This window comes from Diadema antillarum, unplaced genomic scaffold (genome assembly GCF_040938485.1).
Source record: "Diadema antillarum isolate AM-2024a unplaced genomic scaffold, OU_Dant_1.0 seq00000620_RagTag, whole genome shotgun sequence".
In the NCBI taxonomy this organism is placed as follows: domain Eukaryota; kingdom Metazoa; phylum Echinodermata; class Echinoidea; order Diadematoida; family Diadematidae; genus Diadema; species Diadema antillarum.
Window position 1 is genome coordinate 342,334 of NW_027271543.1, and position 72,089 is coordinate 414,422.

Below are 72,089 nucleotides of genomic sequence, written 5' to 3' on the forward strand. Positions count from 1 at the left end.
GTGGTGTAAAAATGCATAGCAAATTGCGATGCTATACCAGGAAAATTATTCCCTGGACCTGCTTGTAATGATGTTCATGCAATGTTACAATGCATTTATAGGTGTTCAAGTGCATGTTTGCACGGGTACCAGTCTGACACCCAACTCAGTTTTTAAAAAAAAACAGCTTAGAAACAATATCAATTTCATTTTTTCTTTTGGACATACTGTTTTAATACATGACAAAGCAGAAGACGGAGCAAATTCAACAGACAGATTATCATAAGTACTTCTATGATAAATTTGGTGACTTATTTGCTTAAGATACACAGGAATGTCACTGGACAAAGGATGCAGAGTATAACTCATACAGCACTCTTGAATTGATGCAGCTGATTTACCAGTAATGGATAAAGTGAAATGGTCTCTTCCATCACAGAATTTATTTGCAAAAACCAGGTGAGAGAACCACACATATGTGATTGCACAATGTACTGTGGACTCCTTGAAGCAGGTGAAATTTGCTTGCACGTTTTCCTTTACAGATTAACAAGTTACACAGAACAATGTGCGAGAGCATTTATAGAAAAAAAAAAGGACAGTACAAGAAACTGAGAATAGACAGAATGTGCAGTGGTTTTTTTTCAAGGAAATTAGAAAACTTACCAAAAAAAATGCACAAATACTGGAGCACAACAAACACATCCAGATTTACAACTTGTTTGAAGAATCACAATTTGTTGTCAGTATGGGTCAGATGGGGTCAGTGTCCACATATGTGAGGAAAAGGCATTCACCGACTTTCTGAATCAGTTGACCACCATTCATGGCACTGAATAGACTAGTCCACATTGAACACACAATGGCACACTCCACATTGTGAATTCAAACTGAACTATTAAACCATATTATGTACTAAATCAAGGAATGTAGAGGAGGTAATCCAGAGATAATGTGCTATCCGTTGTACATTATAGCTCTTCACCAATATACTAAAGTGTTCACTGATAACTTGTGATCTCTTGCATTTCATACAAGTGACGTTCCTAAAAGTTACTAATGATTCAACAGCAAAAGAAACATAGCATACTCATTACATGAATCACATGCATCTCCCTCATCATTAAAAACAAACAAAACATATCTATAGTTAGGTTTGCATTTACATCATTACATAACAAAATTGGCATGTTCCTCACTGCATTTCTACGAAAGATGACAGCAATGGATATGGCCTTGCTAACATGTCATGGCAGTGGATGGATCTAAAACACGGGAGAGAAAAACAAACAAACAAATATGATCAAGAGAAGAAAGAGAGCAAGGCAAATTGAAACTACCCTTGCAACCCTTGGTGAATGACTGCTTGGTCTGTTTAATACATTATTTGTGTAGATATCCCCACAAGCTTTGTACAAAAGAAAAAAGAAATCAATAAAGAGAGATGAATTCACATAAGTTCATCTATCTTGTCTGATCTCCTTTATGACATACTTGATACATCTTGATTAGCTTCATGAAATTATACCGTCTATTGACAGCAAGTGATATCTACATTTCACTCACAATACATGGAAGAATAAGTGCCTCTGATGTCATGTCAGTAGAATTACATGTATTACTAAGAGAACTTCTACTTCTCTACATCCAAAGTATAAAAATCATTTGGTTCCTTGTCTTAATCATATGCACTAGCTGACAGACAGGAAAAACAGCTTGAAATATAATGTCAGACTAGTGAGAAGTATAAAAATCTGACAAATACCTTATATGTTCTCTCACACTTTGTCAGTTTACCAAGTCAGTCACACATTTATTGAAAGTGAAACCACTTTAAAGGCATATAGACCCGGTGGTTAAGTCGAATGTGTACCCGGGCGCACGGTACAAATTTCCTACAGAAACCTATGCTATCGACTTCTCTTTAGCGTTTACGCTTAGACCCATTTACACGAGTCCGAAGAAGTCCGATCCACTGAAGTCAGTGGTCCGATCACAGTTCGGTTCACGATTCAGCTGATAATGACAGCTTTAGCAAACTTCTTCTGTGACATCATACTAAGAAGCGCGCACCCTGGCATCACTACAGACTGCGTGATGCGCAGAAGACAACGAAGGCAACGTTACCTAGCAACACCTACGCGCTTTACTCTGGATGACAGCTCAACTTCGGCAATCTTCGTATCAATGCTAACAGTGATTAGCAGTATCATCCAACAGCGCCCCCGCAACCACTTGGTCTATGTGCCTTTAACAAAGACAAGTACAACCATGGCTGTCAAGTATAAGTGCAGTGTATTTGCACAAGAAGACATGAAACTCTCATTGCATTCACAGATGCGATTTCAATATTTTCTTTGTCGCACAAAATCACAGACACATGTGCTAACATTCATTACAAGAATGGGTAAACAAGTTTATTATTAAATGCATATCATTTTTATAACACAAACTTAACATTTCTCTTCAGGTTGATAATCTCTCCCTCTGGTTTATGCTTCTTGAGTAGAAATGCCAAACAAAGAACAACTGAGCAAGAGAGAAAAACGTAATGATATCTCTGAAATGATTTGCATCTCTGAAACTTCTTCCATTATTACTATCTCCATATTAAACATGAACATGTGAGAGCAGCTCCATCAGCAACAACTGCAGCAACAACCTGTGTTCACATAGCTCAGATAATGACTTTTGCCATGATAGCAGTTGTGGCTGGAACCAACAGATATAAGAAGAGAAGATCAAGCATTGCAGGCTTAATCTCCCTAACTATTCAAAAGCATCATCTCAAATCATGCAATTTTGATATCCTGCCATACCATTAATTACAAGATTCATTCAACTCCGCATAAGTCGATCTAGACGGGACTGTGGTAAACGTATCGACTTAAGGCAATGTTTGACTTCTGTGAGTACAGAGGAATAACAGACATGAGGCTATGAATGCAAATTAGGATTTTTTACTTTTGACTTAGGCGATTACTCAAAATATGGACCATTGACTTACGTGGAGTTGTTCACATACACTGAAAGTCATCTGGTCATTACTGAATCATTATTTCAACATTACTTCAACCTTGTGTTTACACCTTTAGAGTCCTACACAGAAAGGCTGGTCGCTATATATGACACATTGCCTCTCTTAAGCTGTAATATTGGACAAACATGGTTATGCCGGCTTTACTTCAAGGAACAAAATAAAATGCTTTAAAATGTTTTCATTGTGTTAAACACAGAATAATCCAAAATAAAACAGGACACATGATTTGGGAAGTACTGTTCTGATTACAATTATATTGTTGGAGCAATATGTCAATGCAATAATATTTGGTTGGAAAGACATCAGAGAAATGTTTTGGGGTTTTTGCCTCCAGGAAACTGCCACAAGAGAAATCTGGCCTTTAATTCCTGTAGGAGTATGTGAAGCTCTAACATTCATTGAGAGTAATGGAGCATAATCATGTAGTGGCAAAACCCATTGCTGCTGTGCATGTACTGGATGACACTCTTTTGATTCTCTCTGGTAAACACCACAAACACACACACACACGCACATACATGTACACAATTATACAATAAATATGAAAATCATGACAACCCTTGCAAAATTAGAAATGTTGGCTGGACGTTTCTACTGCACTCCTGCAAAGATGCAGGATGCAATTTAACAAAAATCACATTTTAATTGCATTATTGGGATGTATTTGTCTAATTACTCTGAACTACATAGGAGAAAAAAGAGAAACTAGAAGTCCCATTTTCTTGGCATTATGGGGAAGTAGAATCCATGTTAATCAATCATTCAGTGAATCAAGCTCCAGCCTGAGGATGCCTGAGCGGAAACATGGGGCATTGATGGCAACAACTCCTTGCACACTGCAGAACTGCAGAGAATTTCTGTGTCTACGAGCTGCTTTCATCTACCAAGGCCATACTGAGCCACTGTCCAAGGTGGGCACAGATATGAACTCATTACTTAAGAATCTGACTCGAGTACGCCAACATTCAAAGCATTTTTTTTTTCTTGTAAAAACTCTTTCAGTAACTGTCATATTGAACTCATACACTACAATGTATATGCGCAAGGTTCAGGGAAACCTTTTTGATATATTTGCGATTACACAAGATGGAATTTTAATAAAATACAAATTATTTGTTCAGAGAATGGAAAAATTCTGCATGCATTTATATCAGTTCAAAAATTTCCCCTGTAAGATCTATGTTGGCCATTAGCTACACTTTGCGATTTGGTTATCATGAAAAAAACAACAACAACTATCTTCAGACTTCTCTTAATGCACATATAGAAAAAAATGAAAGTTGCTTGTTGCATTTTTCTCAACAGATTCACGGAAATGAAGACAAAAAATTACAATACAAAAAGAATGGAAAAAAAAAGACACTTTCTTGTCAAACACTGCAGTCACACTTTCAGGTTCAATTAATAGGCTCCTGTACAACGTCAAGTTTACAAGACAAAAAAAAAAAAAAAAAAAAAAATTGAGAATGAATGTATTGAAAAAGGCCCCAGCATCCTTGTTGGAGAGGCAAACAAACGGGAAAAGAAGAAGACAGAACAGCTGCACATCTCACTGTTGGGTTGCTGCCTCACGTTCCTTTAGTAATGTCACTGCATTCGTGTATTCTTCAGTCTCTGCTAGCTCCTGCTCTTGATCCTGTACATATGAAAATAAAAGACAGCTAAATTAATAAAAACATGTTTTAAGTCATCAATTCATATCTCTTTCACACTTCAACACCCCTATTACTAAGCTGAGTATGATATTCAATTTGTTTGTCTGTGTTTTGAGAGCGGAAACCGACCTCAATCTTGACATTGTAGTCACTCTGACAGCATGTAACCTGAATGGCTACACATACGGTATACATTTGTATAAGAACGTGTAAGCATAATGTGCCATTCACATCAAAACTGGTCCCTCAAATACAGGCTCTTCGGCTATCTACAAGGCTCTATGAGCTTACAAGTACATGATTTCTTTATGCAGTAGCATTGAGTATTAGGCCTATCCATAAACTAAGCATATCACTGCATGTATGTGTGTAGTGTGCCACATCATGCTGCTACACATACTGCAATATGGTGTGAAAAACATACACCATTATTCTGACACTTTCACTCAACAGATCCTTGCCTCTTAGCATCTTCAAATGCCAATATAATTTATAGCGCACTTGAAATATTTGTGAATGATATCTGAGAAAATGCATGAACTCATATTCTGTTGTTGTTGTTTTTTTGCCTTTAAACCATGAACTTCAAAAATACACATTTGAATTTCCTTCCTTCTTGTAAAATCTATTCAGTTAATTGCTAACTTATTCTAGAGCCATGCATCTAAGAAAGAGGCAACAGCCAGAACTTCAGTGTTTTTTCAATCACTTGAGTCTATTCATGAAGCAATTACGAATTGTCTTGACTTTTGATCCCTAGCCATCATGAACTATAGCCCTCAAATCTAATCAGCAAATTATCTTACCAAACAACATACAGTAACCGTTAGGATTGATTACTTCATAATTATGCAGTGCTCCTTGAATCACGGTCAAATTTTATTACACTTTGCTACAATTTCACTCCTGATCACTGTGTGCACAGTGAACATGCACACACACTATCAAATTCAAACATGGATGGTCCCACATACCAGGAGACTATGTCCAACTCAATTAGTCTGTGGCACGTCAAAGAGCTTGTTGTTTTAATTTTTGATGCAAGGATTCTGATTTCATGGAATATCAGTTGAAAGCCTATCCACATGACTCCACCAATCACAGTAGGAGACATGTTAAAATGTCTCCTGTTGCACTTGGTATGGTTGAACACATACTGATTACATGTATTATGAATATTTCATTATGTATTCCCTGTCTTTTGAACAAATGAAATGTGTGAGTCAGCACTGGCTTATGAAACCTAAGACTGCACACAATGCACTTACAATCAAATTTTTAAGGTCAGTGTATGCTGTTCTTATCCTTCGTTCACAGTCGGGGATCATCATCTTTGACTCTTGTAGAACTTCAATCTGTGAAAGAAAGAAAAAAATATATCAGACAATCAGACAAGAGATAGGGTCTCACGGTCACCTGAGTATCGCAAGTTCACCTGCGATGTATTTTTGCAGACTTTAACTAGTATCTGAGAACACAGCAAACTTGGGGGGGGGGGGGGGGGGTGTTGGGAGCTGCTTTAAGGTCCTCCACAGGGACACGGTGTAAATTTGTATATTCTATCACACCGGCAAAAATATACCTGCAAAGTATTTAGAAAATTTGACAATAAACATATGCAGTTTAAAAAAAAAAAGTACAAATGTAAAAACTGACCTCCAATTTGGTGTATGCCCAAGCCCGTGATGTACCATAAATAATCTTGGAAGTGCATTTGTGGAAAATATTGTGCCCTTTTTCACGAAGATATACGTGTACATGTGTATTCTACACCAACACCTGTGAAGTTTGGTGAAAATTTGACTATGCATTTTCAAGAAGATGAAAATTTGAAAATTGGGCCCAAATTTGAAATCCCCTCACCCTGGATGTGTCACAAACAAACTTGAAACTATAGTCACCAATTTACTAACTCATAGCACTACCGATTCCTCAATTTAAGTTTTTTTCATTCCCTTCCCAAGGGATGATACCTGCCAAGTTTGGTAAAAAGCCATCATGAGGTTTCAAAGAAGATGAAAATATAAAAAAATGTACACACAATGGACAACAGATGCCAGATGAAGATTGATAAGAATTTACCTCAATATGGCTCAGGTGATTTAAAAATAGAATAGTGGTAGTGAGTGTAAATTAAAACAGAAACAAAACAAAACAGCCCATCAAAACAAATGGATACACTGATTGATATTGGTGGCTGCAATACACGTACGGTTGTGTTTCATGAATGATGCTGTGGCCATCTTTTCATTTTGCTCGATTACACTTGGTGTAATGATAATATCCATGTAAGTACCAGGTAATACACGTAATGATTTATGGCATTCTATGGGACAAGAGAAAATGATTTTGTAGGCAATACTTGTAGGTATCTAAAAGTGATTCTAGAATGATTTTATCTTGAGTTTTCTTAGCATAACATACATGCCAGATATGACCACTCACCTGCTTTTTAACGTCATGTTCATCCTTTCCTTCAGTTTTCATTTTTTCCACTTTTTTCTCCTGATCCTCTGCTTCTTTCTCGTACATTGTCTTCTCCTTCATTAATCTGAGCAAAGATTAAAGATCAAAGTTCACCTTTCAAGCAGAATCCACCAGCAATCTTATTACTTAGCAGTTATTGATGTGATATAAATAAATCAAGATTTTTGCTCAGGTTTGTAGAAAGAAAAAGTTAAATCTTATCTACATCTTGGTGAAAGGGTGATGAACCACACCTTTACCATCGGAGTCAAAACTTATAGCACATTACATGGAACAAATCACAAAGTAAATGGGATATTAGAATGACGGCAGTATTGATGGCTCAGGTGTTACGTATATAAACCTCTTGAAAAGGATAAAGACCAAGTGTAGTTGCAAATTCGACAGTTCCATACGCATCTTTTATACAACCCTATGTACACGTATTTTCTATCGTAGCGATACAGTCATTTACTAATTACATTGTACTTGAATCACTCACTGCCTTATAAGATTACATAATGATTATCCGTAAAGGGACTGTACAGTACCTGTTGAGGTGAGGATTCAGCTTAAAGTAACATCTTGCGAGATATTTAGAAACCACTCTATGTAGTGTTAAAGAGCATACAATTCCAAGGGGAGTCCAAAGTTTATTTGATGAAAATCAGTTTGGAATGACTGAGATATCTTAAAACAAGGAAAAATGAAGAGATCCTAATAAAAGTTGTGGCCTATCAATTTTATTAGGATCGCCTTTTTTGGATATCTCAGCCACTTCAAGGCCAATTTTTATCAAATAAACATTGAATCCTTCTTGAAATTACATGCTCTTTCATATTTCACAAGAGGTTTCTCATTATCTCACACAAAAAAATAAAAAATTATAAACCTGAATCCTCACCTCAACCAGTACTGTACAGTCCCTTATATACCATACTTTCTCAAGAAATGATGATCTTGGACAGGTCAAGTAACACTGCCTACTCATTTCAGTCACTATCAGAGAAAGATCAACTGAAGCTCCTTCATGTAATCATGTTTGTGCTCTTATGTGAGCATGTATGGTGTGCAATACAAAAGAAGAAAGGAATCTAAATTTATTGCACTGTTTCCCAATCCTGACAGTCAAAGTCAACTTTTTTATCTATACCAACCCAGTTTTGACCAAAGCATCGAAAGGTCAATTTGATACTGTAACTTGCCTAAAAAGCAATTAAAATTCAAGGAAATATCAATTCATGGTACACATTGTATGTTTTATAACATTGCACACTGACAATTCCTACAAACATTGCTATGCGTACAAGACTAAAGGAGGACAATAACAGTGGCATATATGTCACTGTGATGTCATCACATTGTGGCAAATGCATATTGTTAAGTCCTACAAGACAGAGTGGTATATTGTCTTTCAATAATTTTGAGATAGAAGCCACTCTACATCAATAGAGTCACATGGATTTCAAGTCTATCTCCACAGATTCATTCATGTTTGGGTCGCATCAAATAAAACCAGACAAATTTATATACAACCTATTGCAGATGTCTGGTGGTATCTAAACTTATAGCACTTTCTTGGAATTACCTTTCTAATAGTTTGCTACATTATGTGTACTGCCTGTCAGGTGAATATGCAAATCTATTCATCGTTATCTTAATCAATTCTTCCATCTCTGAATGAAGCCGCTACGCTTGGTAGCCATAGAGTGTGTCATTGGCAGAATATAAAACTCTACTCACAGAATTAACTTTTGATACACTTCTTTAGGAGATGAGATACAATTTTCTTTTCTTTTTTTTTTTTGTTTCACTTGAAAGAAAAGCACTGCATGTATTCTGAATCTGACAGACTGATGATCTGTGATTCAATGTATCTTAACAATCTGATTTATATGACGATATAATGAACATAGTACAATACCTAAAGACACATGCTCATTGATGCTGTACATAATTCATACTCAAGACAAGAAGAGAACACAGCATGGTGTGCTGCATGTATATGCTGCATACTGCATACAGCATGTGTCTATAACTGTGACCAGCCTGAACGCAAAGTGTGTTCGGGCTGCGGATGTAAGGACTTAGTGCCTCATACATGGTGGATTTGCCCGTGAAATTCAACATCAAAACTTGATTTATTTTAAATGTGAATATGTATAGATGTAGTTTAATTATTGACAACTTATGCCATGCAAAATTTGGTTCCTCTAATAGTCCCTTTCTGTTCGAATGGATGATTTTTCTCGATTCCATAAATCGTAAACCCGTCCATAGTATAATAACTGATCCACTTGAACCTGTGCGCATATTGCACCAGTGCACAGGTTCCAAATCCTTTGAGTTGCTGTTAAAACCACAGTCCTCCATGCAGCACCATGAATGGGAAATGACAATATGTCTTGACCAGAACACAAGTTCGTAACAATAGCACCTACAGTAATCATCCGCTTCAGACAGGGTGCCTATTTGCATTGCGGCAGGGGCAGTTTTTTATTCATTGATAAAACAGCTAAAGAGCGTCAAGTGTGCTCATTCCCACTTTAGAAGGCATTGAAAGTTTTATATTTTAGACTCTTATTCTCAAAAGAAGAGAAAAATCAGTGCAATTTTGCATAATGGTAACTTTTTTTTAATAACAATCGCATGGTTACCAATACTACTAGTGTGACCCGTGAGCTCATGCAATTCATGGACTGAAAGGTAATTTAAAAAAAATGAAGTGACCAATAATAGATAGCTAGCCGTTGTGGCCAATTGTGAATTAGATTTAGGCCTAGGCATAAGTACACTATGACTGGATCTGGATGTGTACGATGCAGGGCCCTAAATGGGCATAATGCATCAGATGAGAGAGGGTGCAAGGATAATTAGAAATTTCTATCAATTGCCTTTTTTAATGAGTCTATTGACGGCGAGTTGATAGTGGCATCACTCAGGTGGTTCCACTCGATGATGGTAGATAAGCAGAATGAGTTCTTGAATTGTTCTGTTCGTGCTCTTATTTGGTTAAAGCACCGACTATAGTATTACAATTTGAATTTGTTGACTCGCGAGAGAATCTAACATAATGAAAATTAGGCAACTAGGCCTACCATTTAATCATTAGTATAATAGGTGTCCAACACATTGACACTGTCCATTGAAATCGACAACCCTCTATAGCATTGGGTGATTTCAAGTTCGGTGCTAGTGCCAGTGCTAGTGCTAGCCGCCGAATAACAGCGTTAAATCGAGCTCCAACACCGACGGTCAGATTAACGAGGCGATACCGATTAAAATTATCGATCACCAGCACTAGGTGTTGGAATCACCACAGCACCGCGAGCTCTGCGGGAATTGCGCGACGAAAAAAGTGATTGCGCGTGATTACAGTCAAATATTAAAAGATGTAGCCAAAATTGCTTAGTTTTAGGGACATAGTGGGGAAGAAATATTAAAATGCCACAAATTTCATCCACTCCCCAAAATACAACTATCTTAATTTTGCTCCCAGGCTCAGATTTATGAAGCCATGTCGAGAGTGTTCGTGTACGTTACGTGGGCGACCACTGCATTAGCATAGACTTTGCACGTAAAACGTGCATCTATTATGGACGTGAATATGAGTCTCGCACGGCAACGCTAACACCAGCACCGAACTTGAAATGACGAAAATGTTAATCCCTAGGGGCTAGTGTTAGTCAATGGCGAAAAAGCACGTAAATCGCTAACACAATCGGCGGAGCTCGGTTCAGCAGACGACATTCAACACCGAGCCAAGCACCAGCAACCGGAAATACGTCATAATTTTTAGGTCAACTCCCAACACCGACGTGATTTCAAGTTCGGTTTTATCGCCGGTGCTAGTGCTGAGATAGCACTAGCACTAGCACTAGCACCGAACTTGAAATCACCCATTGAGTGTAAAGAACAAACTTCCATGCATGCGACTACGTGCAGTGGTTTTTGCATTCTTCACAGGGGACTTGAAGATGTCCAAATATTACTGAAAAACCTGAAAATCAACGGCAAAACAATTATCCCCTAGATTATAAATGCATGCAGGAAAAGCATTATGTGCATTTAACACATATTGCCAATAGAGGGTAGGGGTGTATTGGTTTCAAAATATGGCGCAACTGAGTGGGTCAAAATACAATTGTAAGAGCCCATGCGTTCGAAGCAGTTATCTTGATGTACTGCAAATCGCATTTTCAATGCGCACCTTGTAAATTCAGAGTATTTTCTAATACATGAGAGTCAAATTTAGTATTCAGGCACATTGTGAGATATTTTAAGTACGGTATACATCTATCGATAGAAAAACATTAGGGCTTTGATGTGTTCTTGGACACCCAAATAGCACTAGAACCTACTGTACTATAGACTTACTAAGTAGACTCTAGCTAACTATTATATTCCACATACTAAGAATCTTGCTATAGGATTGGTCAAGAGCTGATCACATGATAAAGCGTAATTTTGCCCATCACATCACCTGAGAAGAACTAGGTCACTTGATAGTACACAGTGCAACGCACTTTCCCTTCAGTGTCGCGCGATGCGCGCAGCAAATTCATTGTTTTGTCATCTATAAAGACAGCTGTTTGTTTTGCTGATCTCTGGCAGTCCATACAGTCTTAACGCGAGATGAGTACGCGCGAAACAAAAGTGCGTTGCACTGTGGACTATCATTTAACTACTACTGTACTAGGTCACTTGATAGTACACAGTGCAACGCACTTTCAGTTCAGTGCCGACCAGTGCGCGTAGCAAATTCATTGTTTTGTCATCTGCGCGCACACGTAGCCTATATACCTAAAGACAGCTAAAACGGATTCAGATGTGGAATAAAATGAGAATTTCTACGACCCTTGATGTGGAATATCAAGCAAATAATGAACTTTTAGTTTCAGGCAATGAGACAAACTATCACTTCTTTGGCGATCTGAATGTGTACGCTATCTTTCCTCAGCTGCGCTTCGGAAAGATAGCTACATCCAGATCGCCTCGGAAGTGATAGTTTGTCCCATCACCTTCACCAACGTTGATTATTTGCTTACTGATGGTAGACCTCTAACGTTACTACAAGTCGCAAATGTTAGAACTCCCAGAAGTTAGAACCCGTTAACCCATCTTTAGACAGACAGTGTGATATCGACTAGGTCTAGATGATTAGAAGGCCAGGCCATGACAGCTGATGTCTGAAGATATACTGACTTACTGTAATACAATATACACCCTATTAGATGATGATCAATGAAGCAAATTTGAATCTTTTGGCCCTAACATGCACATGGTTGGGTTGATACCGTATTACACTAGCACAGTAAATTTACAGTGGTTAGCAGACGAGTCACGACACTCCCATAGTCCCACCTGTGGGCAAATTTGTTTCTTGCACACTAATAGAGAGACGGCCGTACAAATTGCTGATAAAACTGATAACGGTAGACCCTACTGGTTCTGATCCTAAGTAAGAGTTGATTGACAGCAAAATTAGTTTAGCTTACTATTAACAAGCATGTAATTAACTGTCGTTAGCTTCATGACCGCATAGAAGCCCCCTAAAGGCCTAAGCCCTATTTAAATTATGGGTTCCCCGTTAGAATCTATCCACACCACCACAGCTCCTGATCAGGATCCTTCCCATTTCAAGGACACAACTGACAGCCCGGCCGCGCCCGGCCCGGTTGTTCGGTTGCACACTAGAATACTCACCTCTTTAGCACACCGGTCTTAATTTTGATGTTTCGAACTCTTGGATCTGCACTTGCCATTTTCTTATTAATTAGACGGTAGTTTATAGCCTCTGATTTACTGAATTAGTGAAGATAACTGTCCTTCCACTTGTCTCAGCTAACGTCTTTTTTCCGCGTGAGTGTGTAAACGAGCAATCCTGCTATAGGAAGCCCTAATTGTGGCGCTAAAATCGCCCACAACTAGTCACCACTCCGCACACAACCCTGGATCTATATTTGTACCTGGGGAATTCAGTGGTTTGAACTTAAATTTTATCACAGTACTGTAAAGCGTCATAATATCAAATCCCAGTTTCATCAAAGGTCCTACACACTACTACGATCTATATTACCTGGGGAATAATAAATTCAGTGGTTTAAACTTTAAAGGACAAGTCCACCTTCATATACATAAGGATTGAGAGAATGCAGCAACATTAGCAGAACACATCAGTGAAAGTTTGAGGAAAATTGGACAATCCGTTCAAAAGTTACGAATTATCTTAAGTATCTGCGCAGTCACTGCTGGAAGAGAAGACTACTACAGTGTATGATGTCACGCGCGTACAACTATATATGGAAAATGAAAAGAGAATTTCACAAAACTTTACTTTTTGAATAAAGAGCACAGTTCTTCGACTTGTTACTGACGTACATGTTAAGGATAATATTATTCCCCCTGCCTTCTGAAAGAGAGAAGTCGAGTGTTCTTTTGTTATAGGAGAAAAATGGAAATATGATGAATTTTCTTTATTCTTTCTTTATATCGTTGTACTCATGTGACATCACAAGCTATGGTAGTCTTTACATCCAGACGTGACTGAGCAGAAATTTCAAAAATGCATAACTTTTTAACGGATTGTCCGATTTTGCTCAAACTCTCACTGATGTGTTCTAATAATATTGCTGCATTCACGCAACCCACATGTCTATGAAGGTGAACGTGTCCTTTAATTTTATCACAGTATTGTAAAGCGTCACAATATCAAATCCCAGTTTCATCAAAGATCCTACACACTACTACGATCTATATTACCTGGGGAATAATATTCAGTGGTTTGAACTTTAATTTTATCACAGTATTGTAAAGCGTCACAATAGGCCTATCAAATTCCATCAGCTTCATCAAAGATCCTACACACTACTTGGTTTCATCTCAACTGACCACTATATTGTTGCTATTGGAATGTAGAGACTCAATATTAATCCTCAAGTGAAAAATTTTGAATCAATTTTTGGCAGGCTCTGAAGGAGAATATTATATTCAAATCATATGCGTTGATCCGTTTCAAAGATGGAGGGACTTGGAAAATAATGTGTGAGGGAGCAGAGCCATCGAGCAGGGGGAAGGGATATTCCCACAGGAGGGAGATTTTACATTTCTATTATACCTGAAACTTAACGATCTGGTGCACACTTTCAGGGGCGGATCCAGGAATTACGTAAAGAGGAGGCGCCTTTATACAAAAAGGGGGCGCACGCCCCCATTTTTTTCTTTTTAATTCTTTTGTTTTAAAATATATATAATAAAGAGGGGGTGCGCGCCCGGTGCGCCTCCCTCTGGATCCGCCACTGCACATTTGATAAAAGTTTGTGATATTTTTCCTATTAAAAAAAAAGCAGTAAAATGAATATTCACAGAACTGAATCTGAGTAAATCGCGGTATCTTACTGACTCTTGTTTAGCGGTGTGTGTCATCACTATGGAAGTTGATGGGGGGGGGGCGGGGGTGTCCTCCTCCCACACGATGGAGCTTTTGCATTTTTTAGAATGGAATTAGGACAATCTGATGCACACTTTTTGGAGACAGTCGGAAAACTGTCAATCCCCATACCAAGAGTCCACCACATGGAGGGGGACCGAGCAAGAGGAGGGTCGGAGGGGGATAAGGTATGTCCCTCCCATTCAAGGAAGCTCTTAATTTTTTAGAATTGAAATTTAAAGATCTGGCACACATTTTTCGGGTTTGTATCAGAGAAGTGTTAGCACACTGTATTTAATATGAAGGGAGACCAAGCGGGCATGGGGAGGATCATTATACCCCCTCCCATGGGGACACGGTGATTTGGCATTATTATGACTGCAATTGTGCAATTGGTGCACACTGGCTTTTTGGTGGAATATATGGAAAATTTTCAATCCCCAAAGAATAGCCATAATCAACGCATGGGGTGGGGGCGCTTATAAAGCAGGGAGAGGTGTGGAAGGGAGTGTCCCTAACCCCAATGCGAGGGAGATTTTGTATAGATATCATATCATTAGGAATTGAAATGGAAAATGTTGTATTGCTTTTTTCTCTAGAAATTCGTCAATCTCAAAAGTGTAGGCCCTAGGCCCCTACCAAATATGGAAAGGAGCCTTAGGGGAAGGGTGTGGGAAGGGGCATCCCCCTCCCATGCGAGATAGATTTTGCGTTTTTAGAGTCTGTGGAAGTTCAATGATCTGGTGCATACGCCTTGGTTAAATATTCTGACAATTTTCTTTTAATAAAGAAAGACAATTTTCCGCATATCGTCAATTATTAAGTTATGGGCAAAATGACATATTTGCCCCAACTGCCCCCTTGCCCTCCAGGATCGACGCCCCTTCATACGAGGTACAGCTTTTGCATTTGTAGGATGCAAATGAAAATATCTCGTAAACATTCAATATTTGATAATTATGATTGTCAATCCCAAAAAGTTATACTTGTAAAGCTACGGGAGGAACCAAGTGAGGAAAGTAGAGTCAAATGAAAGAAGATATCCCCTCACGAGGAAACTTAAGCACTTTTGAACTGGTGTGACAGATCTATGGTCCCCCCCCCCCTATTTTCAGGGAGCGTTTTTAGTCTAATGCCATTTTAGGTTTTTATCACATGATAGATGGATAGATAAAAATAGTGATATACATTAAATTTTATGAAATACCAAAATATTTCAGATTAAAACTAACCACAAAAAAGTAATAAAACAAACGTGTGTGGTGTTTCGTGTCCAAGATTAGAGGTGCTGTTTACCACCAGGAGATGCTGTTATAATATTTTGGAGCAGTCGCTGTATTGATGAGCACAAGCTAACGCTAGTCTCTATGTTACACCAGGGAGGTGAAAAGAACCGTCTCATCTCCCTGGTTGCACATCCATGCTGCACCAGTCCTCCCCTCCGCGATTTCTTCGTCCATCAACACGCCTATCTGGTCTTGGTACTATCATGTACTTATTTTGTGTCGAATATCTCCGTCGCGATCTCGGCTCGCCACATTTTACTACTTGACACTTCTATATACTTGCCATCCTTTTCCTCTCATTTAGTTGTTGCTCTATAGTTACTTCCAATCAGACGGATGAACCGATTCCAGGTCACCCAATCGTTATCATCTTAACTAATTCTCAAATAACTCAAACACTTGGCAATTGGTTTCCACATGGAAAACACGGACTATTAATCGTCGGAGCCGATCTCGAGGACGCCACGGGATACCTCCTCTATGATAGCCTGGCTCTGTCCGCGGCCCCGTTGCCGATTAACCGATTGGGTGTAGTTCAGACTTCTGTTTGCTGATCTTGTAAAGTTCCGGCGCGGCGGTCACTTGAGCTACACTGCTGCTGTCTTCCACGATCTCCGTTCGATCACGGTGAGTATACAGGAAATCTTATAATTCTATTCGGAGGTGCTGTGTACATCTTAGAGAATCTGTGGGTGTTGCGTTCGATTGTTGTACGTCGATAATTATCATGGGTAGAGTCCACCCATCTATCCCTTTTATGGTCATTTACTTATTTATTTATGTATTCATTCATTTATCTATCTATCTATCTATCTATCTATCTATTAATCTACTTATTTGTTTGTTTATTTATTTGTTTATTTATTTTTATTCATTTATTTATCTATTTATTCATCTATCTATTTATTCTTATTTTGATGTATGACGTATCTCTGGTAGGTCATACTATGTAAGCCCTATAGTTCAGGAGGATACTTCAATTATTTCAGCACTGGTACGCCGCCGACGCCGCCGACATGTCGCATTTATTTTTATGCGCAATATGCTGACAATGTTTCTTGATGGATTTTTAAGCTATTCGGTTACGAGATTATTATGGAGTTGTATCATTGAGATATCCAGCCGCCTATATGGCGGTAGCGCGTTCACTTATTAACAAAAAGTTTGGTTTTTATGGTCTGTTTGTGTGCGCTCTATTGGCCACATTTCTTGACGGATTTTGTAAAGTTTTGTACAAAAGTTTATCATCGTCAAAATCTGAACCCTGCTCTATTATTTTCGGTGATGCTGCCCCCAACGTTACACCAGACGCCATGCTATATTTCTTGTGTCCGTTTCAAAGTATGATATTCTAGATCCATTTTCTTCAAAAAGGTCGATGGCGGTGCATCATTAAATGAGCTTATCCCCTTTTTGTTTTGGTGATGCAGCCTCAAGTATTTCGCTGTTTATAGGATTAAAGGTCATGTTTGGTTGGTTAGTTTTGTTCTGTGTGCTCTGTGGGCTGCCACACTGCGTTTCTCGACTGATTTCATTATAGATGTGTATAATTTGAATACAGTCATGTATATATATATATAAGTCACAACAGAGGAATGCAGGGAATGCATTGATAGCCAATCTTGATTTAATGAATAATCTGAATTTTCGAGGAACCTTCCTCTTCTTAATAATCATTGTGAATATTCGCACTGTCATCCCTGAAGAAGAGGAAGGTTCCTCGAAAATTCGGATTATTCATTAAATCAAGATTGGCTATCAATGCATTCCCTGCATTCCTCTGTTGTGACTTTATTATTGCTATTTCTAGTACTGCCAATACGCGGAACAACTACAATATATATATATATATATATATATATATATATATATATATATATATATATATATATATGTATATATATGGAAGTGCATTATTCAAAAGTCTGACCGCATGCGACATTAGTGATATGGGGCCCGCGCTTGTTCCGCATTTATATACAAAGTTGTAGATGTTTAAAGGGTCAAAAGTCATATTTTGGTGGTGTCATGACAGTTGTGCGTTATAGGGCCTACAAGGGGAGTTTTTGTGACGAATATTGTTGGTATTTTGTATTCAGATGTATGATGGTCAAATCTAGACTCTTTTTTTTTTTTAGGTGATGCTACCCCATAGAGTTGGATTATGGTGCTACCCTCACTGTGAATTCCGCAAATAATCAGGGTCAAAGTTCATGTTAAGGTTGTTGACTTATACTCTGCTGTCCACACTTTTTTTTTTTCCTTCTTCAATAGGCCTATACATGCGGGTCCATCAGGCTCACTTTTATATCTCTTGATCGACACCTATGATACCCAATATCTCGGGTTGTTATAGGGTCAAAGGTCATAGTTTGGCTGTTTTGTCGTGTGCCCTCTTCAAGCACCAGTTATTGGCAGATTTTTAAGCAAATGGGCAATATAATAGGCAGTTGACAGGCCAGAGATTATTGTTTGGTATTATGGGCCTCGTTGTAGATAATTGTATAGACTGAAAATAAAATCCCATAACCTATGCGTTTCCCAAACTCTGCCCTTCGATCCTTCACCCCATTTCTTTCGTTCCATTTGAACAAAGAGAAAGATGGCAGTTTTATTAGAGGTAATTTTCAGTCACACTAATAATACGTCTTCCGTGTATCGGACCTTCAGGACCTTCGGACTACGACCATTGAAATTGTGCTATCAACATGACTTACCGTCAACAAATTTATGTCATTATAAAGTTTTATTTTTGTTTGATTTCTTAGGAGTTCTGAGATCCATTAAAAAGAGTCCTATAGGGCATTATATTGACAGCTTACCTGAGATAGGGTGTCCCTTCAATGCAGTTTTTTAATGTGGTGGATAGGCCTAGTATTGATACATATAGGCCTAATTGACCTACAACTTTGTACTTTTCATTGTTTTGGGACGGTTTTTACATTACGGTTCTGATTTTCCCCTCGTATATGAATAGATATATATTATCATAAAAATTGTGTGTCCTGTTATGTATGATCCTTCGTCGGAGGTGTTGTAGGCCTATATTTTGAAATACTGCAAGGAAATGACACCAAATATTTTGCAATCGATTACGACAAGGGATAATGATGTTGATATTCAGATTCATTTTCTATACCATAAACATGTGAATTGAATTATGATATTGCTTCATTGGGTTTGGAAACTGTGTGAACCATGTATAAGTATAATATTGTACGTTGCATGTGGTGTGAAGAATGTGTGCCGTATATTGGGTGGGTGCTTGATGAGGGATCTGTAATCTTATGAAGATTGTATGCATGTGTGCATGACATGCATGTGCATATTGGGTGACCTTGTGGTGATGATGAATATAATGGGATCTGTGAGTGTTGCGTTCCAAGAGCAAGGTGATGCGGCCGATTAACATGGCGACCACGGAAGAGTTTTCATCTGTTGATATAGGATGTTGGAAGAACATTCGTGCAATGTCGCTTCGCCTCTTTGACTCTTTGGATGAATACGGAAGAGTGTGGCAGTCCCTAGCTAGAGGGAGAGTTGAGACAAGAGGCCATGTAGGCATTCAGCTTCTCATGTTCGAGTGGATGACGTCACGAACCACATTCCTATCGACCATTATAGCACGACACCGCAAGCTCGGAATGGTATTTATCGCATAAATAAATGCCATCAGACAGAGAGAACAGAAAAAGGCTTCAAATGCCCGCCGTAGGTCACCCACCATCAAACCGTCACGAACTATTCACAAACACGCATAAAACATACATGTCAAAAGAGAACTGTAAGACTTATCCTTTATCCTATCTTGGTATATCTAAAGATCTTTAAGAAAATATTCGTTTCAATATCATTATAATTATCATTATTATTATTGTTATTATTATTATTATTATTATTATTATTATTATTATTATTATTATTATTTTATTATTATTATTATTATTATTATTACTATTATCATTATTATCATTATTAATAATAATATTATTATTATCATTATCATTATTATTGTTATTATTATCATTATCATTATTATTGTTATTATTATCATTATCATTGTTATTATTATTATTATCATTATTATTTGTTTATCTATTTATTTATTTATTTATTCATTCACTTTTTTTTTCATGCATGTACCGGCCGGACAACACGTAGGCCTACTGTTTTATTCATGATTACCAGATAGTTTGATACTACTACAACAACTGTTCTTTCCTTATAATTAATCTGTATTATTAGTGCTATTATTATCATTATTATTATTACTTTACTACTACTATTATTATCAATTTCTCATCACCAACATTCATCGCGCTGTCATGAACAACGTTTGTCAGCGCTGACAATCACCATAGTAACAGTCAGTGACCAGAGCATCTCATCCAATCAAAACCAAGGATTTTTGCTGAAATTGTCAGCGCTGACAAACGTTGATGAAACACCCCCAGGAAATAACTATTTCTTGGGGAATTTCCAAGCATTTATTTACAGGAAACCTGCATAGAAATCAGGAACCACTTAAAAAAAAAATAAGAACAAAGCCCATAACTTTTCGAGGTTTCCACATCTGGAGATTCTGCCCCGTAGAAAGGGGGGGGGGGGTAGGGGGAAGAGGAAAGGGGAAGGGGAAGGGGAAGGGGAAGGGGAAGGGGAAGGGGAGGGGGTAGGGTATTATTATCACTGACCCTTGATGTCCCCCCCCCCCGCCCCCCCACCCCCCCCCCCCCACCCCCACCCTCAAAAAAAAAAGAGAGAGAGAGAAAAAGGAAAATATTCTGCGACTTACACTGGAAAGTAAATTTTGTACTGACATTTTGGTATATGACAGTGTATGAGATAGGCTCCTATGTATACAACGTGCTTGCTAAGCATGATGCAGTATACATAGCATTTCACTAGTTCAATATCTACATAAAAATATGCCAGTGGGTATACTTTGACATACGATCATAGACTTTATACACACTGTGTCAGCTCTGAATACATGTCTTATGGTAGCCTTCATTTCCAAGCAACGTCTTGCAGTCAAGATGCAAATTGAGTGACTTTTAGAATGACCTCACGAATAACTTTTCTGTCCGTCGCTCGCTCAAAACAAGACCACACAAAATTCCCAAAATCTAAACAGAACATATTCCGACATTATCTGCTTTGTGCTTAGTGTCAACTGCGCGATCACGACGAAAATTGACACATATATTGCCTTTGACGTAATCTACAAAGATGTAAAGTTGATTTTTCAAAAAAAAAAATCACTAATGTTAAATCATTATAATTTATGCATAAAATCAGACTACAGGTACTTGCCATAAATCACTAAATAAACTAAGCTCAAAACAGGAACATTTTTGTGTGTAAATCACGGATTATTCTTTCTAGTGTCCTTAGCAAATGTAGGAAAAAAAATTGTGCCATTAAAAAAAAAAAATCTTCAGTACATGTATTTTGGTTTTGGTTTTTTCTCTCTCTCTATCCATCTACAAAGACAGATACCGGTATATATAATATATATGTATATGTATATGTATACGTATATATATATATATATATATATATATATATATATATATATATATATATATACAGATAGATAGTTTGAAATAGATATATACTTAATAATGATTGTACTAGTAGATTGTACTTGGGCATCTCTGGATAATCGCAAACATGAATTGAAACAGTCCATCACGGGGAAAGAAATGAAATACATGTACAAGTGTATATTATTTGTCACATTGGTTCCTTTTCCATGTGCTTGTTATATACCAGTGGTAGTGTAACAAATTACAAAGATGTTTATTCACATTATGTACTCGAACATACACTTTTATGATTTCTGGCTATATGATGATTAATACTTATTACCTTGTCAAGGAGGTTATTTTTTTGCTGGCGTTGGTTTGTTTGTTTGTCTGTTTGCAAAATAACTCAAAAAGTTGTGACCAGATTTTGATGAAATTTACAGGAAAAGATGATAGATGATAGATGATAGACTACCAATTGTACTAAAGATTGAAGACTTCACAAAAACACACTTCAAGAAATGCAATGCACATACATGTACGAATTTATACATTTTTTATTCCAAGACTGTAAATCATATATTATGGTGGAATATATACCAATCACTGCATTGATATTATTACAAATACAACTGTGACATACAGTATGAAATTCTTAACTTCCAAAATGCACTTATTTTCAACACTCCCCTCACCTTTCCTATATTTGAAGGGCTACTAACATTTGAATGCAAAGAGCAATCACGAAGATACCTGCGTACTACATGCAACTCAATTAAATAGCAAATAAATTATGATAGCCAAATCAGAGAGGCTTTTGCATTTTACATATTCAGGACAGGAAGAGAAATTGCAGTACTGGGTGGCTGCTTATTCATCACACATATTGTCACTGGGGCGACAGGACCTTATATCTACAAAATGTCACATGTTTAGGACAGCACAAAAACATGGCAGCCAAAGCACTATATCAAGTGGGATGGCCTTTCCTTTGACATTTCATGGTGGCTTCATTTTGGGGGAAAGACAGCTAGGATTTGGACAGGACATAACTGAGTTAACTGATTATCTGACCATTCACCCCCCAAAAAGTCATTTTCACCAAAATTTGAGATACAAGGTCTTGTCACCCCAGTAACAATATACTCCTTCATTTACATACTGTGTCTGTCTACATACACAGACACATATTGTAGTTGAAATTTGATTTTTGTTTCTGTGCAAATCCTCTATCTCAGACACAATACTGATACTACTACCCCTCCCCCCCCCAAAAAAAAAAAAAGAAAAAGAAAAAGAAAAAGAAAACAAGAAAAAAACAAAACAAAATAGAAAAACAATTATCCTGACAACACATCACCAGTTCTATGAGGATCAATTGGGAAGAAGTCAAACTGACTGGAATCCAACTTCTTCTGCATCAACAGTCAAATCCCCAACAATACCATTCAGTTTTCTGCAGCCTGATGGTCAAAAGAAAGCAAAAGCGTGACATCCATGTAGGCTTCCTGTTTCACATGGTTATCAAAAGCATCATTAGTTTGTGACACCTGCTGTCTCACAAAAGGTCTCAAGTACAGGACTGTATATGCAACATACATTGTATTTAGCAAGTCTAATTTTTCACAATCTGAAATTTCCAGCAATTTCATGTGTGGTTGCATTTGTGATCATGGAGTACAGTAATGAACAAAGAAATGTACGCTTCCATGTCACTCATGTCACTCATGTTGGGATCAGAGTTAATATTTTCATGTGTTGTTAAATTTGTGAATAGCACCTGACTGGCAAAATTTGTGAAAATAAAAACCCCTGTGAAATATATGGCATAATCAATAGTGAGTGTGTGAGCTCATATTTGCAGATACACTGTATCTGTGTCCTACATGGAAGCACTGTGGCAAATTGAGTGGACAGTTTTTTATCAGAGCAGCAAACAGGCCCTTTGTCTCACAATTAGCCTGGAGAAGCTTATAGTGTTCCATGGACTCCTAGTCTAGAAAAGTAGACCCTACTGCATCGCATGACATGTGAGTAGCTAGTTGATACATGTAGGTATGCATGAATGATAGAGCTTTGTAAGTTGTACTGCACAAGCCAAAAGTGTGGAGAGTGAGAAACAGCTTCCTGACAGAAGTAAAGTCAAGGTGCATTTGAACACATGCCAAAAGCCAATCCTAGCACTATGCTTGTCCAATTAACTGAATATTAAACACTCACTCATATAAAAGCATGAAGACTTTACCTGTGCAACAACTCAAAGCCTCGTCAGTTGTCAGTGTCAATGTTTTACTTCCTCCATAGTCTATGATACCTCAGGGATATTCACTTTTTCTCCTTTGCAACACCCAATACTCCTTTCTCTTAATATGGTAACACAATTTCTCTTTCCTTCTTTCGCATAGCTCTTCATGGCACACTCAATATTATTTTCTCTTACACATGTTATGTGAGTTACCCATAGACTTCTGTTGGAAAAAAAAAAAACACTCCATGGCCCTAAGTCACGAAGGTGGTGCAAATGAAACTATGGTTTAAACCATGGACAAAAACCATGGAGCGCCAAATGTCGCATGGAATATTTCATTACGAAATCAGTCATTTCGTCAATGAAATGATTATTTTGTAACGAAATGACAACATTTTGTAACTACACGTGTAAATGCACATTTCGTCCAAGAAATGATAATCTCGTTCACGAAACGATCATTTTGTTGACGAAATGACTAATTTCGTACCGAAATATTCCATGCGACACTTGGCGCTCCATGGTTTTTGTCCATGGTTTAAACTATGGTTTCATTTGTACCACCTTCGTGAATTCGAGTCCATATGTGTTAAATTCAGTCAAATACATAGTACAACATAATCATCATTTGCACTTTAATAATTGATTTATTTCCAGTGATAACAAAATGAAATCAACTCTCCTGTAGGTTTTAATTTTCTCACAGTCAACACATTCGTAGAACTGAACATGCCACCAAAGTAGAATTAATATTGGTATTTTTTTTCTTTCTTTTCTCCTGCAATGTAAACATCTGTACTTCAAAATGATGTCATCATTGCTCGAATAAAATATGTCACCCTTGCTTGAATGAAATATGTCACTTGACCATACATCCGGCTATTCTTTATTGTAAAGGTAAATTGCTGACTTGCTTCCACTCAGATATCACGAACCCTTCTGTGTAAGCTAATATCATGATGTTGTATATGACCTCTTGGCAATATTGCTATAAGTCACCAACTCATCTTCTATGATGAGGAGAAAGTTTCTTTTTTTTCTCTCTCTCAAGTTCTCTTTCTCTTCACTGTACACTTAAATTCCCAGTAGCATGGGTAAACACGGGTGGCCCACATCATTCACTGCCCACTGGGGTACATTCGAAAACCCTGAATAGCACTGGTCAGTGAATATGTACATCAAAACGTACCCTCACTGGTAACGATCGACTCCAGTCAAGATTCTTTGGCTGTGTGTGTTCTTACATAGAGATCAGTGATACAGCTGTACACAATTCATTACAGGGATTCTGGAATACCACCGAACCGGGCCAGCCTTCCCCACTCAAAGGTATCCCCATACTACCAGGGCCCTGTTTTATCAAAAGATAAAATCGATTTGAAATTTCCTTACTACACAGTGTGCCATAGACTTACACTTAGAATCAACTTTATAATCAAGTTCAACTCTTCATATAACAGGGCCCAGATCTTTCACCTGTAACTTCCTACAGTCCACTAATGGCCGTGTGTCACCTGGCCCCATTCACCTGCCCACTGACCCTCACTGTCTCCAGCTCACGTGCCTCATCTCCTTCTTTGGAAGAGACATTGCCCACTGTGTTCCTGCTAGACATGAAGCTGGGCAGGTCATCAGGGGAAGCACTCATGAGGCCTGTCTCAGCTGGATGGAAGCTGTTGCCCTGGGAAGGGAGAGTGGGTGGTGGTGGTGGTGGTGCCTGGGAAGCAGCCAGGACTGTGTCCAGCATGCCCCTAATCTCCTCGAGGGCAGTGTGATACTTTAGCTCCTGTTGTATGCCCAGCTGCAGGGACTGAAACCTCTTCAGCACCTCCTCGTTTTCACCCATCACCTCACCATAGATGTCTAGAAAAAAGATAGAGGGAAAGAAAAAGATAAGTTTTGTTACTCACAAATACAGTGATCATAAATACAGCACACATGTACTTCCATTAAAGGGAAGGTAAACCCAAAGAGCAATGTGGATTGAGTGAAAGCAGCAACATTAGTAGAACACATCAGTGAAAGTTTGAGGAAAATCAGACAATCGATGCAAAAGTTATGAAATTTTAAAGTTTTGGTGTTGGAACCGTTGGATGAGGAGACTACTAGAGGATATGACGTATGAGTGGACAACAATACAAAGAAAATATAAAGGAAATTCAACAAAAATTCACTTTTCTAGAATTATGAAAGAGCAGTGGACAAACCGCTTTCAGAAAGCAGGGGGAATAATTGCTACCCTTTACATATGTCAATATCAAGTTGATGGAATTTGTAATTTTCATGAAAAATGGATTTTTGTAGTATTTTCTTTATATTTTCTTGGTATTGTTGTCCACTCATACGTCATAACCTCTAGTAGTCTCCTCATCCAGCGGTTCCAACACCAAAACTTTAAAAATTCATAACTTTTGCATCGATTGTCCAATTTTCTTCAAACTTTCACTGATGTGTTCTACTAATGTTGCTGCTTTCACTCAATCCACATTGTTCTTGGGGTTTATCTTCCCTTTAAAGCTAAACAGCCACACACTGACAGGCAAGTGAGAATTCATTTAATATCATTCATCATGCTTCTGATAAGCATTGTAGCCACTATATTTTTCTTGACACCTGCTAACTTTGGAGTTTGGAGTTTATATCCAAAATAATAATAATAACAATTATTACTATTATCAACTTGTTCCATCAGATCAATAAAATAATAGTGAGACATGTTCCAATTAAGAAAGTGGATAAATCAAAATACTCCCTTTTCGACCTTTTGTTTTATCATTTTTTTTCCCGCAAAATTTATGACAGAACCTTTTTCAAGCATTATTATGCTAAAATTAATTGATTTCAGCCTATGAAAGTGAAAATAATCATATCTTTATGAATAAGGAGAGAAAACTCCATTTGCCTAGACTACACACGAAATCACGTTTTTGAGCCATTTTCGGTCTGACAGGCATGTATGAAAGGTCGTGCAGCGTCGTAACGGTATGCGCGATTTTCGCGAAAATGGTGTCAAAAGATGCGCGAGACTTGAAAGTAAAAAGTCAACGAACGGCGCAGTCACAAAATTTCGCGCGGCGGAATAGTTGCGAGAAATGTCGACGGGGGGTTGATTCAACCCCCCCTGCCTTTTTAGGTTAAGTTTTGAATCAAATCTTCCTTAGTGTTTGAAAGGTCACTTAATTGCTAAAGTATCCCTTCTATATATATCCAACCATTCTTACAAATTAATTTTCTGCATGGACATGGAATATAGATACAGTATTACATCTCTAATCTCAAAATGTTCTCTCTGTGATACCCCATCAAAGGCAAATATCTTTATCATTACAGAGATGTGTATCAAAGAAGTGTGCAGACTCTAGCAAACATCTTACCAAGGAGGATATCTGTAATGTCTATCACCGTAGATGTGTAGTTTGTGTCTGGGAGATGCTTCTTGAGGAAGGTGAGGACGATGCAGAGCCAACGGCGATCTCGGCCAGAGAGGGCGCTATGTACAACCCCACGTCTGATCAACTCTCTGAAGATACTGAAGCTGATTTCGGGAGACCTGAGCCTTACATTGGGCTGCCTCATAGATAACCAACATTGGAAGAGGAAAATAGTTAGCATAGAAAGTGAGTTTATGAATGGAACTCTAAGACTTGTCACTACAATCTGTGTCATTATCTGAGTAGGACTCACATAGCGCTAAACATTAATAGTAGAACTAGGGATACCAACTTTGTGATCACCATAACAATATTCCGAGGAATGAAAAGGCATATTTTGTGTGTGTGTGTCTGTGTGTGTGTGTGTGTGTAAAAACAGTATTTTCACCTTTCCTGCAACAGACAGATGTACAATTTGGGAACAATGGTATTTTCCACGAAACCTGCAGTATATTTGACCAAAAAAAGAAAGAAAAAAAAAAAGAGGTACAAAATACTGCATAAAAAAGGTAAACTGAACAGTTATGCATGACAACCTTATGTTGATTTTCTTTCTTTTTATTAATGGAAAGGGTAAAAATCTGCATAGTTATTGATCCAAACCCTGATTTTTGTTAAACCTTAGTGCTATGCTGAAGGGAGAATTGTGAGATTACATCATCACTTCTTTACACATGCATGTATGCTTGTGACCATGATTGTTGTTACACAAAAAAGATACAATTTTTTCCTACATGTCTGATATCACTGTGAATTCTACCATTGCTTGTCTAATTTTCACATACTTCTTCTTCTTAAAATAAACTTTAACAGAGAATACCATTGCACTTTAATTACTGGTGCCAGTGTCATGAAAGTAACTTCAAATGTCATGACCTAAAACTCATTTTACTCTTTCTCTCACCATATATGTGTAAGAGTAAAATAAAATAGTAATGCTCACGTGAAGTGCAGCATCTAAAGCCTTGGAATGCTGGAACCTCTGCAGCATCCGGTCATATTTCTCTATGCGGGCCTTGGTGGAAGGTTTGACGATGAGATTTCCCTGCAGAAATTCAATATGAATTTGATATGATGAGTATTTCAAATATATACATGATGCCTTTATTGAAAAAAAAGAAAAGAAAAAGAACACGGAAAAGACACTCATCAGAGTCATTGGACGTAAAAAATATTTCATCTCAACATCTGATTCAAAGGTGGAAACAAACATGCAATTTCCTAATGCTTAAATGTACATAAAACTCATATTTCAATTTCACATTTCATGGTAAGAAGAAGGTAGTTAAGTCAGAGAAGCAAAGAGGGGAAGATATTTAGAAACTATGTGGTGGAAACTAAACCTTTTGACTGTGAATTTTAGTTGCCTTGTTGAGCTTTTTTTTTAGTTTAAATCCTTGCTATGAAACTAGACCTATGCCAATATAATGTGGGTCCTATGGTAGATGCAAATTGCACCTCTCTAAGTTGATGACTTGTCACATCAAATCACTATGCATCATATCATATTATGGGATATAGAGACAAATTCTAATTTTTCCTCCCTAACGTAATGGCCTAGTTACAACCCCTGAAATCTAGCAAGAAAGTTACTGCAAAGAAAAATGCATCTCATCAACACAATGTTTCTCACATTTTTCTGAGTAAAGACCCTGCCCTGCATGTAGACATTCCGCCTGCCTCTCTGTCGCTGCTTGGAGTGAAGCCCTTCCATCTCTTTGTCAGGCTTTCGGTGTCTGATCGACAGCAGTCCAGACGTGGCTCCCACAACAAGAGTCTTGTCATCAGGCTACAAAGAGAACAAATACCAATGTTTCATGACCAATGGGCACTGATGAAGTTACATCCACAAGTATGCTTGACCTGATGTTAATCTGTTCTGTGCACTGTGAAAGTATCTTCATTTAGATGGAAGTTAGCTCCTATATCACTTTGCCAGCTTGTGGCTACTGATGAGTTTTGGCTCAATCTAGGTACAACAGAACAATCCAAATTTTATCAGTATCAGAATTCTACAAGACACTATCAACTTAATGCTTCCAATAATTTGTATGTGATAATGAATACAGCCACAATCAATGAAAATAGGACTGATATTGCATGTACAGCCACATATACTGCTCCAAACTAGTAAGTTTCCCTGAGAATGAATACATATTTCAGTAAACTTCCTCCATCTGTCACAGGTTGAAACAATAAATATTTAGTTTGTCTAAATTGGGAAGTAGCATTTGGACACAAACTTACAGAGAGGCCCATAGACAGGATGGAAGCCGGGTAACTCATGCTGGCGACTACTTCATACGTTGAGACATCATACACTTTGACGTGTCTGCAAGACAATGTGATGAGGAAAACCAATCATGTCTTACACGCATATGACACAGAAGAAGTGGATTTACAGTGGGAAAAAGACTGCTGTGGTATAACAATTGTGGTACATGTATACAAATTCTAAATAGGATGCAACAAATGCTTTGCAACACAACAGCTAAAGCCTAGATGCTCGCCTCTGATGCACTAATGTAGAGGACTTAAAAGCCATGGTGAAAGACCAATGTACATAATTATGTGTGCCAATTGAACTTTGCAGTAACATGGTCATGGACAGGTAAAAAGTCAAATTTATGCGAATTAATGTTTGTGTATAGTCCTATTAGAGAGTTGTAATGATGATATTATTGCAGAGGCTTAACCAAAGAGGGAAGCAAATATGTAGTAACTTTAATAAGAGCTTTGGAAACTCATAATCTTGGATTTGGACTCTAAACATATTGAGCTAATGGGTTTCTACAATTGTTCATCATTCTCCCAATCTGCAAAAATATTTGAAGAAATTTTTCTTGTAAAATTCGAGGGGAAAATATTTAGGTTTCATATAAAGAATTCATAGGTCCCCCTATTTCAATTATTTCATCTTCACATAGCATTACACATATATCTGTATCTTCCAAAGAGCCAAAACTTTGTTGATGCTATTGGTATTGCCCATAGTATCGATATCCAAGCTGAGAGGTATCATGACAATAAGTCTGCTTACCTTCCTAGTGAGCCAGTCAGGAGTCTGGAGCAGTTTGCATTGAAGCACATGGCCGTGATTGTTTTGTGGTGGTTGCTGAGAGTTGCTAGCAGACGTCCTCCAGCCAGGGCATCCCATACCTTCACATAGTTTCCACCTGGGGAAAAAGAAAATAACAAGAAAACAATGTGGAATGGCATAACCAAAATGATCAAGCAAAAGTGATGTCATCAAATTTCTTTACTTTTTCACCATTTTATTAACTTTCAAACAACTTTCGATGTATACGTGCAATTGGGTCTAGGGCAATTACCCCCTGGGCAATTACCCCGCACCCTTCCCCTGGCCCTAATCCTAATCCTAATCCTGAACCTAATCCTATCCCTAACTCAAACTCCTAACCCTAACCCTAACCCTAACCCTAATCATTACTCTAAGCTTACCACTAACCAGTATTTAGCCGGGGGGTAATTGCCCTCTCGGGGTAATTGCCCGGATACGCTGCAATTATCTGAATGGATAATTGACCAGGTTATGTATGTTTAACATTTTCTTGAATAAAGAAATGATTCAACCCAAAAAAGCCAGTGCACTAAGGGTCAAACAAGATGAAACTGTGGAAATGGCAAGGCAAAAGTGACACCAGCACATTGGTGTCAACTGCATTTACCTAATGTTTAAAAGTTCATTACAATTCAACTGCATTTCTGCATTGAATATAATGCAATTCTCTCTGCACAAGGGAAATAATGCATTACAATGTCGAATGCATAGTAAGTGAACATGCTTCTGATATATGAATTGATATATGAATAGTAATATCTTCTGACACAATAGAGAAGTACAAATTAATCTCCTTCCATTCTTAAAATCTGTGGCTAATATTTGAGTAAATGAGGAATAACAGAAATGTCCTCTAACTTCTGTCTTATTTCTCACACATTTGTTGTCTCTACTGCTTAGGAATGATTATTTTTTTTTGTATTGATGTAAATTCCCATCACTGAGAAAGATGGGCATTAGGCAATGAGCATTCCAAATATACTAGTATATGTATACCAGCATAACTTCAATTTTAGCAATCTGTCAGGTCAAAGATAATGGAAGTCTCAAATTTGTTTCTCAACACATACCTGCTGACAAGAAGACGCCTCCTGATGGGAACATGAGCACCCTCTCTACTGGCTGGCCGTGGTCAATGCTTAGGATACTGGTCCCTGTCCTGAGGTCATGGAGTTTCACTGAATGGTCATAGGATCCTGTGTATGACCACACAATGGCAACGTTTCACATTTAATGTCTTTTCACAGTGATGTCACGACAACAAGTACTTGATGTCACTTTTAGTTCTTGTAATAGAAATATTGCAAAATTATGAAAATATGAAAACACAAACAGGAAAAAGCTTGAACATCTATAAAAACAAAGCTTGCACTTCTACAGCTACTACCTCATTTCTAGAATGTTGACATATGATTGGTTGCATGCCCAACCTTACAATAACTCTTGACTTTACACAAGATTACATAAACCCAAATTTTCTACCTCTAATAAAAAAAAAAAGGGGGGGGGGGGTGAACCACAGTTCACATTCACAGCTTTTACACATCCAATGACCACAACACTGATTGTTGCTATGAGGAATGTAGTCATTATTCTGCATAATTTCTTGTGTTTACATAATTATCCCTATGAATAATGCAAAGTACAATTTCGGTTGACAAGCAAACAAGTTTGAAGCACAAGTGCATGTAAATTCAGCTGAAGGAATAATGTTACAAAAGCCCTCCTATAAATATGCATCAATTTCTTATAAAATGCACTTCTGTTACATCAGCAAGGGTAGAATCAGAAGTTCCCAGACATTAGCCGGGTTCACACGTACACCAATTAGCGGGATACAAATCTCGAGATTTGCATCGCGATCGTCATCCCGAGTTTTTTGCACGTGTGGACAGAAAAAACCCGAAAATTAGCGGGATAAGCATCGCGATGCTAATCCCAAGAAATCTTGCGCTGGTTCGCCAATTAGCGGGATAATTGTCCCCACGCTGGTACGTGTGAACGGTCGGGATTACAATCTCGAGTTTTTACATCCCATCATGCAATGCGCACATCACAACAGCGAGGCCTCTGCGAAGAGGTCCTTCACCTCTTTGGAGCACAACAACAGCGCGCGAACCACACCACTGACGCGTAAAAGACAATGGACAAAGGTAAGTGCGCGCAGGCAGTGATAGAGAAGGGCGCTGTGTGACCCAGTTTGCAGGCTTTGCTGTTGTCTCTATCGGCAATTAGCGGGATAATTCGGTACGTGTGGACGCTCGCCAAATTAGCGGGATACCGATCGCGATCGCTATCTCGCTAATTTGGTACGTGTGGACGCTCGCAAAAAAACTCGGGATGAGCATCGCGATCGTCATCCCGCTAATTTGTATATGTGAACCCGGCTATTGACCTATTTTTTTTGTTACTGATGTCAGCCATAATGGTGGGGTAGGGGGTACATTGGGGCCTTCCAAATCAAGAAGAAAAGATGTTTCAATGTTCACTGGGTTATGCAATGAGTCAGATGCTTTGCTCTGCCAGTACATAAATCATCTATTGTTAAGCATGCTGAGGCTTCCCAGTTATGGTTTGAATAGACATTAAAGGCATAATTTACTTTTTGTAGATGAAGCAAAAACCCAGCATTAGTGCTTCAAAATATTTCTAAAATGTGAGTTAGGAATAGAAACAACCAATGTAAAAATTTGAACCAGTATATTTGATGTCAAGTACTGTTAAATATGCAAAATGTGAACAAAAATTATGATAAAAATGTTTCCAGACTATAAAACAGTCTACAATTAAAGTTTAACGAGTAAAATAGTGATACAAAGTATCTCCTTATATTAAAGGCTTTATTGCAAAGATTGTATATGGTAGGATGTTTTGTGATACAACAGACCTACACATATGCATCAAAAGTGATAACTTGAACATTTTTTTTTTTAAATAACCGCTCCCAAAGGTAAACAGGACCTTTAACATGAAAAGCAGCAGCCAAACTGAACAGATCTAACAGTTACAATGCTATCAGATCACAATGCACAAACCTGTAAGCCACAAATCCTTGCTGCTTGGGCTGACCACACCACATCGAACATAGTCCTTGTGGTCTGCAAACCGGACAACCTCTTCCTCGCTGGGGATGTCCCAGCAGCGGACAGTCTTGTCATCTGAGCATGACATCACCTGGTTGTTGGCTGCAAACTTTGTGACATGAACTGGTCTGTTGAGAAGAACATCCAATTCACACAATGGTTTGTGGATCTTTCTTCAGTATACCATTATTATGTCACATCTCCTGTCACTACAAAGAACACAACGCCAACAAAAGCTATAGTGGTGCAAGACAAACTGATGTGATCCTTGCATCAGATTGTGGGGTATGTACTCATTAATGCAGTATTTCAGGTTTTGGAGCATGTGGATAAATTTTAAAGTACAAGTTCTGAGAAGCTTCATAACATTTGAATCATCGCAATCTTTATTTATATCACAAACACAAGACTTTCAAACAACAGATAGCAGAAGTACTGACTACTAGTACTACTTTAATAATAAGTACTGACTAATGTTAAAGGGACTGTACAGTACTGGTTGAGGTGGGGATTCATATTTTGAACATTCCTAAGTGAGATAATGAAAAGCCTGTCATGAAATATGAAAGAGCATGTAATTTCAAGAAGTATTCAACGTTTATTTGATGAAAATTGGTTTTCAAATGGCTGAGATATCAAAAAAGTGCTTATAATAAAAGGCGACATGCCACAACTTTATTAGGATCTCTTTGTTTCACCGTGTTTTTGGATATCTCAGCCATTTCAAAACCGATTTTCATCGAATAAACTTTTGATACCCCTTAGAACTGTATGCTCTTTGACATCTCATAGAGTGGCTTCTGAATATCTCGCAAAACGTTAAAAGCTAAATCCTCACCTCGACCAGAACTGTACACACCCTTTAAGTGTTGAGTTGAAACTCCATCTTTTTGATAATATTTGATATTGTAAAATGTCTCACCCATCATGTCCTTTAAATATTCGAAGGACCGCTCTTCCTGAGATATCAAAGAGGCGGACATAAGCCTCCTCTCCACCAGCTACCATCAGCTTGCCATCATGACGGTAGCTTGCCCCATACGCCACACCCTTAAATCTAGAGATTGTCTTGTCAACTTGATTTGTCACAGGGTTGTATATTTGCACCTGCAATAAAGGAGAGGACAGAACAGAAAGATTGTTACCCACAAAAATGTACCATTTGTGCAATTTTGTATCCACTATTCCCAAGTACAATACACATGTAGGTACATGTACAAATACATATTTGTAAGTCTGATTTCTGTCTTCAGTGATTAATATCCGACTTCTAACATCATCTATGACAACAGAAAGTTTATGTACAATTCACTACTATTGACGGAAGATGGATTAAAATCACATGAGCTATTAAAGGAAATCATTAGAGATGAATGGCAAAGGTTCAAAATGTTTTACACAGAGTAACATCAAAGCATTAACCACTTCATGACATATTCATTATTAAAATAATATGTATCAAATCTTGGCACAAATCCACAAAATAAGGAAAATACGGCAGACAAAGAGATTTGAGGACATGATAAGAGTGCTGTGATTCACTCTGACACCAAAAGAGACTTCAGAAGGGTAAAAGTTAAGAGATGGGAAAGGTAGTACCCAAAGTGACTGAATCCCTAAGGTCTGTAAGCAAGACTTAAACATAGTATACGGTGTACAAGTGATAGGTAAAAGAAGACATACTACAGAGAGAATGCTTACCCTGGTAGAACATGAAGCTGCAAAGCTGAATGGTTCCACGGGGCAAAAATCTATATCAGAGACAGCACCATACTCCTTGACTACCACAGGGAACTGCAATGTTGAATACAGAAGAAAAGGGAGGAATTCTGGAATACATTGATTACATTTTGCCACTATATTGTGGCAAATTTTCCTAGTTGCTGGTTTGATTTCAGCAGAAAGCGTTCACAATGTATGCTTGGCACACATGCTCATTTATAAGCATATTGAGATGGTAACTGGCAATATACAGAACCTGTATTTTGATATTATTACTGAACACTTTGGCTATAAAATGGTATCATTTCAATAAACTTCTTGTATTAATTCTTACACTGAATATTATGAACGCGACCGAACCCGAGCAAGCGGAGCAAGCGAGGGGGGGGGGGGGGAGGGTGTGGGAGGGGGTTGTCCCCCCTCCACGGTGAGAACTTTTTGCATTTTGATGTTGTAAATGGTGCAATTTGATGCATGTTTTTGCGCGTTTTGTTGACTTGAAACAGTCCCACTTGTTTAAGGTAGCAATATATTTTAATGTTGATTATTATTGAACATTGTGGCTATAAAATGAATAAAATTAGAGTCTCAAAATGCACATACAATACGTATGACTATTACAAAGTAATGTGTTCATAACATTTATCATATCATATTTCATATTTAGTGTATGAGATACACGAGACCATCATAATGTTACAGATCAGACTACAATACAGACCGACATTATCATTTAAGTTTGTACATTGTGATTTAAAGGCAGCCGATCGCCATCCCTAATGGTACGTAAACTCCGAACGACCGAAGTTTGTGCATGCAATTGCGCAATGCTACCACTGAGACAAGTGTGTGTGTGTGCGTGTGTGTGTACGCATCATACACAAACATTGTCACCGCGAGCTGCGGTGATTGGAGGAGAGAGGCCAGAAGATGCTGCGGCGTGTGTGTGTGTGTGTGTGTGTGTGTGCGTGTGTGTGTACGCATCATACACAAATATTGTCACCGCGAGCTGCGGTGATGGGAGGAGAGAGGCCAGAAGACGCGTGGCTCTTTCGGCCTCTCTTCATGTGCATGCGCACTGAGAGTGTGCGTCCATTCGGAAGCTCTCGTGGCTCGCTGGGACAGCCATTTTGGGTTTGAAGATAAGCACAGGGAGCTCTCTTGTAGCCTACCGTATTTTCGCTGACCCATTGAGCCAGCGCTATTCTCATTCGGGGGTCACTACATTTGATACAGAATGGGGGAGGCAGCGTGTTGCGTTCGTCTCCGTGCTGCACAAACCACTCGCCACGACTGAGTGTCTTTAAAGTATTTAATCCATTACAGTGATCAATGGTGATTTCTACAGACAGAAAGATCCGTCTGTCCGGAAGAGTCCTTTTTATTTTTTTGATGTTATCGCTCTCCTCCGGAGACATCTGTGAAGCCAGACGCAGTCTCCACGGAACATATCCCTGATGACAAGATACAGACTGATCTTTCGGTCAATGGTTTCTACAGTACAAATGTACATGTAGCCTAGGCCTACTATAAGTACCGTACTAAATTTAATATTAGATGTGAAGGAAAACTGGAAGGATTTGTTCCGCACCTGCACACAGATGTACCATACACTACAGTTATTATCACCATGTTCAATACAGCCACAGGATTTCAATATTTCCTCTACTTAAAGTGAAATGGACAATGACTAATCTGCTAGGTCCTAATTCAGTAATTGTATCCACTCTTACTATCAACTTAAAATTGAAACCATGGTTCCCATACCCAAAATACAACAACACTCACACAGTCTACAAAGTTTGTATGGAAGAGCGACTTGGGGCAACGGGCAGCAGGGAACAGCAAATTAGCCAGTCCCACTCCCAGTAAAATGCTCAGCACTCAATTGTCATGCAACATTAGAATTACCTTTACGCATAAATTTGCACAAATTGCGAAGAGATTCCACTCCTCGTCATCAAACACCTACGGCATCCGGCATCCCTCACATTCTCTGTGCGCCGAGCTAGAGACTGCATCATATCAGCAGTGCAGTGCATGCATATCACGCGTAAATCTACGAACCCGAAACCGGTAAGTAAATCTATGCCATAGACTGACTGCAGGGATTGCCTAGCAGTAGGCTAGAATATCATTTAAAATAGGGGCCAGATATGTACGTCTTCATCAACAAACACTAGCAAAAAGCTTACTTCAAAATTCTTCCAATATAGAGCCTCTTTGCTCTGTTGTCCTTTCGCAAATGGGAATCTTTGAGCCACAGTCGGCTTAAACGTCGACATCTTGAAGAGTGGCCAGCGCCAGCACAGCTTGCTCAATTGTGATACTGCATGCACGTGTTGTTCCCAGCTAGCAGCGGAGCAGTGCACTGGTGTGCATGCAGTGGTACATGGCCTCAAGGGCTGGGCTCGCGACAAGCTACGGGCCGATCGCTTGGCTGTGTCGACAAACCAACCACATTTAGCTGCATGCTCCACTGCACTCTATGCGCAGCTTGTGTTCACGTGGGACCGGGACCAACTCGGCTACACACGACTCAGCAGACGGTCAAATGCAAATCGAGTCAGAGGTAGCATTACCTCTAGCAGCGAGCACACTAAATGATAATCAATTGCTGTACTAGTATATAATATCACAGCCGAACACTAGTATTCTCAGAAGTAAACCAAGCAATACATTACCGGTGCTATATCATTTTTAGGTTTGCTATTTGTTTTCGATGCAGTACTAATAAATAAAAAAACCGGTGCAAATATCATGCTGTCTGGTAATGTTTTAAGTTATAGTCTTCAAAGAATGAGTAAAAAAATTGCAAGAAAAACAGTGAATGATCAAAATTTTCAAGGTAGGAAATCATAGGTGTGTGTGGTTTTTTTTTTGGTGCTATTTTTTGCAAAATAGTTCTCGAACAGTTCATGGTGAATGTGCAAATGAGTGAGCTGATGATGTCATCACCTCACAATTTTCCAGTGATCTCCCCTGATAGGAATACCACACACACACACATACATACATACATACATACATACACACACACACACACACACACACACACACACACACTAGTTGAAAATTCTATTTTCTGCTGTAGAAGTGTAGAAAATTATGGTATATATTCTGGCTTCATAAGTTCAAAGCAATGATCAGTAAGATATTCTACAATTTGAGACGGGGGCAAACCCGTATGAAAAAAAAAAAACAACAACTGGAAATCTGAAGATTGTGTGGACAAACTACAAGGTGTATTCAATGGAGATAACATCACATGTCACACAACATTACAATTTCATGAATTCCCTAATTTAAACTGCTTTTGATCAAATGTTTAACTTTTGTGCTTATACGATTTTACTCTTTCTTATCAGACTAACTTTCAACTGATGAGAATACCACTAAAATTTGCATTTGTCTTCTCTTTCTTCATCAAACAAAAAAAGTCTCAATTATATAATACATTATCAAAATTTGATAGGAGCCCTTTATTATGACAGAGAACTTGACAGGGGCTACAAAGGGGCCATCTTAATCATTGACGCACTAACATGAGTCAAATACAGTAAATATTTATTATCTAAAATGTGCAGGAATCGGAGAGTTAGTCAATAACATTTAACTAAATAACATTTAGTTACGATTGAATATCGCTTTCACTATATGAATCTGACTTCTGAGAGCATTTTAACTTATGGCGGCGGTGATGGGGGGGGGGGGTAGGGGGCGTCCAAAGAAGATCAAAACACTTTCAAAGGGTTATGCGATGAGCCAGCAGGTGCGTCGCTATGTCAGTGCATAAATATTATTGTTAGGCATATAAGCCCCCAGTGAGAAATTAGGCCTACCATAAAATCAGTGAGTACTCAAACCGAATTGGTCTATTCAGTTTAAGAAAAAGAAGCCTCATTCAAACATGTATTTTTCAGTGATTTTCTATAAAATAGAAAAAAAAATCTGTGGGACATATATACATGGCAGGGAGGGGTGAAAACTGCTTGACACCAACGACCCTATAAAGAGTATAGTTTTTACTCATGACACAACTAGTCAAATACACAATTCTTCCAATGCTGGTCCACTTTTTGCAACCAGAAACTCTCAAGGCAAAGTATGGTTTTGGATCTTATTTGTCTTGGTTTAGCAAGCAGCTTTACGAGAGACCACATAGTGTATGGAGCTGTACTACTAGTATCTAAAACTGAGAATTATCAAAGAATCTTGAAGTGTTTGCATGCACTACTTGCCTACTATCAAAACACACACGAACACTACAGAAAGCTATTGCAAATGGCTTGTCGATGGAGGCCGATTTGTTTTTAAGGTCGAGTTTTATTTGGGGCGAGTTTTAGTCGGTATCCATATGGCGTAATTACGGATCGATCACCTCGAACACGTTGTCCCCATGTTCACCGTTGTTTATGTACTGTATGTATGGACAGCACATAGACGCAGGTACAATGTACTACAACTGTACTACTAGTAGGAGTCCTAGGTGCAAATGTCCTGTGTAGTGTTTACAGACACCGTGTACTAGTAAATAGTTGTGACAATGAACGACAGTGGATCATTTGAATCAGTCTATATGGCTGAGAATGAAGATGATGATGTGTTCACGAGTCTAGCAGCAATGCCAAGTGACCCCCCGGAAAAGAGAGACGTTTGTTCGAGATGTGGGTGAGTATAGGCCTAAAAATTCTCTCTCTGTGACCGCTCTCCGCTCCAGTCATAACTCTATTAACTTTAGTAAACAGGTAGCTCTATCACTGCAGGGAGGTGCTGCACCTCCCTGATCACTGTTAGTGTTGTGTTGTGCGTGTACCATGTAGTCACAAGTGACAGTGATGCGTCAGTCTCGCGCCGCGCCGCCGGGCAGCTCCAACCAAGCCAGGGCCCCAGGGGCAGTGCAGTTCGGGCTTCGGGTTGAAGGATTTGGGATCTCTTACGGGGTAGTATCGCCCCTAAAAGCTCCAACTTACATTAAGTACTAAAAATTGCTTCAATTTGAATACATACCGATGTAGTCCAATTGTTGACAACACTTAGGGCCTACCTGGGAACATGTTCTGCGAAGAGCTGCGCCTGGCATATCACGTAATCCCCTCCTTTTAATGTTTAACCGTTAATAGGAGAGCCAGAGAAGAGCCAATAAAGTCAAAAAATGATAACAAGACTCTTCCGGCTCCGGACAGACAGAATGTCTGTCCAGACAATGGAATGTGTTTAAAACTAGTTTAAATACATATGTAAATTTACATGTAGGCCTACATGTGTAGGCCTTGACCGAAAGATCGGTCTGTATAGTCTAGATCTGTCCATCGGTGAATCCAATGTTCCGCGGAGACTGCGCCTGGCTTCACGGATCCCCTCCACAGACCGAAGTCAATGATCCCGGCTCCTGTGTGGAGCATCGTGCACAGATCAAACGTTACGATAAACCAAATTTCAGACAGCTTTTTTATATTCAAACAAGTTTGACATGACATGACACATTATGCAGCAATATTTGGGGTTAATTTCTCACATTGTGCAGTCGAAATACTCACAGTAACTCGGTTATACATAATGCAGAAATTTTATCCATATCGCAACATCGCCGTTCGCTAGCCGTAAGTCGCCATTTTGAATCTGTAAACCAATCACATGCGAGGTACGTGTTTCAGTAAAAAAAACACGTAGAAACTACCTCGCATGTGATTGGCTAATAGATTCATACTGTAGAACTATGTTTCTGCAGTTTGAACGCGACGGGCTGGTTGATGTGTGTTTTACGTTGAAAATTCTACCGAAATGTTGGATTATTCATTAATCTGGTGAGTGTAGTGTATTCTTGAATAGTTGATTTCACTATACAAGCTTAAATTTGCCGACCTAGGGCCGTGAATTAGACGCAATCGAGAAGGGTGAGGTACAATTGTACCTCACGGCTCACCCAATTTTCTGTAGAGACAGTGGTTAAGAATATCCACACAGCAATGGTACTGGTACCTTCCGTCTGTCTACGGAGGACAGCGTTAATGGCAAAATATAAAAGAGTCCTCTGGACAGACGGATCTTTCTGTCTATGGTAGGCTTAGCTCCCTAGCCTAGCCTACAATGTACTACTATTTACGTACAAACAAAGGCATTGTTTTTGGATTAATTAAAACACTTCCTTTACACTAGAAAAGCACTCAGAGAGTGCAGACCTCTGCCAACAGATTCAATTATAGCCACTGATCTTGTTCTTCCATAGAAATTTAGGATTTTCACCGTATCATGCATGCTGAAAATAGCCCACTTTCCCCATATAGAAGCCTTTGTTACATCATCAATCCTAAAAAATGCGCAGCTTGAACTCCCAAGTTTGTTGACCCTTCCTGCTAAAATATCGAAAATCCTTCATAAAATCCATAAAAATTCCTGCATTACTACCAAAATTTAATTGTCTGTTCCTTGTGTCGTTCTCAACATTTCCTGCAAGTTTCATGCAAATCAGTTCACTGCTTTTTGACTGGAGTTATTTTGCACATGGACAAACCAACAAACCAACGCCAATGAAAACATACAGTGTATCCTCCTCCCTTGGCGGAGGTAATTACAAATACAATCGAGGCAGTTCAAAGTTGCTCTCACATCCGTTCCAACTGTACAACTGTATGTGGACATCATGCAATTTGTTGATCCAACCTGATGGACTGACCCTTATGTTACATATACTGTACTTTTCAGGCTTAATGTAGCAAAGAGAGACTTTAAAATTTAGTTTGTCTCATTGAAGTGCAGATGATATTGTAGACTGCATACTAAAGAGAGTCATAGAACTGTATACAGTATAATACTAGACAAACATACTGTATTAGGCTAACTTGAAGTTCTTTCTAGAAATAGACATTTTCTAATGTCATAAGGTAGGCCCCTACCTACATGTACAAGGTGAATGGAATTACTATGTGAAGACTTTTAATGAAATGATAATTTGTGCCATTGTCACACAATCACAGGCGACCGGTGAGTGTTGGGCTATGCAAGTACTTTCCTAAGGAGCGGCTCAACATATCTTCCACTGTGTACATCATCCAGCACCCTAACGAGGAAAAACGTGTTCTGCGTACTGCTCCCATCCTCACCGCGTGTCTTCCCATAGGCAAGTGCCATATCATCAGAGGAAAGAGATTTTCTGAGAAAGGGTGAGTTTTTCAGTCGACTGGTACGTTTTTCTATGGTGGCCTAAAAGGGAAAATTAGTAACCCAAATGAAAGTAAATATAAAAATTCATTTTGAATTTTAGCTACCTCATCAGGCCACCAATAGATAGCCCTTTAGGAAATTTTTGGCCTGACATCAATTGTAAGTATCCCCGGGCTACCAGGCCACCACTAATGACAAGCCTTGGGTTTGAATGCTTTTTAATTTAGTAAATTCGGGTGCTGAAAGATAGCCACTGAAGGAGGGTGTAACAAAGAAGTAAAGCCAGCACGTTTTCATCTGAAGTTTTTGCATGAAAATATGTTTGATTTGTCATTGTTGATACAATTGTACTTTAAATAATGTGTTTAATGATGAGAAGTGACAAAATTACAGATTTATGTACAGGCCTTTATAGCCAGAAAAAAAAGCATGCTGCAATGTCAGGTTTCTACAGAAAAGCAAAATGCAGGTTCATGATACCACGACAGACATCACATATTACAGTATATGGTATAATACTATTGTTATTATTACACGTACATTGTAAGTGAAAAAGAAATATCAAAACATTATTTACGTTCCATATTTCTTTTGTGTTTATTCATTCATTGTTTTTATTCCAGCCACCCTGATCTGGCTAAGGTGTGTTCCAGTCCAAACACGTTAGTCTTGTTTCCGGGACCGGAAGCATTGGACATTGGAGATGTACCAGTCCCATCCACAAGTAGCAATGGCTTAACGCAAGGCTATAATATCATCATTATGGATGGCACATGGCATCAAGCAACAAGCATCTACAAGTCAAATAAGATCTTCCATGTTCCTCAACAAGTAAGCACATCAATTTATGGTGTTTTAATAATTGATGATTTTTTTTTACGCATAAAGCAGTACTGTAACGTGCACCAAGATGCACTCTTTGAAGTCAATGGGACAGCCATTTGACTACATTGTAGATAAACGGTATAGAATGAAATTCGATCTTCAAACATATTTCTCAGCCATACTGGTATTCTGTCCAGGCACAGGTTTTGCAAAACTTATTGTCTGTTTTATTCACTTCATTGCATATTGTGAGTCCTTCTTCACATCTTGTCTTCATGAGAATCAGAGACTCCAACCCAAAGCACCTTCTGATCTGGAGATTCTCCCGCTTTAAACCCCTAGTAAACGGGAGACTCCAAATTGATGTGTGCGAAGCGCAAAGTTCCTAGGGTTCTAGATGCTCTCTGGTGCTATCTAAGGCTTATTTTTTTCAACATACGATAGCAATAAGTAAGAAATCCTTTTCAACGGGAGACACAGAGACAGGGCGGGAGAAATTAAATCTCAAGCGGGAGAATGGGAGATTTTGCAAAAATGGGTTTTCGGCGGGAGATCTCCTGTCGAAAACGGGAGAGTTGGAGATTCTGGAGAATACAAGTCAGGCAGAATGCAACGTAATGTAGGCCCTATCATGGGAATGATCCCTATAGGGCTAAGAGACGGCCTTGATCTCAACAAAGTTAAATGTCACAAGTCTGTTTAGCAATTGGTTTACTTTAGTAGCAATGTAAATGACCTGTTTTATGCAGATAACAGGTGTCCATGTGATTGTCTACTTTGACATGCAGGTAGAAATGTATATGGAAAGATTACTGTAGTTTCTGCTGTTTGCTGGGCTTTGCACCAGGAAGAAAACTGACATGGTCAGTCACCTTGTCAAAACATACAGGTTATGTTGACTAAGCCAAGTGTGCAGAAATCATCTAAAAAGAGTAATAGAATCTCAGCTTGTTTACATGAATGCCTTGACCTGCTGGATCTCAGAGGCAGGACCTACAGTATGTAAATCTTACAAAAAGGAATGAAATATTATTGAACATTCTTTTCGCTGACGTTTCCCTTAACCAGAAGTGCCAAGTTTTCATCAAGTGTTTGTGTCTTGATACATGTAGGTTTAGTGAGGAAACCAAAGCCCAAATATGAATATGGTTTGAGTGAAGGTAGCAATATTGGCAGACCACATCAGGAAAGGTTTGAGGAAAATCGGACAATCCATACAAAAGTTATGAATTGATAAAGTTTCAGTGCCAGCATCACTGGATGAAAATACTGGATAAAAATACTTCTACCGGGTACTACAGTTTGTGATGTTATTTTGGACAACAATATGAAGAAAAATGTATTAAAGAAGAATTCCACAAAATTTCATTCTTCATGAAAAGTACACATTCTATCAACTTGTTATTGACATACAAAAGTTATGTTCCCCATGCCTTCTGAAAGAGGTAAGTAACTTGTCATTTCATAATGCCAGAAAAGTGAAAATATGTTGAATTTTCTTTATATTTTTTTTTATATTTATGTCCATTTCATGCCATGAAGTAGTCTCCTTATCCAGTGATGATAGCACCAAAACTTCAAAATTCATAACTTTCAAATTGATTGTCTGATTTTCTGAATGTGTTGTAAAATTGCTGCTTACGTCCAATCCACATTTATATTTGGGCTTTGGTGTCCTGTAAAGAAACATATACTTGAGTGTAAACCAGGTATGGCTAGCCAAGGCAGGTATCACTTAGTCCCAGGATAAGCTACACAAATGCAAAATCTTATTACAAGCCATCACAAGGAAAACAGAGATATGACACTTTTCTGATATTCTTCATTATGTTTATACATCTATGCATGGCTTTTTGCTGTCTAGACACAGACATGTGATTGTAGCTGTTTGTGGAAATGTCGAGAGAACTCAAACATATGCCTAGATATGAGCCAAACTCCTTCCAAGCATGATTTCCTGCTTTCATTGCCATGTTACCCCTGTTTTGTCCTCATAGCATTGGTTCCCCTTTGAATCTCGCATCGTATTTAAGTTATTACTATTTGTTTTTCGTTGCATACTTTGTACATGGATCTGCCCCAGAGTACAATGTTAAGTTGCTGACATTTTATAATCCTCCCAGATGTTAAAGGTCATCCAATTGTAGATAGCTTGTTGTTCCATAAACGAAGAAATCATGGGGGGGATCTGTCCTTTGCACATGCTGGACCTTACCTGTGGAACCAGTTGCCTCAAGCTATCCGTCACATTTCGAATGTTGACTCCTTTGAAGTTGCCCTCAAGACTCATTTGTTCGTAACCGTTTTCCAGTAGAATTGTATATTATGAATTTTTTTTTTTCATCATCATTATTGTGTCATTCATTTTCATGTGCATGTTTGTGTAATGATTTTTGTACTTCATAACTCACTTTTTCTACTGCGCCTTGAGCATGTCAGTTATGTGGAATTGACGCATTATAAGTACCCTGTGTTATTATTATTATTATTATGCTCTGTACATTGTTAAATGTCCTAATCTATGGCAAATTCAAATGCCAGGTATGGGTGTATAAAATTAAGGTCATATTGCAAACATAAGATAATATCTGTATATATTCAGGTCCCCAACTATTGACAGCAAGTATACAATGGTTAGTGTTTGTTTGACACAATCAATTAAAAGCATTAAAATGTTCAGCATTCTATGCATACTTTGGTCCATCTTTTTTCCTTTGTACAACAGGTGCAATTCCAAAATGCTGGTTGCAGTGAGTATACGATACGTACACAGCCGACCGATTCGTCTGTCTCTACTGTGGAATCAGCAGCTATAGCCTTGTCAGTGTTGGAGAGAAATCCTGCTATCAAGGAAGTGAGTGCATTAGGTAGCCAGTTTCTATCTATTCATCCCCACTTTAATCAAATCTTCATTATTGGTATCCACTTAGTTATCCTCCCCTACCAGTATCCCATCAGATCTTACATGTACAGGTCTTTTACTACCAGTCCCCACCCACTCTCCGCCCCCCCCCCCCCCCCTCCCCACCCCCAATCCTTGACTGGCCTCCTCCTCCTACTTGTCCCCCTCCTGCTACCAGTCTCCACCCACACAACTTTCCTGAAAGTCCCCCTTCTATAGGACAGGGCAGAGGGCACTACTGGGCAACTAGTTAGTGGCCAAAAAGTGGCAAGATTTCTTAACAGTCTCTCAAAAGGCTCTCAAAACCCTTAGAAGAGTTGTCGTTGTGAATATTCTCTGGAAATCCTTCAGCTCTATGTTTTCAGCCATCTTCATAACAGTGTTTTAGTGGTTTCTATTGGATTTTCTATCGTTTTATACATACAATATGTAAACTTTATCTCACTTGTATCTTGACCATAGTGGCAGATTCACGATAATTCAAACCTAGTGGATTTGTTGACAGATTACTGATTGAATGACCAGTTAGGCCATTGAGCTGTTCTTAGAGATTACCAAGCTTTTAGTGAAAGCCTGGTACTGTCTTTAGGGACCATCAATCTGTCTTTAACCAGTTAAAAATAAAATCAAGACCATGCCAATCGTATTATATATTGTATAGGAAGATTACTGAGAATTCATAGAAGATCTACCGTGTAGGAGATCAATAGGAGCAGTCACACTAAGCAATACTAGCTTCCCAATAACTTCCACTAGTTAAGCATGTGGTCACACTACAGACAAAATACATTTAGTTTCAGTATTAGATAGGAATCTACTCATACTTTTGGTCTCTCACAAGAAACAGCTTACAAAAGAATGTATAAAGTGCATAAACGACATGAATGGATCTATTAAACTTCTTGAAGTTTCAGATACATGTACTACTCTTCATGCGTACATGTGTTATCCTTCAATACTTGTAGACATTCACCCCATGTTATGGTATACTGGTAGCTAGCCAATAAGTTGTGTTTAGGCAGTTTCCCCCTTGCATTCATCAACTGATCCCACCCACATACAGACTGTAGTACCAGGGCCCTGTTCTATGAAGAGTTCTAATTGATTATATAGTTGATTTCCATCATAAGTATATGGCAGCCTGTGTGTTGAGGAAATTTATAATCGATTTTGTCTTTTGATATAATGGGGCTCAGGACTGCTAAATTTACCTGATCTCACAGGAAGTTTCCTGAAAACTAAACATTTCATGTTTGGTAAGAGAATGTACTGTACAGTGTAAGTGTCTCCCTTATTTAGCAATGATTATCTCTTCTTGAGATGCATTTAACGAAGAGTATAGTATCAGCTTAGATAAAACAAATAGTGAACATTTTCATCCAACATGACAGTGTGATAATATGGGACAAGACAAACAAACAAACAAACAAACAAACAAAAACAACTACAGCAAACTTACAGAGTCATCTGTCATCTTTTCTTTAATGCATCGATCTTTAGGTGCTTGCCCAACCACTCCGTGCATTGTGCCAGTACCAGTTGAACCATGGAGCTGTCAAGCATCACAGCAAGGAATTCCTCAAGGATCACCCAGAACTTCCGCAATGTAAGCCTTGCTCATGTCTTGCTTTAATAGCATCCCCATGAATGAGAGTGTTCTTGTTATTGCTCTTGTGTTTGTTTTGATACTGGGTAATCATATTCCCAGACTCTTGACTATACATAGCTCATAAGCTTTGAACATGTTATGAAATGAGTAGTAGGAAATGAAGCTGAATTGGTAAAATATTACAGTAACAGCTTAAGGAAACGGGAAAAAAAGGATTCTTTGGCAGCACCAACCTCCCCTGACCTTACTCCCTGACTGGAATCCACAAATCAGGCTACAGGTATATGCAGCTACCATTTAGATGTGGATCTCATCATCGGATCAGGGTAGAGTGCATTAAACTCTTTACAAGGAATAGCTGCTATTGAAAATGTTTTTGAGATCATCAAGTGCTTATCCATACATGTCACTCATTGAAAAAGAAAAAGAAAAGAAAAATGGAAATCAAGAAGTATTGTAGATTTTTGTAAATGAAATGGGAATGTCCCACACCCAATTTATGATAGCTAAGAATGAAAATGTTAGTATAGCTCAGTTTATTACACAGTTATTGTTTGACATCATGATTTTAGAATTTGCTGAAACTTGGTGAGATTGGTATGATCAGCATTCTTTTTGATGAATGGTTCAAGCACTTCAATGTTTACTGATGGCTGGTAAACAAGGGACACGCTGAACTGCTTGTTTTCCAAAGATGACATACATTATAATGTATCTTCACTTTTACAAGAGCAGGGTTCACATGCAAGAGAAAAATCATGTTTATCATTAACTGAAGAAAACTTAAGAGGGCAGAGAAAGATATCTGAACAGAAATAAAAGGGCTTTCACTCAAGACATGAAGATGTTGAACTGTTGCATTACACTGACTTATTTTTCGACTTTAATTTGGTACAGTGCACTTCCGTTATAATGAACACGGTTATAACGAAATTCCAGTTACAACGAAGTAAAAATATAGGCCGCAAGATTATCCACTCTTTGAATTTTTGTTGTTTATTTCTTCGGTTATAACAAAATTTTGATATAACAAGGAGGACTTCCTTATAACGGGAGTCCACTGTATGAAAGGAGGTGGTGATTTTTTTTTTTTTTTAAAGGAGAAACAATGAAAAAATGTAGCAGCTGTACTTACATCAAGCACAGACATGTAAAGCACTAGAGGTGACTTTAAGATATTTTCATGGTTGAATGCAAATGCATGATGTCAGTGTGCAATATAACTTGGGCCACACTGACAACACAAAGGTCTGCAAACCTCCTACATGTTTGAGATTTATTTCACTGAATGATCAGGTTGAATATATGTTCTGCTGAGATGAGGTTCTTGAATAAACCAATACCTTCTTTATAAAGAAACCATGAAATTAGTGGACAGTCTTTAATCACATCAAATGTATTTTCCTCTACAGATAGGATCTTCAAATCGAAAACCAGGACAGAGCCCACATGACAGAGAAACAGACTCTGCCACGTCAAACTTGATGAGAATTTGCTGACAGCAAAGCTTAGGGGTGGGACTGTGCCCCAATGTCACAGGTGATGTGTGCACTAAGATGGCCAGAACAAGCTCGTGGACTGATCCAAGTGGTGATATACACAGGCTGAGGACAACGCTGCTTTATGATTCTTGAATGAGGCTTTTATGGATTTGTGAGACTAGTCATAGCTGTTTCCCCCCCCCCCCCAAAAAAAAAAACAACAACAACAACAACAAACAAACAAACAAACAAACAAACAAACAAACAAAAACAAACAAACAAACACAGTCATACAAATTTAACTAACTTTTATTGGATGTGATGAGTACTGCATTCTTTTTCTTCTAATCCACATCAAGTGTAGTGTGACATATGTGCAAAGGTCACTTGTCCGTTCCCATTTATTGTATATTAACGGTAATTGTGTAAAGGTGAGAAAGATGTTATTGAAGTGATAATGTGTGGGGCTTTTCCCAATCTCAAGACCAAGTTTCATTACATGTTCCGAAAGAAACTGGGAGATTTTAACTAGTTTATGTACAATTCTTATCAGGCCTTGGTGGCTTTGTTCCTGCAAAAACTTCTAATCATTATAAATAAGTTGATTAATTAATTTTTATAGAAAATACTCGGTAACCCTCCACAACTTTATACCCACTACCTGTTGACTTTTTATCATGGCAATTGTGTTATAAATCAAGACAAGAAGTTATACTAAATACAAATTTTTATATTTTTAGTCTAACATTGAACAAAAATTTTTCTAGAAAGGCTGCAAAATGGGTCAATTTCCCCTCACTCATGGCCTCAGAATTCGTCTAGAATTCAGCCACTTACTTGATGACATCACATGTTGAATGATACATTCCCTGGCGTAAACGCACCGGCTATTTGCATATGAGTTTGCGTGCATTGTCAGTCAAGGTGAATGAAGTTTAAGCGATCTTATACTTTTATTGAAGCAAAATGGTCTTAGATAATTTCGACACCAGTTTTGAATTCGATGAGGATGAAGATAAGAGTAATCTTTGTTGAAAGGGGATTTGAAAAACGGTGTGCTAGCAGCAGAAGTACATTGTAAGCGGTGGTGACACACCCCAGCTAAGCTAAGGTATCAGCATTAGCCTGCTCCCCGGTAGGCCGGGGTTGATGTGGGACAGCTGGACAAACGGGCGATTATTAGGGCCTACTTTTGTATATCCATCTAGACAGCTCAAATGAAGGAGAACAAAATTACATCAAAATCACAGGATGTACTTGAATTACTTGTGCATTACAATTGTAAGTAATTACTTCATTTATTCCAATTACTCACATGAATTGAATGAAATCATTTGAAGGAAAGCACCGCTCAATTCAAACTCTGTCTTCTCAACGGATAGCAGCGTACTTACTCTGCCTGCATGATCTAACATGTTAGAACTGAAGTTGGCTGTAATGTTAGACCTGTTGTACTGACAGTGTGAGTGATACCAAAGATCCTAAACCGTGATTCCACCACTCTTGGTTGGCATACAGAATTCATTGGTCATCTTCTCAAATAGGATTCTAGAGGGATCTGTCTCTTCTCATTGGGCTTCTTATCTAACGATAGTAGGCCTAGTAGTGATAGTACTAACGTTTATAGTAAACATGGTCATTCCCAACCGAGGAGGCCCAGCTAGCTAGTAACAATAGAGACAATCTTCTCTTATTTTTTTGCCATGCAGAACTGACTCGCCAAAATGCCCTAAAGAGGGCATTTTATCCTCACTGTATCAGATTTAGTTGAACATCTAAGCCTACCTAATTGATGTTTGACTTACTGATTTTATGAATTGTTCGGAAAAAGTGTTGTTGTTTTTTTCTTGCACAGATCTCACAGCTGCCTTCCAAAACAGCACCATTCAAACCTCCGGCGCCTGCTCCTTAAATGAATAGCAGTTATGAGGAACATCTACAGAGGTTTGAGAAATTCAGGAGTCAAGTAAAAAAATAACGATTATTTAATCAGAAAGAGTAAAAAATAGTGGTACCTAAAGAAATTTGTTCAGTACTTAAAAAAGCCAACAAAAAAAAATTATTGTGGAATCATTAAATTTCAGGTGCATGTAATAAAATTGGACAATTTGAGATTCATGTTTGCGTTACAAATAATCTGAAATAACTCGGTAAATATTTTGGAGAACATGCAATTTCTCCTCGTCAATCCTCGGGGTGATGTTCCTGATAGCCGTCATGCTGGTGTCGGGTGACAGCTCATCTCATCCCCTTCCTAGGTTCCTCCTACTTCCCAAGTTCCTTCTCCTCCACCCCAATTGCTCCTCCCCTAAGTGCTTCTCCTCCCCCTCTTACTCTTCCTCCCACATTTCCATCTCCTCTTCCTACAGCTCCGTTTCCTCCTCTCCTCGCTCTCCCTCACCCCTCTGCATAATGTGTAGCATCCTACAAGCTTCTGAGTCCTGATTGATGATGTGGATTATAAAGGAAAATATAATATAATGTAAAGGAACTTAATGAAGGAAGGGAAGTTGGTTTTTAACATTTGCTTTTCAGAATAAGAATTCACCATTTTAAGCCTACTTGCTTAAAGAAGTCCTTTACAGGGACATTTCGGATAACAGAAAGTTGAAATTTGCTTGTATGAAGGAGGTAGCCAAGTTTACCACTTTGTTATCACTGTCCATCGACTAACCCTGAATTGTTCATCATTCATCACTATTTTCATCTTTGAACACTTGTCTTTCTTGAATTGCACAGTAAAGTTGTTTGTAATGTGTTGAATCCACAGCTTTACTAAAACTACTTTCACTGTCCGATATCTTTGTCTTTTGTGGCAGTTGTGCCACACATGTCCGGGGATGCAACAGTAGTATATGATGGCTCATGGTTGTGATCGTTGTTGTCGTGGTCGATCATGTCGTTCGTCATAATGATAGGGCTACTACCGCGTCTGTCTGTTCTGTAATATGACCGTTTGGCGCGTCTGTCACGGTTACTACTGCGAGTAGCACTACGGTCAAATCGAGGAGTGTGTGGTCGTCGTTCCCGACTTCATCCACGACTTTGTGCATTTTGTCTGTCATGTCTGTCTGTCATTTTTAGTGAGTATATCTTCTAAGTCTGTTCGGTTCATCTTGTGTCACAAAAGTCACTTCTTTAGTCGTTGTATATTGTTCAAGTCAAAGAAGAGTTGTGCTTTAGAGGCAAACCTGCTGTGGTTGTTTTGTTTGTGGCTGTCATTAGTATGGCCGATTGGCAGTCATGGGGGAAGGAGTCTAAGAATTTGTCACGAATTTGTTTGTCGCCGTAATTGATGTAGGAAGCTGCCTGTCGAAGTCGTTGGAGAAATGTGTCAGCACTCTCCCCGTCAGTCATGATCATGGAGTTAAACTCCCGTATGTGTCCATAAGATGATTTACAAGAACTGGGCTAAATTGTTGTATGAATGCGTCTCGCAGGTCGTTGAATGCGTCAGGCGTCAACATAACGCCCAATGCTAATACACAACAATCTGTCCAACAACCTCAGAAATATTGTCATCTTTCTGCCCTTTTCCCACTTTCAAGTCTTCGTGGCAATGCAAATGTCCATCAGGTTGTACTTCGACTGAACAAACATTGATGATAACACTGGATTTTACCGTATCATCTGATCGAATATGGTAAGTTTTACCTATGATTTGATCATTGTCAAATGTGACAATAACATCTCCAACAGGTGGCGGCAAAGGGTCTGCTGCTTGTGACTTCAGCCAGTTGGTGACATATGTCCATCAGGTTGCACTTTGACTGAACAAACATTGGTGATAACACTAGATTTCACTTTGTTTACTGGTCGAACATGGTGTTTTTTTCCTGTCACTTGATCATTATCAAATGCGACAATAACATCTCCAACAGGTGGGGGCAAAGGGTCTGCTGCTTGTGACTTCAGCCAGTTGGTGACATATGTCCATCAGGTAGCACTTTGACTGAACAAACATTGATGATAACACTGGATTTTACCTTATTATCTGATCGAATGTGGTAAGTTTTACCTATGACTTGATCATTGTCAAATGCGACAATAACATCTCCAACAGGTGTGGCCAAAGGGTCTGCTGCTTGTGACTTCAGCCAGTTGGTGACATATGTCCATCAGGTTGCACTTCGACTGAACAAACATTAGTGATAACACTAGATTTTACCTTATTATCTGATCGAATATGGTAAGTTTTACCTATGACTTGATCATTGCCAAATGCGACAATAACGTCTCCAACAGGTGGTGGCAAAGGGTCTACTGTGACTTCAGCCAGTTGGTGACATATGTATGACTTCCTGCTGATGATGATGTAGAATTGCTATTGCAAACAAGCTTACTCCTTGGGACAGAGTCAGACACAAGATTCTCAGACAAAACAGACGAAGAACTACATGTACTTTCTTGTTCTTTAGATGTGTGTGTTGGATTGCTTTAGCAAGGTCCACTTGCTGACTTGTCAATTGTGTGATTGGATCTGACAGGTCTTTCAGAAATGCAATTATGACTGGGTTCCTTGAATTGTTCCATTCCTTCACTTTTGAATCTCATTATTCTTCAACAATGTTGGCAGGAAGATGTCTTATGTCACTTTTGACTGCATTCTGTTGACCTTGACCTAAAAACTTGATGACCTCAGCTACTTCTTCAGTGTTGAAGGTTTTCAACTCTTCTAATACAGATAGTACAGAGCTATGTGCACTTTGTTATCATTGTCCACCAACTAACCCCACATACACTATTTTCATCTTTGAACACTTTTTGAGACTCCACAATGTTAAGTCTTTCTTGAATTGTACAGTAAAGTTGTTCGTAATGCATTGAATTCACAGCTTTACTAAAACTGCTTTCACTGTCCGATATCTGTCCAACTGCCTCAGAAGTATTGCTATCTATCTGCCATTTTCCCACTCTCGGGTCTTCCTGGCACTGTTAATGTCCATCAGGTTGCACTTCGGCAAAACAAACACTTGTAATAACACTAGATTTTACCTTATTATCTGATCGAATATGGTAAGTTTTACCTATGACTTGATCATTGTCAAATGCGACAATAACATCTCCAACAGGTGGCGGCAAAGGGTCTGCCACTTGTGACTTCAGCCAGTTGGTGACATACTGACGGTATGTATGACTTCTTGTTGTGACGAAGAATTGCAAACAAGCTTACTCCTTGAGACAGAGTATGACACAAGATTTTCTGACAAAGATAGAGGAAGAACTGCCTTTTTCTTCTGGAGATGATAAGTGTGCTTGATTGCTTTAGCAAGGTCCACTTGCCTACTCTTGTCAATCCTGTCGTTAGATCTGACAGGCCTTTCTGAAATGCAATTATGGCTATGTTTTTTAAATTGTTCTACTCCTTCACTTTTCACTGCATTTTGTTGACCTTGACCTAAAAACTTGATGACCTCGGCCAGTTCTTCATTGTTGAAGGTTTTCAACTCTTCTAATACAGATAGTACAGAGCTACGTACATTAGTGCTAGAGGTGACTGTGCCATTTGTGGTAGACTCTGTGGCTGTCACACTAATATCATATGTACAATGTGTAGATCCATCACTTCTACTAGATCCACTAGTACTTCTACTAGGTGATGGGGCTGTCTGTAAATTGTCACTCTCTTTTTCACTTGCTGCGGCTCTGTCAGTAGCAGATTCAATGCTACCTTCAGAACGAGACTGAAAATACTCTTTGCAGACTTTGCACATCAGAAAACTTATTGCAAAGCGCTTGATAGTGCTATCTCCAAATGTAGTACATTTACCCTGTCTGTAATGTTCTCTTTAGCCCATTCAGAGTGAACTTCAGCACTCAGTTTAGTCACAAAAACACCATCCCATCTGAGTTAGAGTACTCTAAAAATGAAGTACTGGATCTGCTGATCCCGACCGTGCTGGTGCTTCCAAGTACTCCATTCAAAAAAAAAAAAATACAGTCGTGAGACTGTTTTTCATAAGTGGGAAAGCTAATTAAAAAGCAAGTCAGCTCTTGTGTTCTGCAACTATACTGAGCAGTAAGTATGGGCTCTCTCATAGCAGAAGTAGGATAGAGTCTGTGTGGATCATGCTGTGTCATAGACACATGTTGTGATAGTGGTCCAGGTGTCTCCTAACGTTTTTGGAGACTCTACAAATTAGTTCTGCGATATAGGCATAAGTCTTCTCTGTTTAGACTTGTGAAACAGTAAACTGTTTGGCCCATCATTTCACCTGCTTTTCCAGCGTGGCTCACCATCCTTTGATCCTGCTTCTTATCACTGTGGAAATTGACATCCAGCCTGGCTAGTTGGACCCACAGGCCATTACCGGGTAGTGTAAAAAATGAACGTTTGGGAGTGTGGAAAAGAATAGTTCATAACTCTCCATGTACAGAAAATTTTCATGACAGTGAAGTGTCTTTGAGAAGCATTTGTCCATCAAAGATGATGCATAGTTTTTTGTGAGCATGGCTGCCATTTTAAAGCCATGGAAGCTGTTGATCTTCAAGAGGGGCATGCTGGCAAAGTCCAAGCCTACTATCATGAGTAAATAGCCAGTCATGTTCATTGACTACGTTGTGGAGCATGCCAGCTGGTTATGTGTGCTTGCTTCGCTACATGTATACCCTCTGCTGGGCCGGCAAACTCCTATTTTGCCTGTAACAGGCCAGATGCCTTCATTTGCTCTTCAGTCCATCCTATCTTGAACAGATCATCCGGTGTTTCAACAACTTGTTTTGTCCCATCCTTTAGCATGCAATTGATCTTACCGTCAATGGTCCATGCTCTCTGGACCATTGATGTATCCGCTCTGACTGACCTCAACATCTTGGATTTAGGTGTGATCAAATCTTCGACGATGAACACTGCTTGCTTCTTCTCCTTCAGCACTTTCTTTTTTCTCATTATCTCCACCTTCCGCTGGTGTTGCACAAATTTCGCGATGATCCCTGTAGGCTTCTCCTTGTCCTTGCCACCAGGAAGATGATGAGCGATGCTGATGTCACCTCTCTCCAGCTTGACACCAAATTCGTTGCCCAACTTGACTACAACATCCATCGTGTCTTCATTGACGCTCTCAGGAACACCATTAATCTTTACGTTCTCGCGTCTGCCTTATTGCTCCAACTTGTCAAGTTCATGGCGAAGGACTTACGTACTCTGATCTGCAACAGGGGCAGCAGGTTCGGGTCGAATGGCCTTGATTTCCAGCAAGATTGCCCCAAAGCTGTGGCTGGAGATCATGACAATTTTTTTGTTGGCTTTCTTGTCAAGGTTCTTACTCCCATGCCTGATTTCCCACTGATGTTTGACCCCATAGTACTGCTCAGATCTTTTCATCATTGCCACGATGTGAAAATGGGTGTCTGTTACAATTGCAGTTGTCTCCAATTCCAGTCTCCTTGTTATGAAGTCCTGCATATTGGGTGATTTCCCACTTGCTTCCCAAATTATCGCAGTAGATGTGTGAAGATTTTTTTTTTGTTGTTGGCTCGTCACACACAGTGAGTGCGTACAAAACGTTGCACCGTAACCAGGGGAGTCGGACCTCCCATCCCCAGAGCTTACCACTGGCTTGTTGTAAGTCGTGAGAAGCTCCTCGTGCTTCTCCTTGCAGTACTTTCCGACTGCTGGAGCATTATACAATGTGTGTGTACAACTCAATATGGCCGAAAGTCTCTCTTGACGTCATCTGCAAGTTTGTGAAATGTGACATCGGGACAATCTTTTGGAAACTGTTACCTGACACTAGCACTTGCCATCTAGTTGCCATTATATATATAATATATATAATGATATTCCATTGTACCGAGGTTGCGATATCCATGAATCGTGTCCTTTTTGACACTCCCAGGTCACAGTAATAGCTGTACCCCTTTGTACAGACATATATTCACTTTGACATCTTGAGCAATGAGCCCCATGCACTTCTACCAGAAGTTACAGAAGTTTTTCTTCAAAAACAATGCACTTCTTGTGTTTGACCAAGAATTTCTCATCATGGTCAGCATTATCACACTCCTCTTCTGATGAGTCATCACTAACAATCTCCTCTGCCCTGAGGTCAATATCAAAGACATCTAGATCGAAACCAGTTCTTATGTCATCAGTATTTGTGTAAAATACAATCATGCAATAACAACTGGTGACGTAGGCATGTATTTTGCATCAAGTCAAGATTTCAACAAAAGTGATCTGACGTACAAGGAATTGGCGCACAAAGTCTGTGTACGAGAAAATGGGGCTTATACGAATTAAATCACATATCCTCCATTATCTTCAAGTTGTAGGTCCCTGTAAACTCTTTTTGATGGCATCCATCAAACGCTGCTCAAATGAGGTCAACCATTCTTCAGTGATTACGTACATCGCTTCATGTCAATGTTGATATTGAACAAATTGGTCGCTGGTTGACGTCCTCTCTCAAATACACATACCTTTCTGCAATTTTGTGAGCCCTTTGCAATTTTTTTTTTGTGGCTCCTGCATGCCAATTGTTAATGTCATACTATTGTCTATGAGGCCAGGAAGAAAAATTGATAACTACATCCCTCTTGTGTGAAAGCATTGTTATTGTAATATGCTCACATCCTAACTAATATCTTGTATGTAAAAAATGTAAATCCACCAAGGTGGTTTGATCATTTACCAGGCATTCATCAACAAATAATCAACACTCGCAAGTATCGTACATTTCACACTGCATTAATAATCAACTAATATGTAATTCTAGAGGATCTGCATCAAATTCTTATTGCTTATGCTTATGCTTATGCTTATGCTTATTCCCAGTATTCATATTAAATAAGTCTTTGACTCTTTGCTCATTCAAGTCGCGGTTCTAATTGTTCGACTCATACGTCAGCAATGTTGACAATCTGCAGAAGGTATATAAACAACAGAAAGGTAACACTATAACATATATACAAGTTCCTCTACATAATTTATGATCACAAATTCTCAAAAATACAAATGTCTAACAAACTTTGAATTTTTATTCTACAGAAATCCAGCCTTATTATCTACTGATAACATTGTTTTCTGGAGATTTCATCAAATTATGCAGCAAATCCCCAAATGCCATCGTCTCCTCACATGGAGGATGTGTGGTGCTGTGAATAATACAGCGCCCTCTCTTGACAGAGTGAATATTCTTGCGATCCTTTCCCTGCCTCACGTGCATTGTGGCAATCCTTACATGTATTCAGAAGATAATAGTACTTACACAAGGGAAGTATACAGGGAATATACTAAGACAGGTTTAGGGAATGTGTAATTTTCTGAAATAAAAAAGGAAATTTTGAGGAATTCTCATTTTATTTTCCTTATTTAGTTCTACACATGTGATGTCACAAACTACAATGTATAGTAGTCTTCTCATCCAGAAATTGTGACACTGAGACTTATAGAATTCAAAACTTTTAACAGGATTGTCTGATTTATTTCAAACTTTCACTGATCCAACAATTGCTCATCCCTGTTTATGGTTTTGTCTAACAGAAAACCAACTTTTACAACTTTAATGTTACTTAATATATAGATTATACAATTCATTGCCAAAGTGGACAGTGTGGGCTACATACAGTAAGAGAAGAAGAAATTATAGATATTTTGTATGTTCTGTAATGTAATGATAATTTGTCAATAAGATTGATCAGGGACGCAGCACCATATATTGTGTCCCCAATGACTTATATCTTTAATTTGTCATTTGAAATGGGCCAATTCCCAGATGCACTAAGATAGCAAAAGTGATGCCTTTGTATAAGAAAGGGTCGTAAGATGATCCAGGTAATTACAGACCTATTTCAGTTCTGCCAATAATTGCAAAAGTTTTTGAGAAATTAGTTAATGGTCGTCTAATGGACTTTTTGGAGTTTACTAAAATGCTGTACAGACACCAGTACGGATTTCGTAAGAAATACAGTACAAAATTACCATCAATTAATTTGTTTAATAAATCATTACATTCAAATGATAAAGGTGATATAACCCTTGGTGACTTTATAAATTTAAAAAAGGTGTTGACACAATCAATCATCGCATCCATTCAGTGAAATTAGAGTACCGTATTATGGCATAGGAGGCATTGTCTTGCAGTGGTTCCAAAATTACCTCTCAAACCGATCGCAGGTATTGTGCTACAAGAATGAAATATCCAGTAGTAGAACAATCACATGTGGAGTACCACAAGGATCACTGCTGGGACCCACACTGTTTCTATTATACATTATGATTTACCTAGCTCATCGAACTATTTTCAGTTCAGACTATTCGCTGACGATTCAAACATTTTTCATACATTTCCCAAAGGTACAAAAGAAATTGATATGAATGACGTAAATGGAAAATTGAAGGAGGTAGGCCCACAAACATGGTGTATTCTGAATAAATTAACTATTAACTTGAAGAAAATAAATTATATGATTATTAAAGGACCAAGTCGACCCAATGCAATTAAAGGTGTGTAAACAGTCTCTGAAATAGTTCTAGAAAGAGTACATGTAGCATCTTTTGTAGGAATTCAAATTGGTGAGACCTTGATATGGAAGGATCAGAGTCAATGTATCAATAAATGCATTAGGCGCAAAATTGGTTTGCTTTTTTATGTTAAGATATCATGTTCCAAGACATGCTCTCATACGTTTATACAAATTCTTCATACAATCACATATACTTTTAATATAAGATTGAGTTTGGTTGACCCACCTCTGTTGATGTTGGCAGTACTACTACATGTACCCTGCACCGCGGCCTTCCAGTACTACATTTGTTTACCACACATCCTTGAATTCAAGCCGGTCTGCTTGTGTTGCGATGCCACTTTCTGGATGATTTTAATCTGTTTCCTCAATGCAGCACACTCCTTGAACTTATTGAAACTTTTCTCTGAAAATTGGAAAACTCTCTTGTGAGTCGTAATCACATGTGTGTAACAAAACGCTGAAGATTTTCCCTCAGAATCATCCTCGTCAGAAGACAATGGAGACGACATGTGTGCAGGCATCTTGTGCTGTGAGCAGTGAATGCAACAGGGCATAATGATTGACATATAGGAATCATCTTCCAAAATACAAATTAACTGACAACGATGAAAGTTATTTATTTTTTATACATTTTCTCAATATTCTCTAAAATGTACAGGTTTTACACTTGTCGAGTTTAAGGGATAACTTTTAGTATGTATCTCGAATGATATGAGTGACTTTGAGGTAGTTGCCTGACAGTGCTTACAAAAGTGTGGGTGTGTGGGACTTAGCATGTTGACCTATGCCAGCTGGGCACACAGACTATTTCCTTACAATGGCATGCAATTCATTCGAGAATATATCGTCGCTGGGGCGACAAGACCTCATATCTACAAAATGTCAAATGTTCAGGAGAGCCAAAAAACATGGCGCCCAAAGCACTGTGATGAATGGGATAGCCTTTCCTTTGACATGCTGTGGTGGCTTCATTTTTGGAGTAAGACAGTTGGGATTTGGACAGGACATCACTTAACTGATTATTTGTCCATTAATCCAAAAAAGTCATTTTCACCAAAATTGCAGATACAAGGTCTTGTCACCCCAGCAACGATATATGGATGCAGTTATGGCCCAATTTGTAATCAATTTAAAAAAAAATAAAAATTACTCAGGGAACTACGATTGCATTTGCTCTGAAATTTGGTAACTTTTTTGGCTAATATTTCCAATTTCCATCATTACCAAAGTGAAGTCTTGTTCTCACAGTCTTATTTCTCTCATTTCCAAGATGTATGTGTTCTTTGTAGATTAAAAATTGACAGTTCCTGCAGGCACATCAAAGCTTTATTTTATCGTTAATCTTCGGTGGTATTCAAAAAGATGAATGCCTAATACATCACCATTTCATGGCCTCTTTGCTATAAGGCAAGTAGGTTGTTAAAGAAACAACAGTAAACAAACATCCTGGTATTCCTTATTACTATTACAAAGGCCATAGACATTTTGCAAATAATGAAGTTGTAACATGAATAATGAAGTTGTAATATGAATAATGAAGTTATAACATTTGAGCAACTTGTAGTTTTGATTATAACGAGGTGCATTATTGATACATATTAAAAGAACAAGCAATTGTTTTGTGCCACCATGAATCACACACACACACAAAAAAAAACAGACACTGTAGGGTTTTATGATATAGGGTCACAAGAGATCAAAGGTTCAGTGCATACTAATTGTGCAGGGATCAATTTTTACTCCAAACATGATTTGTCACAATGTTTTGTCATGTAATGATTTATTAGTTTGATGTCATAGCACACAATCTTTATTCTTTTTAAGTGTTTTCATTACGTATGTGTTTCTTTTAAGTTCTATGTAATAATGCCTTCCTACCAGTGATTAATTTACGATGTAAGGTGATTTTAAGAAATCATTTTGTAATGGAGTCCGTTCAATGCAGCTTTTACACTGTGACACACTGCTATGTATGTGATTGAGTGCAGAATATGTGTAAGGACTGAAGTGCTATGGTGGGTTAGTGATGAAAACAAGGAGGTTCAAAAGCTGGAGTTCCATCTGGCTGTAGCTGTTTAAACAGCTGTCAGTTTTCTGTGGATGCACAAAAGAATTCTACAGGTGCATTTGTGCCTTTGATGGTGGCAGCTTGATGCTGCCTTCTTTCTGAGCAATCTGAAGATTCATTGGAAGTCTGGCATACAGTGTATGTTAATATCAGGCAATATTTTCCTTGTTTATTCATTGAATTAAATTAAATTTCACCTCAGAGATTATAAAACACACTCTGTGAGACAAAAGTCAATCCCATCCAGAAATATGTACAAAATTGTAAATCAGAGCATGAAAGTGTTGGAAACTGTACCCTCCTGGAAAGCAGATTTGTATCACTTTTGTTTTTTATCATTTTGACAAAAAGCTGATATGGTATAATCTTCAAGTTTAGTTCTTTATAATTTCATATGTCAAACTAGTGTCCAGACATGGCGGGACTAGTAATTTTGATTATTGTTTCATTAATTGGGTGGTAGAAGGCTTAACAGTGCACCATGTATTCTTTCTAGGGTATGTGTTTGGACCTGAAAAGGGCCTACCCAGTCCCCATTTTTTTTTTTATTTCATCATTACCCGGTTTGTTTGTTTGTTTTTTCATTAAAGGACAAGTTCACCTTCATAAACATAAGGATTGAGAGAATATAGTAATATTAGTAGAACACATCATTGCAAGTTTGAGGAAAATCAGACAATCCGTTCAAAAGTTATGAATTTTTGAAGTTTTTGTGCAGTACCCGCTGGATGAGAAGACTACTGCAGTGTATGAATAACTTAGATGTCACATGCGTACAACAATATAAGGAAAATATAAAGAGAATTTCACAAAATTCCATCTTTTGAAAAAAGTACACATTCCCCTGCCTCGTTACCGACAAATGTTATGGGTAATATTATTCCCCCTGCCTTTAGAAAGAGGCAAGTCAAGTGCTCTTTTATTATGCGAAAAAAGTGAAAATATGTTGAATTTTCTTTTACATTTTCTTTATACTGTTGTACGCATATGACTCACAAGCTGTAGTAGTCTCCTCATCCAGCGGTTCCAACACAAAAATTAAACAAATTCATAACTTTTGCATCGATTGTCCAATTTTCCTCAAACTTTCACTGATGTGTTCTACTAATAATGTTGCATTTTCTCAATCCTTATGTTTATGAAGGTGAACTTGTCCTTTAATCTTTGCTGAATATCTGTTTGCGTGTCCTGTGTCTTTACCATTGTGTATTGCTCATCTTTTATAAGCAGGGATGGTTTAAAGGAATTACCATCACAAAGACATACTTGTGCATTTATCTTCCTTGGAGAGTGGCAGGTCATAATGTAATGAGACAATATTGAAATGACTCACAGGTTTGAGTAGGTCGGCAGATATTGTCTAGACAAACAAGAGATAGCGGAGTGGGTTTGGATAATTCAGAGGTAATGCATATAAACTCAATTCCTACCTACTCACAAAAAAACCCACAAAAACTGTGAGTCATCTGTTTTATGAAATGGGTCAAAAATTCCTGAAATTATTGCTAAATTGTGCTGACTCTAGTGTACCAGAAAAAAAAAAAAAAAATCATGCATCTGGTATGTATTGTATACATGAAAAAATTTCGCTTTCATTAATTATGGAAAATGGCATGACTGAAAGTTAAATGCATGGGTCAGTGAGAATTGATTGCATGGCGATTGACCAATCAGATCACAAGAATACACTAACCCACTTCTTAAGAATCAGTTGTCTTCTTATCTGTGAGACGGATCCAGTTTTGGCACATACATGTACTGTACTTCAAATATCTCTGAGTGGCGGCATCAAACATGGGTTCAAAGGTAATGAGATTGATGTGACTCCATCCCTTGAAGTTGAACCTCCTTAATAATCCAGCAAATCTCATTATAATGATGATAAGAGATTGCCTTCTAGAAAAGAAAGACTCTGTAAGAATGCCCGTGTATGATGTGTACATTTATTTTGAGTTCATGTGTTAACCTAGGGAGGTGTAAAAAAAGAAGAGACAACTTTTCGTAATTCATGCAAACACATGTTTAGGTTCAAAGCGTTACAATGAGATTTCTAGCATTCCACTATACGCTTTGAAGTCATGCTCAGCACCGCTCTAGTTGCAAGGCAAAGTTCGGAGACGAAGAACGCATTTCACCTTTCGTTGAATTACAAGCTTTATTTCCCCGTAAAATTTTAAATGAAATATTCAAATTGATTAAGAGTAGTTTAGGAAAGAATTCAATATTATAAACATGTATTTCTAGTTTCTTCGTAATGCGCAAATCGAAATGAAATGAAAATAAGGCCCTCTTAAAAACCTAATATTTTTTTATAATGCGCACATTTCTGCATGTTAGTTTTCTATCCTTTAATCTGGGATATTTTGATCTTTCAAATAAAGTACTCCGCTAAAGCGTGCTCCAGCGTGCTTTTATACTATTTGCTGTTAAAATTGTCAGTTTTACACTGCATTTTGATTCGCTGCTTCAATTCAAGGTACACAAATTCATTGTTGCCATCACATTGAAAGAGAGAGAGTGAAATGCAGTAGGGGCAAGTATTTCTAGATGTGAGAGCGCTAGTCCCGATTATTGATGCTCTCTTTTGTCAAAGCACCTGATTTCCACCTGTAGTTAAGCGCGTTACTTCTCGGCGGTGCCGCGCATGACTTCAAAGGAGAGCAGGAGTTGTCTCTCCTTTTCTTACACCTCCCTGGTTAACCAAATGAAACTCATGTACAAGTGAAGGGTGAAACTGAGTTATAAGTTCGTGAAGTATGGCAAATTGTATTTTGGAACATGTTATGCAACATTGTTAGGTTACTCTGAATTTACAAGAGACATACAAGTATTTGGACTTTAATTTTTTGGTGTGTTCATGTTAGAAGGTAAGAATTCAATGAGTACAGAATTGACTACTGTGAGATTATTACCAATACACTCATCCTACTCACAATTTTCATATCAGCTGAAACTTCTCTCTTCTAGACAGACTAAAGATCCTACATGTAGTAATGTCTTGAGCACTCACTGTCTGCAGAGCAAGACATATTCTGTGGTAAACGTCCCCATGAACACAGCATAACAAATGTCGCATAACAGTCATACGAGGGTGCATGGCACAAGGTCTGCCTGTATAGTGTGAGATAAAAAGGGCAAGTTCAGTGGCTCCACCTGCCATGGATACATATATATATATATTTGTATAATGGAGATTATGATTATAGCGTACACACTTGAGAACAGTTCACTGTTCTGCTGTGCTAAATGATTTAATACTGCTTTATGCAGATGGGAAAAGTGCACATGTAATTATGGGAATACAAGAAGATTCTGTACATTACTCAAGAAACTACAGCTGTATAAGAGTTGATATGTCTGCAAATTACATGATCTTGCTTGAGTTGCATACGTATAAGATACACTGAAAGAGAGCACTTCCCAAAGAGGACCGATTTACACATGTTTATTGATATGTAACAAATTATCCTAGGCATGATCCATGGTTTCCACAACACAACTCTTCAAAGGGTGAAAGGGATGTCGATATCTATGTCTCCATCAGGACTGGTCAGAGTAACCTCTGGAGGGACAGCTGAAAGGAATTCACAAGAGAATAGCGATTTACATTTTGAAATATGAAAGACAATGTATACCCTAAATGGAAGAAAGAAATTATGGAAGCAAAAGCAGTAAACTAATTGAAATGTCACCAAACTTGGCGAGTATTTTGAAAAGTATTGCCATGTGAATGTTAGCAATTCAGCTAAAATCAAGTCCTGCTCTGAACATCAGAGAGCTCTCATTGTCATTTTATAACAATTCATTCATTGTTTTCTTTTACCAGTTAATGAAAGAATTGTTCTAGTGTTAAATGTGGACATTTCAGGAGGTAAGAAATGCAAGATGTTCATGGTTTTACCCATGGACACCTGACTTCATGCTCATTGATTGACCAAGTCCACTTTTCATCTCATATTAAAAAGTGTAATTAAAGTCAAAATTTAATGGAAAGATACACTGACACTGTAGGCTTGTAAAGGATTTACAGGTTATGTAACAGTCATAGCATAACTTTCAAAATTGTATAACATACTTGTATGCCACTTTTATTTCCTTTTTTCCTTTTCTTTTTTTGATGAAAGCTTGAAAGTGTAATAGTAAAGTACTGACCAGTAGGAGACACTTTCTCACAAGCCTGTGTCAGAAAAAAATGATGACTATGGTATATACCCTTATTGCCTAATGTGTCTATGGATTGCCTTAAAGCTTTAGACATCTTAATAGCTTGGTTCACCTGTATGCCACACTACAGTTTTAACTTCCTCGATGTCACACATGACACTGTAGAAATTTCTTCTACTAATACTAGTCCCAAGCATCTAGATACTGCATGTCCCTGATAATGTAGTACATCAAAATGAAATGATATTTTGTGTATTGCCATGTTATTGAATGTAGTTCAATACCTGTGCCTACTTTGTACAATGCAATGCAGTGCGTGTGTACTTAGATTGTACCATCGTGATGAGTTCATTTCATCACTATAAAGCAATGACTAGTCTCATAAAAAATCTCACTTGCCAGCCACATTTTGTCATGCCCAGGTCCAGGGGCATGTTTCATCAATTTAGTCAGCGGTGACAAGTTGTCAGTCTGTGACAATTTCAGCAAAATCCTTGGTTTTGATTGGCTGAGATGCTCTGGTCACTGACTGTTACTATGGTGATTGTCAGAGACTGACAACTTTTATGAAAAGGTACCCAGATCTCCCTGCCCTTTATGCCAGTGACATTCCAGGTGCTGACAATGCAAGCATCATGCATCAAATTCCTTGCTTGTGTGTTACATAGTCTATTTATAGAAAAGGTGCTATATAAATATTGGTTGTCATTATTATTATAATTATGCTCATGGGAACATTTTGATTTCAGAATAAAGTCACATCACCAGTGGTGGTGGTGGTCAGTGGAATTGAAACAAGATCATGTTTACTTTGTATCCTTTCTTTCTGTCAAGTCAGTGCGCCCCCACTATACTGAATTTTTTATGTGCTATTATATGCATTGTGGTTGTTCAGTCGCAGGGTTTGATGGTCTGGCTGTTGCAAGAACGTCTTGGATGAACAACACTGTATTTTCAGAGTCTTTATGTGATTCAAATTATAAGCTAGCGGACATGCTATATGTTTGCTTGAATGATGGAGGGAACATTGATTGTTTAAGAGTGACAGAAGGAGTGTTGCTGATGTATGGACGTGGTGATACATCTGGAAAAAGGAAATATGAGATAAACAAAATGCGGAGCAAAATGCTGTTTAGTCCGGGTGCCAAATTCGGATTTGGCCTAACACTGTTTTACCGTCCACTCTATTTTCTTGTGATGGTTTTACCCTTTTTTGAAGGTTCTGAATACGACTCTTATTGGTGGTCATTTTAGTTGTAATTTTAAGAGGCCATTTTAAATATCTCAATACCCTCAAGGATCCAAGAGTTGCATCATCCAGATTCGGATTCAGCACCCTCTAAATAGAGTGTAGGATGAACCATTAAAAACAGCAACAACAACAACGAAGGACCAAACAGTGGGAAGGCGGCAAAACGAGGTTCAGCTTTTGGCACAAAGACTATAGAAACTTTCTGTCTTCAATCTTCTCAAATTACTTGGTATATCAGTGATATGTTGGTTTGAGGTATTTGTGTGCATGACACATTATTTTGAGCGTACCAGCTATAGGTACTGATTTGCTGTTGTAATTGTGACCAAGGAATATATCAACTTTAAAACCTTACACGAGCATGGAAAACCCTCTTAGCAAAACTAAATTTCCCCTATCGTGTAGCAATGCGATTGAAATTTGGCACACATGGTCCATTTGTGTCATGAATGTTTGCATAAAACTTAATCATTTTGGAGTATCAACCTGGAGTGTGGCAGTCAACCCAGTGCCCTATGGGTACCCCCTGAGGGAATGGGAGGGAAAGGGGAGGGAGAGGGGGGGGGGGGGAGGGATAGTCGTTACTCACATGTTGCAGTGCCAAACGAGTGGTGAAGGACCTGTCCTCTATGTCTTCAGGTTGTTACAGGTTCATAAAGACAAACCGATTAAAGTAATGAAATATAAAATCGGTTTCTCTTATCAGATATCTACATGATGACCTCACCCTACCTAGACATCTACACCACTATCAACACTGGAGTGATTATCAAGCATGGCAGTGCTTACCGCCAAAACTTGGGTATGCAGAGCCCAATGACATCACATCAATGATAGCGATATCATGTCTTGTGTAATCTTTCAAAAGAGCTGACACTCGATGTTTCTGTCAAGAGAGATGATAAGTGATGTGTAAACACATTCGGCATTAAGTCAATATCTCGTCAGCCTGCTGCCTACACCTACAGCACTACGGTGGCATAGCTCTCATGACCTCCCTGCTGATGTAGGCCTGGCTCCTTTTTTTTTCTCTCTTTCTCTCTCTTAATTCTTACACAGACAGCAGCTGTGGCTCTCCTTTTAGCAAGCCTAATCTGCCATTTATTTGCTCCTTGTGATATTTTAAAACTTGAACACACACACAGTATACATTGTATTACACATTGATTTGTGTAAATGTTGATGATGATAATGCGGAATAGTCGAAACTTGCAGATACACTTGAAATATTACTTTCGTCTGTTCATGCGTTTTAATGATACGTTTGCGTTAACATTTCGCTTCTAGATTACCGGCTTTACTCTATATCCACCGTACCGATGCTGACTAATGTTACTTTCGCGGAAGCGCTGCAGGACAGAAACTTTGGCGGCCATCCTCGCACAATACATTTATTGTTTCATCTCTGCTCTATGAATATAGCGCGGTCGCAAAACGCTGGAAAAAACCGTGAAAGAAATATTTCAGCTTCGTAGGCCTACATTCATTTGTTTTCCCTCAGACCATTCATCTGTGCATCACAATCACATGTACATCAATTAATGTATAATTATGCTATTGATTTTGTTAATAGACCAATGTGGCAGATATCAATGCGTGTAGGACTGCTTGGCGCGGTAGGTACCTAGCTACGTAATACACAAATTGACTTGGCGATGAACAAAGTTTAACGTCAGAATTTCATTTATCGGGTTGAAACCAATAAATTTTTGTGAACTGCTTGTCGTGGACCTCTGGTTTTGTTCTATAGATTGTAAACATGTTTTTGATTATTTTGAATGGCTGTGATCATGTAGGTCACTTCTTAAAAAGGTCGGTCTGGCGGTCGGTCAGGCGGTCGGGCGGTCGGGCGGTCGGCGGTCGGTCTGTTGCATAATCTTGCGTCGCGAACTCCTCCTACAGTTTTGAAGCAATTCAAATGAAACTTAGGGTAAATGATGATATTGAGGTATAGATGTGCAAGACATGTTTTTTTTTTGTGTTTGTCGGACAATGCGTTGCCATGATAACCATAATTTTACCAAAACCTTGTGGATTGAATAATTTCCATAGTATTTGAGCAATCAATTTCAAAATTGATATGTATGATCATCTATAGGTGTAGTTATACAAGACACTCTTTGTGTTTGTACTTGACAAAGCGTTGCCATGGTAACCGCATGTTTTCTTTGAAATCTTGTGGAGTGAACAACTTCCACAGTTTTGAAGCAATTGAAATCAAATTTGGTAGGCATTATGGGCTTGAGGCATAGATGTGAAACACATAATTTTAAATTAATTAATCAAAGCGTTGCCATGGTAACCATAATTTTACCAAAACCTTGTGGATTGAATAACTTCCACATCATTCAAGCAATTAAGGTAAAATTTAGTATGTATGATGATCGGGAGGTGTAGTCATGCAAGACACCAATGTGTTAATATAAGAAAAATGTGTTGCCATGGTAACCACTCATTTTTGTATCAAATTGAACCGTTTAATCTATGAAGGTGAAATTGGTGTGTATGATGCTCTTTAAGTGTAGTTTTGCAAAATGTCCTTTGTATTTGTATCGGACAATGCATTGCCATGGTGACTGCATGGGTTTTTGTTATCCTGTGGAGTGAATTTCTTCCACAGTTTTTAAGCAATTGAAACCAAACTTGGTAGGCATTATGGCCCTGAGGTATAGATGTGGAACACATAATTTTTGTGTTTGTCACACAAACCGTTGCCATGGTAACCACAATTTTACCAAAACCTTGCAGATCGAATAACTTTTCCATCATTCAAGCAATTAAAGTCAAATTTAGTATGTATCATGATCTAGAAGTGTAGTTTTGCACGACACCAATGTGTTAGTTTAAGGAAAATGTGTTGCCATGGTAACCACTCATTTTTGTATCAAACTAAACCATTCAAGTTATGAAGGTCAAATTTGGTGTGTATGATGGTCTTTAAGTGTAGTGATGCTGGGGGAAAGCATGTTTCCATTTGCTATTAGTTTTATACTCAGTGTCAACTCTGTAATTGTACAGTAAACTAAAATTATTCTGTTTCCAATTCGACAAGTGCACAAACTTGGTATTACCGTCATTGCCCTCATGACATCACATACTATAAAGCAACCCTAGGGGCGGGGGTATTAATCACCTTCAGTGATAATTCTAGTTTATTGAGCGTAGGCCAAATTAGACTACCTGGCCTTTTACTGATGTATGTCATCAATTCGCTTCTTTAGTTAAAAGTAATATAATATTTCAACATGTTTCTTTGATGTATCTCTCATTTTTCCATTCCCTTTCCTTCTCTCCCCCTTACGCTAAGAAACATTTACCACTTGATTATTATATCGCTTTATGTATTACACCCATTGCATTGTTCTTTTATGGAGTTACTATAGGTATTTCTCTGGATAAAAATAGTTGTGATATATTTTTGATATATATTTAGAGTGGTGTGTCTGTCATAGATAGCAGACACAAAGTCCTTGCCTAGCGGTGCATTTTACATAGTGCTTCTTTACCATGTGGGCCTCGATGTCTTCCCAAAATAAAGATTTAAAAATGTAATTGGGGACCTTGGGTTGAAAAGGCGTTAAGAAGCGCGGATATAGCGCATGATCTGGTGGCGTGTTCGTAATGATTAAGTCATTGTCTAATGTCCGAGCTCAGCAGTGTCAATGACTGGAAGAGTGCATGAGATCGAAGGGATGTGAGTGAACAAGTGCACAACACATCCACGAAAATAGCAAAGTCCGTATACACATGTCTATATTCATACGATTTATTCTCTAATCAATTTACACACCTGTTGCTAAATAGACCATTCCATTTTCTTTTTTCTCAACAGCTAACCATCCAATGAGCGACAAACACTGAACCGTATATGTATCGAGCTATATGAATACAAAAAATAAAGTGTCATTATCCCTCTTTCCGAAACGAGTATTTATAATTGTACAGTTGAAAACAAAAGTACATGTATCGCACACGTGTAGTGTGACATTGACAGACGTGATATTGTTAGTATATATGTATGTATATATATATATATATATATATATATATATATATATATAATCATATATATATATATATATATTCTCTAATCAATTTACACACCAGTACCCAGTAAGTTACGGTATATTATATATATGTATATATATATATATATATATATATATATATATATATCCATATAGATAGATATATTGAAGCGTACCGAATACGTTATGGTGCGTATGGCTATAAGAAGCCTATACTCTCATGCACAGAGGCAAGGAAATAGATATATCAAAGTTATGTGATTAAGTTTGGTTATTGACGCAAAATTTATTGCCGCTTGTAAAGTGAAGCAGGTCTGTAAATATGACCTCATTGTATCTGACCAAAAATGACTAATGATCACTTTTCTTTCTACTCACTGAATATGTCCTCACTATATGAACACTTAAAAAGCAGGACTCGTTTTAAGCGGGCTGGTCTGCCGTATAGGAAAACACAATTTGAAAGAGAGATCACTTCGTTTTCCCTCGTTCTAAGCGCGTGCATTCTTATGGGATACCCCTGTATTTAGACACGTTGAAGAGGGGGGGGGGGGGAGAAGATTTTTACAGCAGTTGCTCAAATGGGTGGGGCAAATCATGATCAACATATTTTATATTGGACAGGAACCATCGTATGTCTTCAGTATGCATGAAGATGCAGAACCAGAGTTGCAATGCAGGTTCAGAAAGTGACATAAACAGTGATGATAAACAGAAATCAAACTTCTCCTTTTTTTTTTCTAAATCGCAGACTTACGACACCTCGAATGAATAATTGTCTGCAGATCCCGATGTAGAGTAGAAGTTAATTCACCGCAGTTTTCAATTACTAGCATGCCAGTACAGGACCCCAGAGTGAGACCCAAAAAAGAAATTTGATATTTTCGATATTTTCTTCCAATGCCTTCGTAGATTATGCCCCATAGGGCAGGGCTACTTAGGGCCAAAGCACTAAAAGTCAAGCATCATCTCATATATCATTCTGTCCGGAAGAATTATGTTTTTAATAAGACACCTTTAGTAATCATTTTCTAGAGTCCCCCTCCCCCTCCTCTCCTTAGTAACTACGAAACATTAATGAAACACCCTCGGGGTACACAGCAGGAAGGTTGTATTATGTTTGAATTTGTCTTAGGTGAACATCAGATTCTCTGTAGGCCTTACGCCTCTCGTTATC

General features: G+C 38.3%; 3 protein-coding genes across 3 annotated transcripts; 1 reads left to right on the forward strand and 2 right to left on the reverse strand.

Moving 5' to 3' along the window:
- Positions 1-291: 291 nt before the first annotated feature.
- Positions 292-13,010, reverse strand: LOC139736035 (tubulin-specific chaperone A-like). The gene is made up of 4 exons (XM_071646780.1): positions 12,847-13,010; positions 7,120-7,225; positions 5,943-6,029; positions 292-4,655 (listed from the first exon to the last, which is right to left on the reverse strand). The coding sequence occupies exons 1-4, from the start codon at positions 12,903-12,905 to the stop codon at positions 4,569-4,571; spliced, it is 339 nt and encodes a 112-aa protein (XP_071502881.1). The 5' UTR covers positions 12,906-13,010; the 3' UTR covers positions 292-4,568.
- An 11,332-nt stretch (positions 13,011-24,342) lies between these two features.
- Positions 24,343-37,235, reverse strand: LOC139736074 (U3 small nucleolar RNA-associated protein 15 homolog). The gene is made up of 11 exons (XM_071646822.1): positions 37,145-37,235; positions 34,929-35,021; positions 34,150-34,334; positions 33,180-33,355; positions 31,215-31,340; positions 30,103-30,238; positions 29,310-29,394; positions 28,696-28,851; positions 28,006-28,107; positions 27,006-27,198; positions 24,343-25,494 (listed from the first exon to the last, which is right to left on the reverse strand). Exons 1-11 carry the CDS (start codon positions 37,232-37,234, stop codon positions 25,142-25,144), a joined length of 1,695 nt encoding a protein of 564 aa, XP_071502923.1. The 5' UTR covers position 37,235; the 3' UTR covers positions 24,343-25,141.
- A 2,234-nt stretch (positions 37,236-39,469) lies between these two features.
- On the forward strand, positions 39,470-49,084 carry LOC139736073 (tRNA-uridine aminocarboxypropyltransferase 2-like). Its single transcript, XM_071646821.1, has 6 exons — positions 39,470-39,620; positions 41,927-42,112; positions 42,737-42,944; positions 45,664-45,792; positions 47,341-47,446; positions 48,862-49,084. The coding sequence occupies exons 1-6, from the start codon at positions 39,496-39,498 to the stop codon at positions 48,900-48,902; spliced, it is 795 nt and encodes a 264-aa protein (XP_071502922.1). The 5' UTR covers positions 39,470-39,495; the 3' UTR covers positions 48,903-49,084.
- Positions 49,085-72,089: the final 23,005 nt, after the last annotated feature.

Excerpts from the sequence above, each read along its gene's own strand:
- LOC139736035 (XM_071646780.1), bottom strand. The coding sequence starts at position 12,905 with ATGGCAAGTGCAGATCCAAGAGTTCGAAACATCAAAATTAAGACCGGT. Across the intron at positions 6,030-7,119 it reads AACATGACGTTAAAAAGCAG|ATTGAAGTTCTACAAGAGTC; the intron begins GTGAGTGGTCAT and ends TTTCTTTCACAG. Across the intron at positions 4,656-5,942 it reads CTGACCTTAAAAATTTGATT|GATCAAGAGCAGGAGCTAGC; the intron begins GTAAGTGCATTG and ends TCATATGTACAG.
- LOC139736074 (XM_071646822.1), bottom strand. The coding sequence starts at position 37,234 with ATGTCGACGTTTAAGCCGACTGTGGCTCAAAGATTCCCATTTGCGAAA. Across the intron at positions 28,852-29,309 it reads TCCTGTCTATGGGCCTCTCT|CCTGATGACAAGACTCTTGT; the intron begins GTAAGTTTGTGT and ends TTCTCTTTGTAG. Across the intron at positions 28,108-28,695 it reads GGGTCTTTACTCAGAAAAAT|GGAAATCTCATCGTCAAACC; the intron begins GTGAGAAACATT and ends GAATTTCTGCAG.
- LOC139736073 (XM_071646821.1), top strand. The coding sequence starts at position 39,496 with ATGAACGACAGTGGATCATTTGAATCAGTCTATATGGCTGAGAATGAA. Across the intron at positions 39,621-41,926 it reads GACGTTTGTTCGAGATGTGG|GCGACCGGTGAGTGTTGGGC; the intron begins GTGAGTATAGGC and ends ACACAATCACAG. Across the intron at positions 47,447-48,861 it reads TCACCCAGAACTTCCGCAAT|ATAGGATCTTCAAATCGAAA; the intron begins GTAAGCCTTGCT and ends TTTCCTCTACAG.